Source organism: Jaculus jaculus, chromosome 19 (genome assembly GCF_020740685.1).
Source record: "Jaculus jaculus isolate mJacJac1 chromosome 19, mJacJac1.mat.Y.cur, whole genome shotgun sequence".
Taxonomy (NCBI): Eukaryota; Metazoa; Chordata; class Mammalia; order Rodentia; family Dipodidae; genus Jaculus; species Jaculus jaculus.
The window spans coordinates 53,041,612-53,112,994 of NC_059120.1; the positions used below are offsets into that span (position 1 = coordinate 53,041,612).

Genomic DNA, 71,383 nt, shown 5'->3' on the forward strand with positions numbered 1-71,383 from the left:
TGCCTTGGCTCTTGGCTGGCAGTGTGTCTACCCTGTTGCTGTCATTGTTGGCTGACACTGGAGCCCAGCTTCTCTGGACTTCCGCAGTGGAGTGAAAACGTGTGGCTCTCCAGGCATCCTGCAAGCCTTCTGCACCAGATTGGACTTGCTGAGGCGTCCAGCCTCGGGGAACTGAGTAGCTACCAGATCCCCAGCCTCTCCGCGTACAGGCAACTGTCATCATTGGACTGCCCAGCCCGTATCATGCAAGCCAATCTAATCAATTCTCTTGGTAATGCATATTCATCCTATGGGTTCTGTTCCTCTAGGGAACCCTAATACATACATGCATAGATGTGTACATATACATTATACATAATGGGCTTCATTACATTTTAATACATATATAATGTGAATATATATATGTTTTTTTTTTTCCATGATAGGGTCTCACTCTAGCCCAGACTGACCTGGAATTCACTATGTAGTCTCAGGGTGGCCTCAAACTCATGGCGATCATCCTACCTCTGCCTCCCAAGTGCTGGGATTAAAGGTGTGTGCCACCAGGCCCAGCATTAAAAATTATATTTTGATCATATTCACCTCATTTTCCCTTCTCTTGTACCCTCTCACTCCAGCTGATTTCCCTTCCTCTTCCAAATTAGACCTTCTAATTTCATGCTTTTACTTTAAAAAAAAAAACTTATTTATTTTATTTATTTGAGAGAGAGAAAGAAGGAGGCAGATAGAGAGAGAAATGGGCACACCAGGGCCTTCTTCAGGCACTGCAAATGCACCCCAGAAGTACATGTCACCTTGTGCATCTGGCTTACATGGATCCTGGGGAAATTGAACCTGGGTCCTTTGGCTTTGCAGACTAGCCCCTTAACCACTAAGCAATCCTTCCAGCCCCAAATTTCATGTTTTTTTTTAAAATATATTTTTATTTATTTGCAAGAAGAGAGAGATAAAGACAGACAGACAGACAGAAAGAATGGATGTGTCAAGGCCTCCAGCCGCTGCAAACTAACTTCAGATGCATGTGCCAATTTGTGCATCTGGCTTTACGTGGGTACTGGAGAACTGAATGCAGGTCATTAGGTTTGCAGGAGAGCACCTTAACCGCTGAGCCATCTCTCTGGCCTTAATTTCATGTTTTTGATGACCTAATGTGTTTTATTAGGGTTTCTTATAGTCGCATGGGTAAGGGGTTGTTTACGGAAGAACAGGTGCCTTACCGGTGACTACACCACTAGAAAATGTCCCTCTCCCACGAACCATGAAGGGCCTATCCTTACTGAAGGAGGAATGGGGCCTTCCGCGCTCTGCCTCCCTCCATGAGTGACTGGTGATGGACCCAATCTTGCCTTATACAGATGAGTCGCATTGAGCTGCAAGTTCAAGGGCAACAGCCGTGCTCTGCCCAGAAGTCAGCATTTCACGGCACTCTTCCTCTGGCTCTTACCTCTTTCCTCCCCTCCTTCTGTGATGTTTCCTGAGCTTTATAGCTGAGTGATGAACCATCACTTACTCTCATCACTTTGACCAGTTTCTGCAGTGACCACCACAAAAAGAAGTTTCTCTGACCCAAACTGGCGGCAGTACCAGCACGTGATCTCCTTCTGCGGAGCAGGCCTGGAACGCAGCGAGAACGCAGTTGGTTAGCTCCATGAGAGTGTCCACGATGGTGCCAGTGGGCACATCTTGTCTAGCTGCTCGGGAGTGTGGCGCACAGGATCCACCACCGAGTAAGATTATTAGCAGTAACCCTCCCTCAGCAGCATGCATGGCACCTTCTGGCACCACGAATGCCAGCCAGCGTGGAAGACGAGGCCAGCTCAGCCTCAGCTTCATTTCTCTATGTCCCGCACCAGGGCATGCATGTGGCCGGTGTCTTCGGCAATTAGGGTCTCACTGGCTAGCTTTGGTGGGCAACTAAGAACAGTAGTATCCTGTGTTGTTTTTTTTGGGGGGGTGTCTTAGGCATTCCTTCCCCCAACCAACAATTCGCCCCTGACATTGGAATTTTTATCACCTATAGCTTCTGGGAGCAGCATTATCTGTCTACACAGGGAACCGCTTTTAAAGTTGTATTCTTGAACTCGTTTACAAAGTAGTAAAGTTTCATATGGCTTTTTTTTCACATATCTTCAGTTTTAGTTAACCCACCCTTTCTCCACTCTCTTCCTTCATAACCACTTAAACCTTACCAAGCCCAGTATTCTGTCCCTCTTTTTAAAAAAATTTTGTTTATTTTTATTTATTTATTTGAGAGTGACAGAGAGAAAAAGAGGCGGGGGAGGGGAGAATGGGTGCTCTAGGGCCTCCAGCCACTGCAAACTCCAGACGCATGCGCCCCCTTGTGCATCTGGCTAACGTGGGTCCTGGGGAATCGAGCCTCAAACCGGGGTCCTTAGGCGTCACAGGCAAGCACTTAACCGCTAAGCCATCTCTCCAGCCCTCTTTTTTTTTTTTTTTTTTGCTTATTTTTCTTTATTTATTTGAGAGCGACAGACAGAGAGACAAAGAGGCAGTGAGACAGAGAGAGAGAGAGACAGAGAGACAGAGAGAGAGAGAGAGAGAGTGAGAATAGGCCGTCCCTCTTTTTCTATTACATGGATTCTACTATGGTCAAGCCCCTACACACACAGCCCCTTTCTAGCTTCCTGGTCTCTACAGACCCTCCAGTTTAAACACACAAACCTATAATGAGAGAGAACATACAGTTTATTTCTAGACCTGGTTTACTTCACTCAGGAGAATATTTTCCAGGTCCATGTATTTGCCTGCAGATTTCATTTGTTTCCAGCTGAATAATATTACATTGCGGGCACACACCACATTTTCATTATTCACTCATCACTTGAAGTACATCCAGGCTTGCTATGACGAACAGAACAGCCATGAACGTGGAAGTGTGAGCATCTCTGTGACAGGATATAGAGTCCCTTGCGTATATATGCTCAAGAGTTGTACACATGGGTTACATCATAGTCCTAATTTTAGCTTTGGAGAAGCCTCCATGGCGATTTCTATAGTGGCCACACCAGTTGACACTCCCACCAATGGTGAAAAGACTTCCCCTTTTCCACACATTGTCACAAACATACTTTGATATTTCTTTTCTTTGTGTGTGTGTTTTCGAGGTAGGGTCTCACTCTAGCCCTGGCTGACCCGGAATTCACTACGTAGCCTCAGGGTGGCCTCGAACTCACAGCGATCCTCCCACCTTTCTCTCCCACAAGAGCTGGGATTAAAGGTGTGCGCCACCACACCTGGCTCAGTCGTTTGTTTTCTCGTTGGTTTTTCGAGGTAGGGTCTTGCTCTAGCTCAGGCTGACCTGGAATTCACTATGTAGTCTCAGGGTGGCCTCGAACCTGTGGTAATCCTACCTCTGCCTCCTGAGTGCTGGGATTAAAGGTGTGTGTCACCAAACCCGGGCAGTCTTTTGTTTTCATGATGACAGCCATTCTGACTGGAGTGAGATGGAATCTTAAGGTAGTTTTAAGTTGCATTTCCCTGAAGGGTGTTGAAAACTTTAAAAAAAATAGTCATTTCTATTCCTTTCGAGAACTCTCTGTTGAGTTCTGTTGCAGTTACCTTCCCACTGCCAGGACAAAACATCTGACCCAGAGCAACTGGCAGGAGCACAGTTTATATTGGCCGCAGTCTCGGGAAGAAGCTTCATGGCGGCAGGGAAAGCGTGGCAGGGCGGAGGCTGGACGTCACTTCTTGCACAGCAGCTGGAAGACGGCAGCAAGTGAGCTGAGCTTTGACCAGGGCGGAGCTGGGCTATCGTACCCAGCCGCGTCCATTCTCCAGCGAGGCCCCGCCTCCCAAACTGCCACCAGCTGCGAACCAGGTTCTCAAGACACATGGGTTTATGTGGGAACATCTGATTCAAACCATGACGAGTTCCATAGCATTAAAAATTTTTTTTTGTTCATTTTTATTTATGTATTTGAAAGTGACAGAGAGAATGGGAGCGCCAGGGCTTCCAGCCACTGCAAATGAACTCCAGATGCGTGCGCCCCCTTGTGCATCTGGCTAACGTGGGACCTGGGGAATCGAGCCTCGAACCGGGGTCCTTAGGCTTCACAGGCAAGTGCTTAACCGCTAAGCCGTCTCTCCAGCCCATGTTTTGTTTTGTTGAATTGTTTTCTTGATGTTTAGTTTTTTGAGTTCTTTGTATATTCTAGATATTAATCCTCTGTTAAGATGTGTACCTGGCAAAGATTTCATCCCTCTTCACTCAAATGACAGTTTCCTTTGCTGTACAAAAACCTTTCAAATTCATGAGGGCCTATTGTCAGATGTTGGCCATATATCCTGAACCGTCTATTCAGATACTCCTTCCCATACCTGCATCTTGAGTTGTTTTTCTACCTTACTGGAAACTCCAGTAATTTGTTTTAGGTTTACATTAAGGTATTTGATCAATCTGGAGCTGAATTTTTTAAAAATTTATTTGACAGAGAGAGAGAGAGAGAGAGAGAGAGAGAGTGTATGGGCACACCAGGGCCTTCAGCCACTGCAAACAAACTCCAGACGCATGTGCCACCTTGTGCATCTGGCTAACGTGGGTCCTGGGGAATCGAACCTGGGTCCTTTGGCTTTGCAGGCAAACACCTTAAATGCTAAAACATCCCTCCAGCCCTGGAGTTGACTTTTGTGCAGATAAGGTGTAACTTAAGGATCCAGTTTCATTCTTCTGCAGATGGGTATTCTATTTTGGATGTTGGTTTGCACGTGTTGACCCCATCTCCATATGTCTGGAAAGCAAACAACTTGATCTAGATGGTCTTTTTGGTGTTCTTGAATTCAGTGCACAGGTATCTGACTAAGAATTTCTGCCTGTTTTTCATGGAGGTTAGTTTGTAATTTTCTTTTGCTGTTGTGTCTTTGGTTCTGGTTTCACGGTGGCACTGGTTTTATAAAGAGTTTATAAGTGCTCCTTCTTTTTCTAGTTTATGCAATGACTTAAGGGTGGTATTCCCCAATACAAGTCTAGTAGAATTTTGCAATAACTCTGAGCCTGGACTTCAGATCTTTTTTTTATTCCCACTTTAATCTTGTTGCTTATAACAGAGATGTTCTGCTTATTTATCTCTTTTTGGTTTAACTTAGGTAGGTCACACGCCACCCGCACATTCATCCATTTCTTTTAGATTTTCCAACTTAGTGGAATATATGTTTTAAATGCATGTCCTTATGATTTTCTGAATTGCATTGTCATTGCCTAAGGAGTTGTCAATCTTGTTTATCTTTCAAAGAACCAACTCATTTTATTGTGGTTTTTTAAATTTCTATTTTTATTAATTCCTGTTCGATCTTAATTGTCTACTGATTTTGGGTTTGGCTTGTTCTTGCTTTTCCAAGGCCCTAATGTGAACCATCATTTATTTGGTTTTTTTTGTCTGTTTTTGTTTTTGATGTAGGCACATATAACTATGAAACTTACTTACCTTTAAGAACGGCTTTCATGGGCTGGAGAGATGGCTTAGTGGTTAAGTGCTTGCCTGTGAAGCCTAAGGAGCCCGGTTCGAGGCTCAATTCCCCAGGATCCACATAAGCCAGATGCACAAGAGGGCACATGCATCTGGAGTTTGTTTGCAGTGGCTGAAGGCCCTGGTGCGCCCATTTTTGTGTATGCCTCTTTCTGTCTGTCTGTCGTTCTCAAATAAATAAATAATAATAAATTTTAAAAAAGAACTGCTTTCATTGTATCCCATATATTTTGTGTTTTCATTTTCACTCAATTCTAGGACTTTTCCTTTTGTTTTTATTTCTTCAGTGACCCACTCATCATTCAATAGTGTATTATTTAATCCCCTTGAATCTGTGCATTTTCTGTAGTTTCACTTTCTGTTGGACTTCTAGTGTTATTCCATTATGGTCAGATAGAATACAAAAAGTTATTTCCATTTTCCCCTTTGTTGATATTTGATACTTGTTTTCTTTCCTAATATGTGATCTGTCTTAGAGAAAATTCTAGGAATGGCGAGAATGTGTGTTCTGTGATATTTGGATAATTTCTTCAGAGTTTCTTCTATTCCTAGTTTCCCCAGGGCCTTTATCATTAAGGGAGGCTGAACCTTGCGAGAGGCCTCTTCTGTACCTATTTAGGTGATAATGTGATTTCTGTCCTTCAGTCTGTTTATGCTGTGTATTTATATTTAATGAAGAATTATGAACTATCCACACATCTCTGAATGAAACTAACTTGGCCATGGTGCATAATCTTTTTAATGTGCTGTCAAATTCAGTGCAGGCATTTTACTAAGAATGTTTATGTCCATTCAAAAGGTTGTATGTGTGTCATTAACTAATTTGGCATCAGAGGAATACTAGTTAAAGCCTGTATGATACCCCCTTGTTTACCTTGATAACTATGATTCTCCTATTTACTTAAACCAGGAGAGAAGGCTCCCTATAGTCCCCTGCCAGATGGAGCTAGAGGCTAGAAAAGCTATGTTCACATACTCCTTAGACCAGGGGTGGTGGTACACGCCTTTAATCCCAGCAGTCAGGAGGCAAAGGCAGGAGGATCGCCACCCTGAGACAACATAGCAAATTCCAGGTCAGCCTGGGCTATAGAGAGACCCTATCTCGGAAAACCAGAAAACAAACACACAAACAAAAAACACGCCTTTAATGATTTAATAATCCCTTTAACAGAGTAAGCAATCCTGCACTCTAGCTCCTGAATTACTTACTTGCTGCTCTCACTGAACTGAAGGAACTTGAAGGCAGAGCCTGTCACCTTTGTAGTGACCACTATGTCACAGAGGCCTTGGTCAAATTAAGACAGAAGAAAAGGACTAAGTCCCAAACCCACACAATTCTCTTGGAGTCATGCTCAGTTACCACAGATGCCCTGACCTAAGAAATCAACTCACGAGATGGAGAAAAATCCCTTGGTCTCATCATTATACCAACTTTTCTTTTTCCTCTTTCAGAAAGATCCTGCTACAGTTACAGAAAGGAAACATCCTTACCTTATATTGAAGCACATTAACTCTCAATCACCCCCTACCCCAACCTTCTAAACACACTGAGGACGTTGCGTAAAGGCACTTTATTTAAGCATCAATCTGTAAACCGGGCGTGGTGGCACACAGGCCTTTAATCCCAGCGCTTGGGAGGCTGAGGTAGGAGGAGTCTGAGGCCAGCCATGGAGTCGCAGAGTTCCAGGTCAGCCTGGGTTAGAGACCCTACCTTGAAAAATACACACACACACATATACATGACAAAATCAACTTGTCTGTATAAGTCAGTCACTCTCTACTTCCAACTTCCATTGCCTGTGCTTGGGAACAGAGTGTGCGGTATTTTTGGGGGTCTACAGTGTAAGCTGACAGGGTGTTCAAGAACTGGTCCAGTGGACAGAGCTTGTCAGGGCAGCCTCTCGGCACTTGTTCCTGTGGGAGATACAGAACTCGTCAGGTCCGCTGAGGACTCCTGTTCTCCTGGTGTCTTCAGTTGAACCCAGCAGTCTCCTCCCGGTAGCATGTGTGACAGCCTGGAAGGGCCCGCTACCTGGCAGCTTCCAGGAATAACAAAGCACTATCCAGCTTCTAAAAAACACTCAAGAAATGCTTGTTGAGGGACTGGAGAGGTAACTCAGTGGTTAAGGTACTTGCCTGCAAAGCCAAAGGACCCAGGTTCGATTCCCCAGGACCCATGTAAGCCAGATGCACAAGGTGGTGCATGAGTCTAGAGTTTGTTTACAGTGGTTGGAGACCCTAGCATACCCATTTCTCTCTCTCTCAAATAAATAAATAGAAATTTTAGAAAGGTTTTTCAAAGAAGAAATGCTTGTTGCTTGGGAAGACAGTCCAGTTCTAGCCTCGCTGAGAGGGCTCACCCTGGAGGCCTGCTCTGGCGTCTTTCCTGGACCTTAACAATGATGGAGCCGCCAAGATACCAGGATGGCGATAGCACAAGCCACTCCATTAAGTCCCCACGTGGGCCTCACAGTGAGGACACTCATCCTGGCGGGAGGGTGGCCCTGCTCCAAGGAGTCTGTCGCAGAACTGGGACAGGCCCATGCTGTACCCTGCTACCACATGCCACCTTCTGTCCTGGGCCTGGGCTGCAGCCGTGAAGTTACCTGTGGCGGCTTGATTCAGGTGTCCCCCATAAAACTAGGTGTTCTGAACGCTAGGTTCCCAGTTGATGGAGATTTGGGAACTAACGCCTCCTGGAGGGAGTGTATTGTTGGGGGCGGGCTTATGGGTGTTATAGCCAGTGTCCCCTTGCCAGTGTTTGGCACATTTTCCTGTTGCTATTGTCCACTTTAAGTTGGCCAGGGGGTGATGTCCACCTCTGCTCAAGCCATCGTTTTCCCTGCTATCATGGAGCATCCCCTCAAGTCTGTAAGCCGAAATAAAACCTTTTTTCCCCAGAAGCCGCTCTTGGTTGGGTGATTTCTACCAGCAATGCGGACCTGACTGCAATATTACCTTATGGGATTCAAAGAGCTGAGGTCACTATGGTCGCCTACTGGGCCTGAGGTGGGAGACCTGATGCTAAACAAGTGGGTGGAGTTAAGGGCCAGGCTACCACCCATGCCCACCTCAGAGGTCTTACCTCCCCGTGGTAAGAGAGCTGCACAAACCACTCCTTAGACTCTCGGTGCTGGTAAAGTTCCATGGTCAGGTCAGCAGCAAATGGAGGCCACTTGTGGTCGAAAATCCCAAGGGCCATTAGGAGAGGCATGAGGGTTACGTCGTGAGTCGCATAGAGGTACAACTTTCTGCAGGAAGGAAAAACGGTCCACATTTCTTTGCCTGAGGACTGGGAAGGCTGGGAAACCGCCTGACTCCTTTTAGTGAATAACAATCGCCTCAGAAACTAGGTGACATCTCGCAGTCAGTCAAGCCTGGGTATAAAACTCCCCTGAGGGCTGGAGAGATGGCTTAATGGTTGAGGCGCTTGCCTGCAAAGCCCAAGGATCCAGGTTCGATTCCCCAGTACCCATGTAAGCTAGATGCACAAGGTGACACATACGTCTGCCGTTTGCAGTGGCTAGAGGCCCTGGAGTGCCCTTTTTTTTCTCTCCCTCTCAAATAAATAAATAAAAGATTTTTTAAGAAAACAACAAACCTCCTTTGAAACACGGTGGGGAGAACTCCCATTTCTATTCCCTGTGTTCTCATGGGAGGGGACCATGGAGTACCTCTCTTTGCTTCTGCCCACCCACCCACACAGCCCTCCCCTGGTGAGTTGCAAGAACAAACAGCTTCCGGGGTAAGCCCCGCCTCACTTCTCTCCCTGGGTCCTGTCAGCCCATGACAAATGCTCTTCCTATCTGCAGCTGCATGAGGGACTGGATCAAGCTCTGGCGTTTGTTAGCAGGCAAGCTTGTGATTTTAGGAAATTCATTTCAAAGGCATACTAATAAGCCTGACTAACCTGCAACACATTCTCCAAACAGCTTTCATCAGTGGGAAAGGTGCCATTTTAATTATAACTGCTTGAGGCCAGTGATCTATCGCTTGGGAAAAATCAAGGATTGTACTGTCCCTTGATCTAGATGACACTAGCATTAGATCCTGAAGCCTTTTCAAATACAAGGTTAAGGGCAGCATGCTGGCAAAAGGCAGCAAGAAACGTGGTGTGCTGCAGGTACTGAGGGACAGAGAAGGACATTTGTATGAGCTGCTGTGATAAATCTTGGCCCAGGGATGGACAGATGGCTTAGTGGTCAAGACACTTGCCTGCAAGGCCAAAGGACCCAGATTCAATTCCCCAGTACCCACAGAACGCCAGATGCACAAGGTGGCACATGCATCTGGTTTGCAGTGGCTAGAGGCCCTGGTGTGTTCCCATTCTCTCTCTCTCAAATAAAGAAATAAATGAAATATAAAAGAAAAAACAAACCTTAGCCCAAAGTCCCTGCTCCAATTCACTGTTCCCTGTGAATTCCGTCCCCTGAGCCTCCCGCACCACACTGAATTTGGAACTGTGCGCAGTCTTCCTTCCTCCCTCCCCTTCCATGTTAATGCTTCTCTAACATAAGGAGCATACACGTCACCCGGGGATCTAGTTAAAATGTAGATTCTGCTTCAGTCGGTCACATAGGGGCCTGAGAACCTAATACCTTCCTGGCTCATGAAGCTGTCTGGAGACCACATTTTGCTTAGCAAGTGCCTATGACACGTAATGGTACAGATCTGCGCTCCTAACCTGGGGTTCTGGGCTCTGAGAAAGTGCAAATGGCAGTCCATGATCCGACTTAAAATGTCTTACAGAGGCCATGCCGTCTGCATGCTGAATGAAGACACTCAAACTAGATCATCTTCCTTTGGACTACTGAAGTATCAAATCAACGTGGCATTAATGTATTGAATACAATTACTCCGATTAGTTTTCAAAGAAGGAAAAATGAGCTCAGGGTCCTTTCTGACTAAGATAAAAATTTCCCAACACAGTAGGAAGCTGTAGCAGGAAGGATGGCAAAATGGTTGTGAACCTCTTGCGACTTGTGGCCTCTTCAACATATACAGGTAGCCACTGCCAGGCGGGTTCTTGCCCTGCCCGCCCCGCCCGCCCCTCAGAGGCCTTCCCTGTGGCCAGAGGTGACCCACAACCCCCAGCTGCGCAGATACCTGAGCTGGCCGGGTGGGGTGGCAGGGTCCACAGCCTTCAGCAGGTTACCCTCCAGGATGTGCAGGAATGGGCCCACTGACATCTGAAGACCTTCCCTATGAAAAGAGTGGCATTTAGGCATACACGCAGGCCCTTGGGGCTCAGGGGCATAGGCTGCTTCTGCTCCTCAGGACCTGGAGCGCCCAGGCACATGGCAGAGAAGATGAGCCACGGCCAGCGGGAGGGAAAAGGCTGTGCATCAAGTCAGACGTTCTCTGTGAACAAACACTTCTACGGTGCTGAGAAACCCTGCTAAAGCCGAGCTGAAAACCCCTCCCTGTGGACCAGCTGACAGAAAGCTGGAAACAGCTGTGCTGCATGCCACCCTAGGGGAGAGAGAAGTCCTCAGTGGAGAGAAACAACAGTGGACACTGCAAGCCTTTAAGTTGGGCAGGCCAGGCCAAATGAGCCAACAGGTACAATAGTGGCACATCTGTTACAGGGGAAACCAACCGCCCTCTTAATTGGACTGGAGGCCCGCTCCATGGGACAGGATACATGCCTGGTACTGAAAACCTATGACAGGAGAGGTCACGAGCCCTAGGGGTGTAATGTCTGTTGGTGTCTGACTAAATGTACATATTACCACCAACCAGTGTGATAAACACTACTCTCAATGTTCATACCCATATATTAACGCTACTCTCACTTTTGGTTAGAGAAACTTCTCTTTTCAGAAGATGGTGACCTTGGGATGACTCAAAAGGCACCATGGCGCTGAGAAGTGACAGAGGAGTGCTCAGCACTGAAAAAGGCTCAGGGCTCATTGTGGAAGAGGTGGCAGAAAGAATGTAAGAGCCAAAAGAAAGGTAGGACTCCTTACAATGCACTCTTCCAGACACAAAATGGCCTGGATATCCATGACCTCGCAGTGCCTGACACTACCTACACAGGACCCTCCTAATAGGAGGAAAATATGGTGACATCAAAGTAAAAGAGAGACTGATTGAGAGGGGGAGGGGATATGATAGAGAGTGGAGTTTCAAAGGGAAAGTGTGTGGGGGCAGGAATTCTCATGGTTTATTGTCTACAATTATGGAAATCGTTGATTTAAAAAAAAAAAAAAACTTCCACAGTAACAGCACCAGGACTCACACCTACAACGAACCCAGCTAAAATGAGAGGTGCTGAGGAAGCAAGGGGGTGCTAACTGGGATGAGAGATGAAGAACTAGCTTCGGGACTTCAGGACTAAGGACAAAGCCGGGAAGGCCGGGGGTTTTCCCGGAAGTCCCAAAGGGCCCTTTGGAAAAGCAAGCCCGAGGAACACCTCCTGAAGTGTGTGTTTCCTGTGCGCCAACTCTGTCTTTTGGAGCTGAGATCATAAAGACATTTCTGATTTACGTCTTGTTTATTGAACTTCCTAAGTTCAGTGGTGTGTGTTCCCAGGGTTGGCTTTGCGGCTCCACCACTTTCTTTCCCACGCTTGTCATCACGATCGTAGGTGACAACAAAACCCAGGCAAATTCTCTCACGGCGGCACACCGAGGAAAGGCGGCAGCTGGCAAGTGGCAGAAGGTTTATCTGCAGGTGCATCTCACTTTTGTTGTTGTTGTTGTTTGTTTTCGAGGTAGGGTCTCACTCTAGCCCAGGCTGACCTGGAATCCACTATGTAGTCTCAGGGTGGCCTCGAACTCACAGCGATCCTCCTACCTCTGCCTCCCGAGTGCTGGGATTAAAGGCGTGCGCCACCACGGGTTGGGCCTCACTTTCCATTGGGCAAGGCCGGGGGGGGGGGGGGGGGGGACCACCGAAACAGAAACGCCTCTCTTAGAATTCCCACTTCCCAATCTCTTACAAGAGAGAGCAAAGTTGCAGGAGAGCAAGTTTGGATCAATTTAGAAGTTTCCAGATTTATAATTCAAGCAATGTGGGGGCGGGAGATAAGAGTGGGACCCCCGCTCTGTGTGTGACCCATGCTTCCCAAGTGGCACCAAGAGGCTGTAACCACTTGTCCCCTGAGAAACATCAGCTTAATGGAACAATGACTGGGGAGAAAGCAGACTGAACACGGAGTGGCCACGTTCGGCCTGCCTGTTCTCGTAGGTGAGTAAGGTTTACTGGGCACAGACAGGCTCGGGCGTTTGCGGGTCGTCCCTAGCTCTAGCAAGGCCTGCCAAGACGAAGACCCTGACTGAGGAAGTCTGTGTGTGAGCTGGACAAAGACGGGGCGCTGGGTGGCAGTAGAAATGTGGTGTGGGGCTGGAGAGATGGCTTAGCGGCTAAGCGCTCGCCTGTGAAGCCTAAGGACCCCGGTTCGAGGCTCGGTTCCCCAGGACCCACGTTAGCCAGATGCACAAGGGGGCGCACGCGTCTGGAGTTCGTTTGCAGAGGCTGGAAGCCCTGACGCGCCCACTCTCTCTCTCCCTCTATCTGTCTTTCTCTCTGTGTCTGTCGCTCTCAAATAAATAAATAAATAAATTAATTAATTTAAGAAAAAGAAGTGTGGTGTGGCCACTTCATGAACACGGCACGGAGCCTGGGAAGTTCCAGGAAGCTCCATGGCTTGGCTGCAGCCTTTGGGACCGCCAGGCCGGTGCACACGTGGACACGCTGACTGTGTCGGGCAACAAGGGGCTCTCTTCTTCCCCAGGAGACCATGCCCATCCTTGGAATGTTAGCTCCCTCACTGGCCAGGCACATCCTCCGTCTGTCCCAGGACTTCCCTCAGTCAGCGACTTTTGTGCAAACTGAATGCTCTTAAACAAAGAGAGAGAGAGAAAGAGAGAGACGACTTCCAAAGCCTTCCATTTGAGAGGTCAGGAAATGGGCATTCTAGAACAGAATCCTACGTACCTGTAAGACACAGCAAACATAGGATCCCTGGTCAAAAGGTATGGACCAAATGCTAGCTAGCTCTGCTACTTGCCAGCTGAGCCCGGGCAGGGCAGCCAGCCTTTCTCAGCAACTTTGTCTTTTCTTTCTTTCTTTCTTTTTTTTTTTTGGTTTTTCGAGGTAGGGTCTCACTCTGGCCCAGGCTGACCTGGAATTCACTAAGTAGTCTCAGGCTGGCCTCGAACTCATGGCGACCCTGCTACCTCTGCCTCCCGAGTGCTGGGATTAAAGGCGTGCGCCACCACGCCCGGCTTTCTTTCTTAATATTTTTAATCGTTTATTTTTTTTCCAGCAGTGCTGGAAGTTGAACCCAGGGCCTTGTGCCTGCTACTCAGTTTCCTTACGTACAAAGCAGCAGATGGTGACATCTCAGCTAGAATGGGAAAATCATTTGTAAATTATGACATGACGAGTCAAGCACAGAGTCATTTTTCTGTGAGCTCCTCCTATCCAAGTGCTCTGAAGCGTGCGGCAAAGGGAAACGCAGACGGTAGTTGAGAGTCAGGTCATGGGTTCCTGCTTCTGTGTAACAGGGCGTGGAGATGCCAGGACATCAGGCCTCGCTCAGAGGTGTAAGTGGTAGACTGGCTGAACGGGGCGCTGCATCTCTTCATGCAGAGATGCCAGCTGCCAGGTGCAAGCAGGCCAGATGAGCGCTCTCCCCGCCAACGTGAAAACCTGACCGAGCATGACCGTGCGGGCACCCGACGAGGCCTTCACCTGTCTTCCTGGTGCATGAGGTACAGGGCCGTGTCCACAGCTCTCTGCTCGATCAGCCGGGCAAACCGCTTCAGCGCGGGGCAGCTTGGGACGCTGTGTACCTGCAAGGGTCACAGGCAGGTTCAGAGGAAACAAACAAAACAAAAAAATGCTTTTTGCCTACTGAGTCTGGCTGCCCGCCTGCCCCCACTGAGCCAGCAGGGGCCCGGTTCGTCCTGGGGAGGGCCTGAGGCTGCTCAGAAAGCTTGGTGCCCTCCAAGGCCCCCTGAAACCACATACTCCTAGACATCTGTACGCCCAGGTTTTGAAAATTATTTTCCCTCCCTTTCTTTGTTTTTTTTTTTTTTTTTTTTGGTTTTTCGAGGTAGGGTCTCACTCTGGTCCAGGCTGACCTGGAATTAACTCTGTCATCTCAGGGTGGCCTCAAACTCACAGTGATACAGTGATCCTCCTACCTCTGCCTACCGAGTGCTGGGATTAAAGGCGTGCACCACCACGCCTGGCTTTCCCTCCCTTTCTGATGGCTCCCATCCACTCCAATTATCTTCTAAATTATATAATTTTTTTAATTTTAAAAAGAGATGAATAGGGCTGCAGAGATGGCTTAGCGATTAAGCACTTGCCTGTGAAGCCTAAGGACCCCAGTTTGAGGCTCGATTCTCCAGGACCCACGTTAGCCAGATGCACAAGGGGGCACATGCATCTGGAGTTCGTTTGCAGTGGTTGGAGGCCCTGGCGTGCCCATTCTGTCTCTCTCTCTATCTACCTCTTTCTCTCTGTCTGTCGCTTTCAAATAAATAAAAATAAACAAAAAAATTAAAAAAAAAATAGAGTTCCTTTGCAGTGGCTGGAAGCCCTGGAGCACCCATTCTTTCTCTCTCTCTCTCTCTCTCTCTTTCCCTCTTCCTCTTTCTCTGTCAAATAAATAAATAAATAAATAAAATTTTAAAAAGATGAATAAAATACAAGTCAAGGAATTCATCAACTTGATTTTGAAAATGTACGGCACATAAAAAAAAATACATTTATGGGCTGGAGAGATGGCTTAGTGGTTAAGAGCTTGCCTGTGAAGCCTAAGGACCCCAGTTCAAGGCTTGATTCCCCAGGACCCACGTTAGCCAGATGCACAAAGGGGCGCATGTGTCTGGAGTTCGTTTGCAGTGGCTGGAGGCCCTGGCGCACCCATTCTCTCTCTCTCTCTCTCTTTCTCTCTCTCTCTCTCTCGATCTCTCTGCCTCTTTCTCCCTCTTTTGCTCTCAAATAAATTAAAAAATAAACAAAATTTAAAAAATACTTTTATGAACTCTTGCCTTATAACCATAAATTTGTTATATGTAGTCAGCACAGAGCACACTGACGCCTTGGGACACAATGTCACTTTTATAAGAAGAAAACAATAGATCCCAAACTGCTCTGAATCCACAGAAACAGTCAAAGTATTTAATGTTATTTATGTACTTATGACATAAAAAGATTCAATGGTTAGAGTAATTTGAGGGAAAGACTAAAGATTAACCAGATTTCTTTACTCCAGACCTTTCAGATTTTTTAATTTTTATTATTTATTTTTTGAGATAGCGTCTCACTATGTACCCCAGGCTAACCTCAAACTTTCAATCCTTCCGTGTTGGCCTCCTGAGTGCTGGGACATTACATGTGTGTGCCACCATACCCAGCTCAGACATTGTTAACATGCTGACGGGCATAAAGGATCACCAAAACAGCGATAAAATAACATGTAAGCTGGACAAGTAAACCAGGGCATGCGGGCACATACCTATAATTCTAGCACCCAGTAGGCTACGCGGGACTGGAAGCTGGACGCCAACCTGGACTGCATAGACAATTGGAGGCCACTCCTAGCTACATAGTAAAATCTTATTTCCAAAGCCCCAATTTAAAAACAAACAAACAAAAACTAAACAAACACCATGGAAACAGATGAAATAAATTTAATTAAAAGCCGGGCATGGTGGCACACACCTTTAATCCTAGCACTCAGGAGGCAGAGGTAAGAGGATCACCATGAATTTGAGGCCGCCCTGAAACTACATAGTGAATTCTAGGTCACCCTGGGCTAGAGTGAGACCCTATCTTGAAAATCAAAAAATAAATAAATAAACAAACAAACAGGACTGGAGAGATGGCTTAGCCATTAAGGTGTTTCTCTATGAAGCCAAAAGACACAGGTTTAATTCCCCAGGACCCACATAAGGCAGATGCACTAGGTGGCGCATGCGTCTGGAGTTCATTGGCAGTGGCTGGAGGCCCTGGCACACCCATTTCTCTCTCTCTCTCTCCCCCTCCTCTTTCTCTTAGATATAAAAAAGTTAAGCAGGTGTCCCACCTCCTCGGCAGCCAGGTTGTCTAGGAGAACGAAGAAGTCCACTTCGTCACCACTGTCCACGCCAATCGCCGCCTTCACCTTTTTCAAATCCTCCGAGATCTCTGGCTGCAGAGCGGCAGCCTTCTTCCGGTCTCTGCCAAAAATATGAAGTTATCGCTAATGTGCAAAACGTGTTCTGTCCAATGCTTGAGATCCCATTTAATCCTCTGGTAGGGCTAGCTGTATTAGTCCCATTTCACAGATGAGTCGATTAAGGCTCTAAGAGCTTAAGTGACTTCTAAAAGTTATCATGAATTAGAGCTAGAGTCAAAGGCTAGATTTTCTAAACCTCACTCTCCCATTTCTTTTCTTTCCCTTTTCTTCTTTGCTTGGAAGCCAGGTTCTACTTCAAACTCACTCTGTAGCCTAGGCTGGCCTTGAACTCACAGCGATCCTCCTACCTCTGCCTCCCAGTGCTGGGATTACAGGTGTGCTCCAGCACACCCGGCTACTCTAGCATCTCTACAGTATCAAAATTAACGCCTAACCCAGTGTGTTGGAAAATAGTGCTCTCTTTGTGAGGGAACATAGAGGCTTGGCACCCCCCACTCCCCACCACCCGCACGGGATCTGCAGCATGAGACCTGCTCAGTAACTTTCGTTTAGCCCCTGGGCTTCCTTATCTGCCCACATGGGAGCCCAAAGCAGCCGGGAGGATGCTGCGGACAGCAGAGCTGTACCCTTCATTCCTGGCCACGTGCCCTCGTCCGGGTACGACAAGCCCGCCGCCACCCACTGTGCGCAACACTGCCCTTTTGGGACAGCTGGAGTCAGCCCTGAGCGGAATTCGCAGCCCCACGCCTTATTTCCCATCTGGAAAGCGGCACCAGAGCTTGGGCAGTCTGCCAGCCAACGTGGGGGGGGAGAGCCCCGGTACCTGATTCTCTCCCTCAGGACCCAGCAGCTTTGGTAGTTGGGGTACAAGACTTCAGAGCTTGCATCGTCCGTGTGGATGACGATCGGTCCTGGGGGGGAAGATGGGAAGGGGTCTCAGATAAGTCTTCAGAGCGCCCCCCACTTCCTCCTGCTGCTTACAAGGGTGTCTTCTAAGACACAACATGGCCCAGATATTCAGGACTTCACGGGGGCTGACACTACCTAACCAAGTTCTGCATAATAGGAGGGGGAAAATGATGGCAGCAAAATAGGAGAGACTGGTTGGAAAGAAGAAGGGATTCGGGGGCTGGAGAGATGGGTTAGCGGTTAAGTGCTTGCCTGTGAAGCCTAAGGACCCCGGTTCGAGGCTCGATTCCCCAGGACCCACGTTAGCCAGATGCACAAGGGGGCGCATGTGTCTGGAGTTCGTTTGCAGTGCCTGGAAGCCCTGGCGTGCCCATTCTCTCTCTTCCTCTCTCTCTCGCTCTCACTCTCAAATAAATAAATAAAGATAAAACAAAAAAATTAAAAAAAAAGAGAAGGGATTCGGTGGAGGGAGGAATTTGAGAGAGCGATAAGAGAGGGTGTTGAGAGAGGATTATGATCATGGTTTATTTTTTGTATTTATACAAGTTGTCAATAAAAAAATGTTTAAAAATAGGGCTGGAGGGATGGCTTAGCGGTTAAGGCATTTGCCAAAGGACCCAGGTTAGATTCCCCAGGACCCACATTAGTCAGATGCACAAAGGGGCGCGTGCATCTGGAGTTCATTTGCAGTGGCTGGAGGCCCTGGGGCGCCCATTCTCTCTCTCCCCTCCATCCTCTTTCTCTGTCAAATAAATACATAAATAAAAAAAATTTTTTTTAAGTTTAAAAATAAAAACAAAAGCTCTTCTCTCACAAGGGGTGACCTTTAAGACTCAAACACAAACCTTCTTTCTGACGTTGGAAAAGCCCAGCCAGCAAGCAGCGAGTAGATTCCAGGTTCCGGTACATGTTGGTGGACCGAATGCTGGGGAGAAAGGCGACAGAGCAGAGGTCACCCGAGGGCTCATCGGCAGCTGGGCACAGAGCCGCGGCTCAAAGGCTTCTCCTCTCTGGAATGGCTGCCCCCAAAAGACCTGATGGCCAATGAAGGTGACCTCCACTGGCTGCCTACCTGTTCCCAGAAGCCTATGACATAAGGGTAACTGCATTGTGGCAAGCTGTCTCCCAACCAGCTTGGCAGGGGGTTGGAGAGGGTGGTTAGGACAGGTTTATTCATGTTAAGATCATAGATTAGGATAGTGTCTCCTTTCTCAGTGACTCACAAGACCTCTTTTGGGTTGAAGATTGGTGAAAGAAAAGGGATGTCTTCCACATAATTCTTCCTCAGTCTCTCTCCCAGGGCAAACATCTGTTTCATGCCCACCTTGGTCAGCTGCCCAGCAAACAAGCCTCCCTGCAGTAGGGCACAAAGGAAAAGAAGGATGAAACACTGAGAGAATTGTAGGCACTGCACCGGACTCCTCCGCAGCACAGGGACACCGCTTACCTTAAGGGTGGTCTTCTGGTATTGAGAGTCGTAAGGAGAATGTGGTTTGGGGCCACCAGCCAGATTGGTGACTGTGTAATCAAACTGTGTTTGGGGTGGAACCTCTAAGAGTTGGGGGTTCCACTCTACCTGTTGTGACCATAAAAAAAAAAAAAAAAAAAAAAAAAAACCATCAAATTGGAGTAATCAGGGGACACTGCTATATGAAAGCAACCAGCCTGACAAGATGTACACACCTGTGCAATAATGGCACCCAACCTAGGCAGGTAACCAATGCTCTCTGCTTGGCTAAGAGATCTGCTCAGTAGAAAGGAACCCACAGCTGGAAGTGGGAACCAAGTCAGAATCCTGTGGAAACCACGATCATGGACTCCAAGGAGAAAACTCTAAATTAGCCATGCCTAGCCTCTTTAACCTATGCTGACCTCACTCTCTGTTGGAGAATCTGTTCTTTTTCAGAAGGCAGCAAGAACCGAGGACAACCAAAATCTATCGACAAGACAAGACAGCTGACTCCCTGGCAGAAGGTGAACCACCCCTTGCCCATCTGCTAGAGCCCAGGGGATATCACAGAGGAATTGGGGAGCAAGAGTGCTGCTTCCACCATGAGCCTGACAACCTGTACCAGGGTGAGGGAGACAGACACTGAGGGCACCCAAAATGCACCAAAGCAGAGATCCAGAAGCTGCTGAGAGCTCAACACTAACGTAGACGTACAGCATACCGACCAAGGCTCAGGGAATTTTGCAGAAGAGGGAGCAGAAAGACTTTAAGAGCCACAGGGGGGGAAGGAGTATTCAGGGGCACCCCCTCCCCGCTATCGCCCTCACAAAGTTTGACTGCTGCTCTCACAACTCAAAGCCCACAACCTCATGGTGAATATGAGCAATCCCACCATGGAGGGCCCTCAGTGGAATGGAGGCAGGGAGGAGGGAAATGATGATGCCAACACATGATGTGTCCATACAAAGTTTCCAAACAGGGCTGGAGAGATAGATGGCTTAGTGGTTAAGGCATTTGCCTGCAAAGCCAAAGGGCCCTGGTTCGCTTCCTCAGGACCCACAGAAGCCAGATGCACAGGGGGCGCAAACGTATGGAGTTCTTTTGTAGTAGCTGGAGGCCCTGGAGCACCCATTCTCTCTGTCTTTCTCTCTCAAATAAATAAAAAACTAAAATTAAAATTAAAAAGAGGAAAATCAAAATTAATAAATAAATTTTTTAAAACCCCCAGCATATTGTTAACAACAACAACAAAATAGTTTTGAAACTCACAGCATTAATACCCTGCAGCCCTGGGAACACATGCATGGCTGGGTCAGTCACCATAAGCCAGCATCCTCCCTTTGGGAAGGAAGACAACTTCAACTCTACCTCCAGCTAAAGGAAGGAATGACCTTGACTTTCTATCCCACATGTCTTTAGCCCAAGTCCTATTAGTATGACATAAAGATGCGGTGTCAATGAAGACACTCCACAGTGGACACGGAAAGCCTTATATTGGCCAGCCAGGCCAAATGAGCCAATGGGTGCAATAGTGGCACAACAGTCATGGTGGAAACCAACTGCCTTCCAATTGGACTGGAGGCCCACTCCAAGGGAGGAAATACATCCCTGATACTGAAAACTTAAAACAGGGGTATTCATGAGCCCTAGGGGTGTAACCTCTGCTGATGTCTGGATAAGTGTATTTACTCTGCTTATCAAACTGCCCAGTAAGCACTTCTCTTAATGTTCATACCCTTATATTAATGCTACTCTCACTTTGGATAGAGAATCTTCTCTTTTCGGATGGCAGTGACCTTGGGATGACTCAGAAGGTATCATAGTGCTGGAAAGAAGTGACTGAGTACTAAGTAACATCTTGATCACACTTTCCAAGGCTCAGGGTCTAATGCAGAAGAGGTGGCAGAAAGAATGTAAGAGCCAAAGGAAGGGTTGGACTCCTTACAACGTGCTCCCTCCAGACAAAAAATTGGCCTTGATTTCCACGACCTCACAGTGCCTGACACTACCTACACAAGACCATCATAAGAGGAGGGAAGGATCATGACATCAAAATAAAAGAGAGACTTATTGAGATGGGGAGGGGATGTGATGGAGAATGGAATTTCAAAGGGGAAAAGGGGGGGAGAGAGGGTATTACCATGGTATATTTTTATAATCATGGAAAATGTTTAATAAAGTTGAGGGAAAAAAAATATAATAAAATGAAGGTTTAAAAAGAAAAAGATGCGGTGTTCACGGTCTGCAGCCACGGGACATGAAGCAGTCATGCTGAGACTGAGAGGGGAGCCAGTTCCCTTCCGGCTAGCCCTCACAGTATGGGAACTTGCTACGGGAACTGCTGGGGGACAATGCTCACCAATAACACAAGCAAGTAGGAGATCCCAGAAGCTAAGAAATCAGCCATCTAGGCATGATGTTTACCTGCGCAGTAGTGGCACACAGCCTGTGCAGTAACTGACTGTTCTCGGACAGGACACGAGACCTGCTCAGTGGGAGGGAACTCATATTTCATACTGGAAACCAAGTCAGAATCCCATGAATAGAAAACTTGGACTCCAGAGGGAAAATCCCACTGTCTTTGGAGAAGAAGAGTGGAATTACACATCAATAAGTCTCTTTACAGATGGCAGAGAATAGTGGGCAAATCCACAACGCATGATTGCAACAAGAAAAGACAGCTGACGGTCTACCCTGAGACAAGTCACCTCTACCACACTGGCCAGGGCCCAGGAGACATTGCAGAGGAAGCAGTGATATGAGTACTGCTCTCACTGCTAGCCTGACAACTAGCTCCAGGGAGATGGTGACAGACACTGTGGTCACTCAAAACTTGTCAAAGTAGAATCCAGAATATACAGAGAACACTAAATCAGACTGATAATGCTCCTGCCAAGGCTCAAGGAACACTGCTGAAGAGGGGGCAGAAAGTCTGTAAGAGCCACAGAGTGGGTAGGATTAGCCCAAGGCACAGTCACCACCGTCCTCTGCAGAGACAGACTGAGGCCTTCAAGACTCCACAGTACATACCAATAACCCCACTGAGGAGGGCCTTCAGTAGAACAGGGGTGGGGAGGAGGGAATATAAGAGTATAACCTTGGAATAAACCTAACCAAGGAAGTAAAGAATCTCTATCATGAGAACTTTAAAACACTCAAGTGAGAAATTGCAGAAGACACTAGAAAGTGGAGAAACATCCCTTGTATTGATTGGAAGAATCAATATTGTGAAAATGGCAATCTTACCAAAAGCAATCTACACATTTAATGCAATCCCTATCAAAATTCCAAAGGCATTTTTCATGGAAATAGAAAAAACAATCCAAAAATTCATTTGGAATCACAAAAAAAACCCTCGAATATCTAAAATAATACTGAGCAACAAAAATAAGGCTGGTGGTATCACCATACCTGATTTTAACCTATACTACAGAGCCATAGTAACAAAAACAGCATGGTACTGGCACAAAAGCAGACACGTAGATCAGTGAACAGAATAGAGGACCCAGATATAAGCCCAAGTAGCTATAGCCACCTGATATTCAATAAAAGTGCCAAAAATACTCATTGGAGAAAAGACAGCCTCTTCAGCAAGTGGTGTTGGGAAAACTGGATATAGATCTGTAGAAGGATGAAAACAGATTCTTCTCTCTCTCCATGCACAAGAATTAAGTCCAAATGGATTAAAGACCTTAACATCAAACCTGAAACTCTGAAAGTGCTAGAGGAAAAAGCAGGAGAAACCCTTCAACATACTGGTCTTGGCAGAGACTTTCTGAATACAACCCCAATTGCTCAGGCAATAAAACCACAGGTTAATCACTGGGACCTCATGAAATTACAAAGATTTTGCACTGCAAAGGACACAGTGAAAAAAGCAAAGAGGCAACCTACAGAATGGGAAAAAAAAAATCTTCACCAGCTATATATCTGATAGAGGATTAATATCTAGGATATACGAAGAACTCAAAAAGTTAAATAATAAGGAATCAAACAAGCCAATCAAAAAATGGGCTATGGAGCTAAATAGAGAGTTGTCAACCAGGAAGAAATACGAATGGCATATAAACATCTAAAAAAATGTTCTACGTCACTAGTTATCAGGGAAATACAGATTAAAACTACATTGAGATTCCATCTCACTCCTGTCAGATTGGCCACCATCATGAAAACAAATGATCATAAATGTTGGCGGGGATGTGGAAAAAGAGGAACCCTTCTACACTGCTGGTGGGAATGCAATCTGATCCAGCCATTGTGGAAATCAGTGTGGAGGTTCCTAAAACAGCTAAAGATGGATCTACCATATGACCCAGCTATAGCACTCCTAGGCATATATCCTAAGGATTCATCTCATTTCCTTAGAAGTACATGCTCAACCATGTTTATTGCTGCTCAATTTATAATAGCTGGGAAATGGAACCAGCCTCGATGTCCCTCAACTGATGAGTGGATAATGAAGATGTGGCACATTTATACAATGGAGTTCTACTCAGCGGTAAAGAAAAATGAAGTTATGAAATTTGCAGAAAAATGGATGGACCTGGAAAGGATTATACTAAGTGAGGTAACCCAGGCCCAGAAAGCCAAGCGCCACATGTTCTCCCTCATATGTGGATCCTAGCTACAGACGACTGGGCTTCTAAGTGAGAAGGAAAAACTTAGTAGCAGAAGCCAGTAAGTTAAAAAGGAGATATAAAAGGAAGAGAAAGGAAGGGAAGAGGGTACTTAATAGGTTGGTATTGTATATATGTAAGTACAATGATTGAGATGGGGAGGTAATATGATGGAGAATGGAATTTCAAAGGGGAGAGTGCGGGGGGGGGGATTGAGGGAGGGTATTACCATGGGCTAATTTTTATAATCATGGAAAATGTTAATAAAAATTGTGAAAAGAAAAAAAATAAAAGGAAAAGTAAAATTGAATTAAAATATTAGCCTATCAAAGAAAGAAAAAAAAACAGAATTTTATTTAAAAAGAAACATGACAAAACTAATTTGTACCTTGTCATTATCAATAAAATGAAAACAACAACAACAACAAAAAAGACTCAAGTGTTAAGGGGCTGCTCTAATGCTAAACCCCATACAGAAGGGAGGGGTGGCCAGGCCACCTGGCATGCAAACACTTGATGACTGAGTGAATGAATGAATTAAATAAGATCTCAGTGACCATGTGGGTAACATTTCTAAGAAATAAATCTGTAGCTTTCCAGGGCTGGAGAGATGGCTCAGTGGTTAAAGATGCTTGCTTGCAAAGTGTGACAGCCGAGGTCCAATTCCCTAGTACCCACATAAAGCCAGACACACAAAGTGGCATATATATCTGTTGTATGTTTGGAGTGGTATACCCATTCTTTCCCTTTCTCTCATCTTGCAAAAAATCTGTAGCTTTCCATGCCTTGCATCTGCCTAACACCCCAGCCCAACTTAGGACTACTTAATATGCATTACTGCGGCCCCAACTATTTCCCTTTCTCTTAAAAAAAAAGAAGCCAGGCATGATGGTGCATGCCTTTAATTCCAGCTCTCGGAAGGCAGAGGTAGGAGGATCACTGAGAGTTCAAGGCCACTCTGAGACTGCAGAGTGAATTCCAGGTCAGCCTGAGCTAGAGTGAGACACTACCTTGAAAATATATATATATGATAGAGATGGGGGTGGGGAAGAGAGAGAGAATGGGTATACCAGGGCCTCTAGCCACTGCAAATGAACTCCAAACACATATTCCACCTTGTGCATCTGGCTTACGTGGGTCCTGGGGAATTGTTGGGCTTTGCAGGCAAGCGCGTTAACCACTAATCCATCTGTCCAGCCCTATTTCCCTTTCTCTTCTTCAATTTCTGGAACAATCAGCTGCCATCTAAGGTTCTTCCTTTAGTCCTTACAACCTGCCTCCTGTCTCAGCTGGATGGCAATGGCCTCCACCACACTGCATGTGGCCACGAGATAGAGGCCAGTACTCGTGAGACTTTACACCCACAGAATCTGATGCAATAACTTCCATTTCATGTCTCTTCTCACCCGCAGCCCAGCTCCTCTTCTCAACCTGAGTCTCTGTCAGCGCTCCGACGATTCTTCCCGGTCCTAAATTAAACCTCGGACTCAATGCTGCCCCAGTCCCTGAAGTGAACCCGACTGATTTCCCAATGGTCCTTCCAATATCTCGCTGTCTTTTGCCTTACTGCCTCAGGCAGGCAAAAGACACCTTTTCCCTTCTTTCAGTTAGCCATTGCTCCATTCTGCGCCCTTGGCTCCTTTGGATAAAACTCCTCTGGGGGCTGGAGAGACAGCTGAGCGGTTAAGGTGCTTGCCCCAGAAGCCTGAGGACCCGGGTTCGATTCCCCAGAACCTATATAAGCCAGATGCACAAGGTGGCGCATGCATCTGGAGTTTGTTTGCAATGGCTGGAGGCCCTGGTGTACCCATTCTGTCTGTTTGCCTTTTTCTCTGTTTCCTTCTCCAATAAACAAATAAAACATTTTTTAAATCTCTTCTGGGATTCACGGGTGCAGATGGCTCATCTGCTCACAGCAGCTCCTGCCCACTTCTCGGCCCTGCAGGGTTCCTTTCCAGATGCACAACTGTGATGCCTTTGGCACCATCACACCTCCTAATGTTTCATTACCATGCTTCTTCTGCCTCGGGTTTGCTTTTTTTTTTTTTTTTTTGTCTTTTAGTTGGCAAGACTTTCTTCATTCCATACAACTCAACAAGCCCTAACCATGGCCCTGAGCTTACAACACAGTCTCTCTGGCTCTCTTCAGTAGCCTTTCCCTATACTATGAAAGCTCCTTGACTGTTTAGCAGGCTTAGCTTCATGAGAACAGGGTCATCGGCTGACCTTTATAGACTGGGTGCCCCCCCCCAAAGGGGACTGCCATGCCACAGGCACAATTAACAGCTCTGACAATCTGCTAGATCCTATGCGCGACACTAAGCTTGAGGTCACTTGATTTTGGCCTTTCCCGGGGTTTTGGGGTTAGCAGAGGAAGCAAGTCATGAGTACAGCAATGCCATGGGAAAAGTGGCATTTTCCACAAGAAACCAGATGCAGGCCATCACAGCTTAAAGGCAAGACAGGCCTGCTCTTCTGAACAGAGATTCAGGAAAGGTCTCACAGAAGGAACAGTATTTAAAGTGAAGGCGGGGGGGTTGGGGAGATGATTTAGGGGTGAAGGCGCTTGCTTACAAGCATTATGGCCCAGGTTTGAATCCCCAGTACCCACGTAAAGCCAGATGCACAAGGTGGCACATGCATCTGGAATTTGCTGTGGCAAGAAGTCTTGGCATGGCCATTTATTCTCTCTCTTTCTCTCTCCTTGCAAATAATTAATAAATTTTTTAAAAATTAAAATAATGTGAAGGTCACGTAAACAAGCAAACACCTGAACTCACGAGCATGGGGTAGGCGAGAGGAGAGGCCAGCCACAAATCGTGAGTGAAGAGACATGGGGATGGGTACGGCAAGTTCCAGGTGCAGCTGGACTTCAGAACTGCATGTATAGAGGCAAAATCTGCAGCCTCTCTCCAGCAGAAGTTGGAAATAGGGGCCCAGAATCCCAATGACTCAGCGTTCTCCTGCCCATGGTGCCAGAGAGCAGTGTGGACCAGCAGTATAGCCCACGAGCAGACTGGGAAGACCAGGTGTGGAAAAGCTGGTTTCAACATGACTGCAGTAATCCGTATGCACACCTGAGGTTTCACCCCAGGCGGTGGGGACAGGAGACAGAACTGAGCTGGACTGGACAAGTGAGTAGACAGAGAACCTATCTTTGGAGGCCAGGCTGGTAGGTAAGCAGAATAAAGAAAGTGAGTTCTTCATCTTGTGTGCCTAATGTGCAGAGAGTCCTAAAACTAAGCCAGAAGGGGCTGATTCAATTCCCCAGCCACCCACATAAAGCACGCTGCCAAAAAAAAAAAAAGAAAGAAAGAAAGTTTAAAAAAAAAAAGTGTCGCAAGTATCTGATATTCATTTGCAACAGCAAGAGACCCTGGTGTGCCCCCCTCCCCCTCTCCACAAATAAATAAAATTCTAAAATAAAAAAATAAGGGCTGGAGGGATGGCTTAGCAGTTAAGGCATTTGCCTACAAAGCCAAAGGACCCAGGTTCGATTCCCCAGGACCCACATAAGCCAGATGCACAAGGGGGCACACGCATCTGGAGTTCGTTTGCAGTGCCTGGAGGCCCTATCTCTCTCGATCTCCCTCTTTCTCTGTCAAATAAGTAAATAAATAACAACACTAAAAAAGAAAACAACAACAACAAAAACTAAGAGAAGAGCTAGAAAGCCGGGTTTGGTCGGGTCTTGATGTTAAAGTTACATACCCCTAATCCTCTCTTTCTACGCCACAACTGCGCTGCTGGGTGTCTCCTGGGCACACCGTAAAGTCCTCTGCAGCTGAATCCATCCTGCTAAGTCAGTGTACAGCAAGAGATCTGACAGTAAGCCCACAGGGCCACTCGGCCTCACTAAGTCATCTCTGGGCCCTTTCACCAACCAAGGACCTTGGGTGAATCTTGGGAGACCATGCCTGAAATCCAGGAATGTCACGCCCGAGTTCAGATTAAAAACAAAAAATTTATTTCTTTATTTATGAGAGAGAGAAAGAGGCAGAGAGAGAGAGAATGGGCATGTCAGGGCTTCCAGCCACTGCAAACAAATTAGAGACGCATGTGCCACCGTGTGCATCTGGCTTACATGGCTCCTTGGGAATCAAACCTGGGCCCTTTGGCTTTGCAGACAAGCACCTTACCCACAAAGCTGTCTCTCCAGCCCATGTAGTTTAGATTTTTTTATTATCATTATTATTGTTGTTGTTGTTTTTTCAAAGTAGGGTCTCTCTCTAGCCCAGGCTGACCTGGAATTCACTATGTTGTCTCCAGGTGGCCTCGATCTCACGGCGATCCTCCTACCTCTGCCTCCCGAGTGCTGGGATTAAAGGCGTGCGCCACCACGCCCGGCTTGGAGTTCAAAATTTTAAGAGCAGTAATCTATGTGTTTCATAGACGTTGTCCACCCCATATGCACATCCTCGTTCGTCTGTTCAGCTTGCAACAAAATCATAAAAGAAAATTTCCCCCAACTAGGGAAAGTGATGCCAATGCAGATACAGGGGGACTTTAGAACATCAAACAGACAAAATCAGGAAAGAACCTCTCACAGCCATATTGTAATTAAACTACAAAACTACAAAACACACAAACCAAAGAAAATATATTGAAATCAGTTACACAGAAAAAGCAAGTCACTTATAAAGCCCATCAGGATCACAGCAGATTACTCAACACAAGCTTTAGAAGCCAGAAGGGCTTGTAATGATATATTCCATGTTCTGAAAGATAACAACTGTCAACCAAGATTACTTTCTCCAGAAGAGCTATCCATCCAAATTGACAAGAGAAATAAGGGCATTCCACAACAAAAACAGGCCCAAGGAACATGTGAACACCAAACCACCTACAGAAAATACATGAAAGATTTCCCCATGCTAAAGAAAAAGAAAAGAGGCTGGGCATGGTGGCGCACGCCTTTAATCACAGCAACTCGGGAGGCAGAGGTAGGAGGATCACCGAGAGTTTGAGGCCACCCTGAGACTACATAGTGAATTCCAGGTCAGCCTGAGCCAGAGTGAGACCCTACCTCGAAAAACCAAAAAAAAAAAAAAAAAGAAAGAAAAAGAAAAGCACACATAAGGAACAGAAAAAAAAAAAAACACTCCAATTATAGTTCATACAAGAGAGTAAAGAAAAACCTGAAAGAACTACAAGACAAGAAGAAGAGCAAGCATAAATGCCCTTCCCTGTGGAGACCAGCTGACAGAAAGCTGGAAATAGCTATGCTGCATGTAGCTCTATGGGAGAGAGAGAAGTCATCAATGGAGATAAAGAACAGTGGACACTGCAAGCCTCTAAGTTTGGCCAGCCAGGCCAAATGAGCCAACAGGTGCAATAGTGGCATGTCTGTTATGGGGAAAGCCAACCGCTCTCTAATTGGGCTGGAGGCCCCCTCCACTGAGGGAACACATGCCTGATACTGAAAACCTATTGCAGGGGAGGTCATGAGCCCTAGGGGTGTAACACCTGCTGGTGTCTGGCTAAATGAATATATTGTGCTCACTAAACTGTACAGTAACCGCTTCTCTTAATGTTCATACCCATATATTAATGCTACTCTCACTTTTAGTTAGAGAAGCTTCTCTTTTCAGATGGCAGTGACCTCTGGAATGAATCAGAAGGCACCATGGTGCTGAGAAGTAACAGGAGTGCTCAGCACTGAAACTTCTCCATCCCACCCTGTAAGGCTCAGGGTCCATTGTGGAAGAGGTGGCAGAAAGAATGTAAGAGCCAAAGGAAGGGTAGGACTGCTTATGATACACTCTTCCAGACACAAAATGGCCTGGATATCCATGACCTCACAGCGCCTGACACTAACTACACAAGACCATCATAAGAGGAGGATAAGATGATGACGTCAAAATAAAAGAGAGACTGATTGACAGGGGGAGGGGATGTGATTGACAGTAGAGTTTTGAAGGGGAAGAGAATTATCACGGTTTAGTGTCTATAATTATGGAAGTTGTCAATGGAAAAAAAAACTTTTTTTAAAATATTTATTTGCAAGCAGAGAGGGCAGGAAGGAGAAAGGGAGGGAGAGGAGGAGAAGAGAATGGGAATGGACACACCAGGGCCTCTTGCCATGGAAAGTAACTCCAGATGTATGTGAATTTTGTGCACCTGGCTTTATGAGGGAACTTGGGGAATCGAACCTGGGCTGTCAGGCTCTGCAAGCAAGTGCCTTTAACTGCTGAGCCATCTCTCCAGCCCCTAAATTATGAGATTTATTTTAGGGAGAGTTACAATTAAGAGGGCATGCCAAGCAGGAAGGCCCAAGTTGAAGAAAATGAGAACAGGAAGGGGAGACAGAGAAAGTCTCCCTCCCGTAGGGAAAGGTCTCTCGGGGTAGGGACTCTTATACAGAATTGGCTCAAACATGTGGAAAGCAAAGCTGGAAAGCCCAAGCAGAAATCCTCCCCCTTCCCAGCTGGGCTGGAATGGTGGAGGCCTAGAAGATCGCCCTCAAATAAAGAGCTGAGAGAGGTTAAAAAAAAAGGGTAACAAGAAACGGGGGGTGGGGGGGCAGGCATGGTAGCGCATGCCTTTAATCCCAGCACTCGGGAGGCAGAGGTAGGAGGATCGCTGTGAGTTCTAGTCCACCCTGAGACTACATAGTGAATTCCAGGTCAGCCTGGGCTAAAGTGAGACCCTACCTTGGGGGGGGGGAAGAGGGTGGGGATAGAGTGAGGGTTACACATGAGTTTCAGGTCTATTAGTCAGGCGTCCAATTAGAATGAGTTTCATTATCAGGCTCAGGTGTTAGGGAGGGACCTGACTGGTTGGTGGACTCCCATGACTGTCTCAGGAAGGGCCAGGGCACAGCTGATCTACACCAGGGAAAAGTTGAGGACTCAGCTTGAAGCTCTTGCTGAGGGGGGTTTAAGAGGCTGTTGCTTGCAGCCATCTTGGATGAGATTGAATCAGAAGGGGGTTCTCATCCCACCGGGGAAGGCAAGGTGGCATCCATGTTTTCTGTAGGCCCTACCTAGTTAACTATGGGGCGAAAGCTACCTTGCTCCTAAGCTACATCAATATCAAGTGAATGGACTGATGTGCTACATTGGGCTGGAAGACCACCACACAAACGTATTCTAGGAGGTGGAGAAATGGGTGAGAGGTTAAGGCGCTTGCCTGCGAAGCCTAAGGTCCCAGGTTCGATTCCCCAGTACCCATGTAAACCAGATGCACAAGGTGGCGCATGTGTCTGGAGTTTGTTTGCTGTGGCTAGAGGCCCTGATCTACCCATTCTCTCTCACACACACATAAGTAAACAAAGAAGTAAAATATTTAAGAAAAAAATTTTTCTGGCTGCCTATTCTTCACCTGGCTTTTCCTGCTATGAAAGATCACATCTAATAAGGTTGCTTAAAAAGAAAAAAAAAAAACAACAACTATTATTTGTGCTTCAATCAAAATTATCCTGACTAGACCAGGTATATTTTCAAGATATTTTACCCACAAACACCACCAATTTTTATTTTTATTTTCTTTCATGAATCCCTCCAACAACAGATTTAGAGCCTGAATCGTAAATGAACCCTAAGATCCAGCACTTGTTACCAAAAAGCCTTCATGAACCCTCAGATTAGATGGTCTCCAGCGAAGCCCGAGAAAAAGCTGATGTAAGATCTGTCCCCAAAGGCGCCTAACCTATGACACCGCGATGCCACTTAGGCCGATCCCTGTTACAAAGGTCTTTGCAACTCTTGACACCCCGCAGAACAGCCACATCCGCCTAACAGCGCACTCTGGTCTCAAATTCAGCCGGGCTTGGAAATGCTGAAATCTCTGCCGCCGCCCCCTCCCCACTTCTCCCATTTTTAACATGATTCCCCGGGGTGGGGTGGGGGGCGATAACTTATGCATCTTAAAACGCACCTTTACGACACAGCCAAAGAGTCAAAGGACGTCTGGGGGTGAGGATGAGGGTCTGGGAAATGGAATGGGTCCCGGGGCGGGGGTGGAGGGGGTGGGGGGGAGGCAGGCCACTGCTTGAGTAAACTGTCCACTGCTTGGGAACTGTCCACTGCTTGCGGAACTGTCCACTGCTCGTGTTCCCTCGGTGTGTCTGGACCCAGCCCGAGACCCCCCCACACACACCCCCGGTTCCCACGCGGTCCGACCTCACCTGCTCCTCCAGCGGCAGCGGCTTGAGCGGGCTCCGGGCCCCGTGTCGAAACACCACCTGGACCAGTTTCAGCTCCAGCCGGCGACGGTCCACTGGACGCCGGGCGCCGGCTCCGCGCGGCTCGGCCACGGCCACCCTCCGCTGATGGAAGCAGTAGGCCAGCGAGGCCAGCACTCCGAGCGGGGCCCACGCACGCATGCCGACGGCGACCGGGACCGAGAGCCAGTCCTTCCCCCCACCCCACCCCACCCCCGGACCCCGGCGGCTCCCGGACGTGGCCCTCCGCGGAGCCCCCACGATCCAGCCCCGGGCTCAGCAGCACGTCCAAAGTTCGCGGCAACTAGCCGGCAAGCGCATCCAACGTCCCGGAAGCGGCTCAGAAGGCCACCCAGAGGAGGAAGCAGCTGGGATGCGATCGGGGGGCACGGGGGTGGTGCTGGGGGGAGGAGTTCAAACCCAGCCGGGGGTCGGATGCACCACTGGCCAGGGGCGTCTCCGCTGCCCGAGACCCATGAACGTGAACTTGAACTTGATAGTCTGCCTCCCAGTGCTCTAGAAGGGACAGAAACTCGCCCGGGATCCAGGACTTGCACCGACAACCAGGGATCCAGGGCACATTTTATAATCCCACTCCCACCCACCCTTACCCGGGACCAGTCCCAAATGAGTCCGCGCACTGGACCACGGGAAGTGGAGTTCCGCGGAGTGGTCCGGACGAAAGCCTCGGGACTGTGAGAACTACAACTCCCATAAGGCTGCGCGCACTCAGGCCCCGGGGGCACAGCTGGACCCGCCCTGGCCGCGAACCCTCCCGCTCCTAAGGCCCAGTCCGCCCACTCTTCAGGTCTGGGCAGCCCCTGGAGTCTACTGGCAGGTTTGCCCCGGCTTGGACCGGATCAGAGCTAAGATTGGGTGATGTAAGCTCGTCGTTTGAACGTAGTAGATAGACTTCTTTGAAGTCATGAAAGTAAGGTTGCTGAACCCAAGAGCTGAGGCGTCTACTGGGTGAAGGAAAGTCCTCAAGCACCAGGCTGGGGGTGTACCTCCCATGGCACCGTGCTTGCCTAGCATGCCCGAGGCCCTGGATTCATTGGAGAAAGAGATACCTAGCAAAGACAGGGAGGTGGAAGGCTGGGATGTAGCCCAGGGCACACCCCCAAAGACCCACTCCCACAAAACCGTGTCTCACCTCCTAAGTTTCCATCACTACCTGCTAACCCATCAAATTAGGAAGGCCAGAGTCTTCACTCCCCAAAGGATCCACCTCTGACTGTTGCCGCATTGCAAACCAAGCCTTTAACATATGAGCTTTGGGGGGGACACTTAATTAAATCCCAATCAGGGCTGGAGAGACGGCTTAGCTGTTAAGACGCTTGCCTGCAAAGTCAAAGGACCTACGTTGGATTCCCCGGGGACCCACGTAAGCCAGATACACAAGGTGGTGCATGCGCCTGGAGTTTGTTTGCAGAGGCTAGAAGCCCTGGTGCGCCCATTTTCTCTCTCCCTCCCCCTCTCTCTCTCTCTCTCTCTCTCTCTCTCTCTCTCTCTCTCTCTCTGTCTGTCTCTGCCCCCCAAATAAATAAATAATTTTTAAAAATCCAAATCATAACACAAACCAGGATCATTGGAACCACCTGTAAGAGTGCTTTGGAACTCAGTAATGAAATATAACCCTGATAATCGGGGAGCACAAATCTCAGACACTTGAGTGAAAACACACTACATTAGCAGTTATGCAGAGGCGCCAGTGTTAAAGTGGCTTTGCAAGTGCTGGCACTGAGGAGTACCTGCAAGGCAGTGGAAGGTTGGCTGCTGCCAATATCGCTCACGGTGATGGACAAAGCAACCCCAGTCCGCTCTCTGGCAGCGTTGGCACTAAGGAGGCAGGCAGCTGGAGCAACAGCTTTGCCTGGGTGAGCAAGCAGCTCCCGCCATCAGGGCCGGCGGGCAGAGGGGTGAGGAGGGGCGGGACGTGTTAGTAGCAGATCTCCGTAGGAAGCCATGTAAGTGAGGTTGGGGAAAATGACCGGTTCCCTGTAAAGCTGAAAGCACTGTTTTGTCAGCACATAGGAGATAAGCCTTAGGGACGCCTATAAATATTTTGAGTGTACCTTATGCTAGTGTGGTGAGCTGAAGCTTGAAAGGAAGGCAAGCTGTCTCTGAAATCATGCTCTGGGGACAGACCACGGAGGGGGAGGAACGTGGAGAAACCATGCTTTTGACTCTGGGGTTACCGCTTGAGCGGAGATGGGTTAAGACGCAGAGCTCCCCTCCGACAAATTGTCCTGAGAGGTGCATTTAATATTATGCAAAGCTCCATTGCAATCATAAGGCCTTTTTTTTTTTTTTAACAAAAACATATCCACTGTTTCCTGGGTGTGGTGGTGCACGCCTTTAATCCCAGCAGCACTCAGGAGGCAGAGGTAGGAGGATTGCCATGAGTTTGAGGCCACCCTGAAACTCCATAGTGAATTCCAGGTCAGCCTGGGCCAGAGTGAGTCCCTACCTCGGAAAACCAAAAATTCATATCCGCTGTCTCATTTCTCGTGGTGAGCACAGTGGCTGACCCATTCTAAGTGCCGTTGAGTGAAATGACAGGCTACATCATAGGAATATTGTAGGGGCATCGTCCATTATGTCATTACTGCTTCCTACATAAATCTCCTCCCGAGAAATCTGGCTTAGAACAGAATATTTGTACTAGAACAAACATATTCAGAAATATGGGGCTGGAGAGATGGCTTAGTGGTTAGTGTCAACAAAGCCTAAGGACCCAGGTTCAATTCCCTGGTACTCTCATAAGCCAGATGCACAAAGTGATGCATGTGTCTGGAGTTCATTTGCAGTGGCTAGAGGCCCTGGCTTGCCCTTTCCCTCTCTCTCTCTCTCTCTCTCTCTCTCAAATAAATAAATAAATAAATAAGATATTTATTTAAATAAAAAGAAATATGAAGACTATGTTCTCTCAACTTTTGCCTTGGTGTTTGGAAGCCAGCAGCTTAATTTTCAACTTAATTTTAACTATAATCTTACCCTTCATAGTAACAATGGTTGTAAGGGAGCAAGACAAGCGAAGTCTATAGGGACAAAGAGTCAGGAATGTCTCCTAAACTCCTGGTTTGGGTCACTCGGATAATTCCACTCACTGGGAATGAGGTTAAGCAGAAGTTAGTAAATTAATTTATGGAGCTGGTGTGCTTGTGAAGCATCCAAATAGGAATTCTTTGTATACGGTTAATGATGTGGGCTGGGGCTTAGAGTAAATGTGACCTAGGATATTTTTTGTACGTGGAGTGGATAAGATTCTTAGAGTGAGTGGTAGCATGGGAAGAGAAAAAAAAAAGGGACTTGAGGTATGCCTCTGAGGATTCCACTATTTAAGGAAAGGGCAGAAAAAGAAAGACCTCTGGGTGTGGTGATACATGCCTTTAATCCCAGCACTTTGGAGGCAGAGGTAGGTGGCTCACTGTGATTTCAAGGCCACCCTGAGACTACATATGAATTCCAGGTCAGCCTGGGCTAGAGTGAAACCCTACCTCAAAAAACCAACAACAAAGAGCAAGAGAGATGCTTAGAGATTAAGGAACTTGCCTGTGAAGGCTAAAGATCCAGGTTCGATTCTCCACGATCCACATAAGCCAGATGTACAAGGTGGCACATGTGCCTGGAACTCATTTGCAGTGACCAGAGGCCCTGGCACACCCATTCTCTCTCTCTCTTTATATCTCTAATAAATTAAAATTAACAGTAAGAAGCTATACATATGGAGGAAGCCAAGAGAAGAAAGGAATGGCCCTGGGCCTCGGCCGCTCACCACCTGAGCACCATTTTCAAGAGCATTTCTTCCTCTGCGTTGCTCCTCGAAGAACATGCTTGACAAACACGCCATGGTCTGGGCTCTGCCCAAGGAAAATTTGCCTTCAGCACCAAGTTTGCATAACATGCTCCTGCTGTCCCCAGCACTGTGCCCTATTTGAAGGCTACAGCTGTTGTCGGTGGTGAGCTCAAAGACACGAGCCTTGATAACCTTAAGGGGAAATGCTTGGGGCTGTTCTGTCCTTTGGATTCCACCTTTGTGTGTTGCTTTCAGTGACAAACCGGTAAATTCCTTGACATGAGCTGTGAACTGGTCACGGTGACTGTGGATTCCCACTTTAGCCATCAATACACAGAGGAAAAGTGGGGTTTGGGCCACATGGACATAATACTCATGTCGGATGTAACTAAGTCAGTATTTCGGGACTGTAGTGTGCTGTTGGAAGGGGCTGGCCTTGCACTGACGGGGTCTCTTCATAACTGACCCCAATGGAGTCATTAAGTCCTTCAGTGTCAATGACCTCCCAGTAGGCCTCAGTGCGGAAGAGACCCTCTGCTTGGTGAGGGCAATCTAGTTTGTAGAGACCCACAGAGAAGTCTGCCCAGCAAACTGGACACCAGAGTCCCCTATCAGCAAGCCAAGTGCGGTGGCTTCCAGAGAGTACGTTGGAAAGGTCCATCAGTAGGCCATTCTGTGTCCTGTGTACAAGTGTAGATTCTTATGTTAGAAAAGAGCCACAACAAGAAAGACCATTCCCCCCCCTCTCTGCCACTTTCTCTCTCTGTCTGTTACTCTCAAATAAATAAATGAAAATAAACAAAAAAAATTAAAAAGAAGAGCTAGAGAGATGGCTTAGTGGTTAAGTGCTTACCTGTGAAGCCCAAGGACCTGGGTTCAAGGCTCGATTCCCCAGGACCCATGTTGGCCAGATGCACAAGGGGGTGCACACGTCTGGAGTTAGTTTGCAGTGGCTGGAGGCCCTGGCATGCCCATTCTCTCTCTCTCTCTCTCTCTGTCTCTCTCTCTCTCTCTCTCCTGCCTCTTTTTTTCTCTGTCACTCTCAAATAAATAGATAAAAATAAACAAAAAATGTTAAAAAAAAAAAGAAAGGAGAGAGGGAGGGAAGGAAGGAAGGAAAGAGAGAAAGAGAAAGAAAGAAAGAAAGAAAGAAAGAAAGAAAGAAAGAAAGAAAGAAAGAAAGAAAGGAAGGAAGGAAGGAAGGAAGGAAGGAAGGAAGGAAGGAAAGAAAGAGTGAGCCACAGCTGGAAGACTTGGCATTTTGAAGGCGATTTACAGGTGGCAAAACCAATCCTGCTTCTATTTGTACACAGCATTCAGTGCTTTGTTTGTGACACCAGCTGTGGCTTTCTTCAGGTGCCTAGCTGCTGACAGGAGTCCTTATTGGGACATCGTGGTAGCTAGCAAGTTCCACAGAAGTCCCATTCCTTAGGTCACCTCTTCAGAGGGTGGAGGACACTGGGTCTCCTTAGCCTTACTTGAGTCTTTGTCTACAGCGCAGTAGCGCCAGGGTCCCGACACTTCCTTTGGAACTTCCTCATGTTAAACTGGAACGTCCTTCATGGCTTCTTTTGTCATGAGGCTCAGCAGTCTAAGTGAACTCCCAAAAGGAAAATGAATCACTATTAAAAGCACAGTGGTAAGTGGGGCATGGTGGCACACGCCTTTAATCCTAGCACTTGTGAGGCAGAGGTAGGAGGATCGCCGTGAGTTCGAGGCCACCCTGAGACTACATAGTGAATTCCATGTCAGTCTGGGCTGGAGTGAGACCCTACCCTAAAAAAACGAAAAAAAAAAAAAAAAAAAAAGTACAGTGTTAAAGTGATCATGCATCATCCCCATCCCAGATACTCAAAGTTTTCATAGTTCTTTTCCTTATCCATTAACTGACTTAGTACCTCTGATTAGGTGTCATTATGAAGGAGATTCTGTCTCACCCAGAGATTGTATTTTGAAATCATTTTCTTTATTTATTTTTATTTATTTATTTTGACAGAGAAAGGGGCGGAGGAGAGATATAATGGGCATGCCAGGGCCTCCAGTCACCGCAGATGAACTCCAGACGCATGTGCCCCCTTGTGCATCTGACTAACGTGGGTCCTGGGGAATCAAGCCTCAAACTGGGGTCCTTCAGCTTCACAGGCAAGAGCTTAACTGCTAAGCCACCTCTCCAGCCCTGGAAAAAAAATTTTAAAAATGAACTGGGGCTGACAGAAAGCTGGAAGAAGCCATTCTGCACAGTTCAATGGGGGAGAGAGAGATCACCAGTGAAGATACTCAGCAGTGGACACTGCAAACCTTATATTTTGCCAGCCAGGCCAAATGAGCCAACGGGTGCAATAGTGTCACATCTGTCATGGTGGAAACCAACTGCCCTCTAATTAGACTTCAGGCCTGCTCCATGGGAGGGAACACACTCCTGATACTGAAAACCTAGAACAGACATAGTCATGAGCCCTAGGGGTGTAACTTCTGCTGCTGTCTGACTAAATGTATATACTATGCTCATCAAACTGCCCAGTAGGCACTTCTCTTGATGTTCATACACATATGTTAATACTACTCTCACTTTCGGTAGAGAATCGTCTCTTTTCAGATGGCAAAGACCTTGTGATGACTCAGAAGGCATCATGGTGCTGGCAAGAAGTGTCAGAGGAGTGCTTAGCACTGCAATATCTCTATCACACCTTCCAAGGCTCAGGGTCTAATGTGGAAGACGTGGCAGAAAGAATATAAGAGCCAAAGGAAGGGTAGGACTCCTTACAATGTGCTCCTCCAGACACAAAATGGCCTGGATATCCATGACCTCACAGTACCTGACACTACCTACACAAGACCATCATAATAGGAGAAAAGATCATGACATCAAAATAAAGGAGAGACTGATTGAGAAGGGGAGGGATATGATGGAGAATGGAGTTTCCAAAGGGAAAGTGGGGGGAGGTAGGGCATTACCATGGCATATTGTTTACAATCATAGAAGTTTTTAATAAAAAAATAATAAATAATTTTTTTTAAGTGTGAGCCACTCAAAAAAAAAAAAAAGAAATGGGGCTAGAGAGATAGCTTAGCAGTTAAGGCATTTGCCTGTGAAGTCTTAGGACCCAGGTTCGATTCCCTAGGACCCACATAAGCCAGATGCACAAGGTGGTGCATACGTCTGAAGTTCACTTGCAGTGGCTCGAGGCCCTGGTGTGCTCATTGTCTCTCTCTCTCTCTCTCTCTCTCTCTCTCTCTCTCTCTCTCTCTCTTTCTCTCTCTCTCTCTCTCTCTGCCTCTTTCTCTTTTTTAAAATAGATAAATAAAAAAAATTTTTAAGGAATTGACTAATCCATGCACTTGAGAAGTTCAAAAGAACTGCTTTTAGGCTTAGCTGGATATAAACCCATATAATACTGACTGATTTCTTTGATAACCTCCAGCTTCATTGCCCCTGCAATGACTTTCTCAGAGCTTCCCCCGCCCCCCATCACACAGGGGCTCTGGCAGTTTTGCTTTCTTGGCCCCTCAGTCTAACTAGGCAGCAGAGCTTTTCCCTCCACACGAGCGAGCAGAATCCTGAACTTCAGACTCAGTCACCAGATTTGGGACATGTGCTTCATTCCTGAACCTCTTCCATCTGCCCCTGGCATTGAAGGGACGTCAGTCCACCCACAGCTTGTGCGCTATGGGGTGCAGACAGTATGTTAAAGGAGCTTCAGACCGATGGATGGATGGAGAAACAATAGATGTCTTCTTCACATTTCTTCCGCTCATCTTTCTCCCCCAATGAATCACTTGCCATGCACATTGTCAGTGGTTCATGCTGAAGTTGCTGACCTTTGCACAGAGGGCTAAGTACACTATAACTCTCTCCCCTTCTCTCCAGCCTATGTCTATATATCGTTGTTATGTCCTTGTTTGAACATCTTTATTGGTTCCCCTTTTCCCACAGAAGAGTAACTGACAATGCGCTGGAGAGATGGCTTTGTGGTTAAGGCGTTTGCCTGCACAGCCTGAGGACCTTAGTTCAATTCCCCTGGAGCCACGTGAGACAGATGCACAAGAGGGCACATACGTCTGGAGTTTGTTTGCAGTGGCTGGAGGTCCTGGTGCACCCATTTTTTTTTTCTCTCTCTCTCTCTCAAATAAATAAATAAATAAATAAAATTTTAAGGAAAAAAAAAAGAGTGACTGACAGTTTCAGTGCTTCACTACTCAGGTGTCCTGTGCTGTTTTTATACTTATACTTATTTATTTGCAAGCAGAGAAAGATAGAGGATGGAGAGAGAAGAGAAAACGAGTGAGTATGAGCATGCCAGGGCCTGCTGCCCCTGCAAACAAACTCCGGATGCATGCACCACTGCACCACTTTGTGCATGTGGCTTTACATGTGCACTGGAGAATCAAACCCAGGATGCCAGGCTTTGCAAGAAGACACCTTTAACTACTGAACCATCTCCCCAACCTTCACTCTTTTAAATTTTGTTTTGTTTTGTTTTGTTTTGGTTATTCGAGGTAGAGTCTCACTCTAGTCCAGGCTGACCTGGATTTCACTGTGTAGTCTCAGGGTGGCCTTGAACTCACAGCGATCCTCCTACCTCTGCCTCCCAAGTGCTGGGATTAAAGACGTGCACCATTACACCCGGGGCCATTCTGTTTTAAAGTGCTGGAGTACTAGCATTTCTGTTGGTGTGATTATTTACTCTGTAGTCTTGAAAAGTCTGAAGTTTGAATGGGTATGATGGCCCACGGCTTTAATCCCAGCACTGAGAAGCAGAGGAAGGTAGATCACTGTGAGTTCAAGGCCACCCTGAGACTACAGAGTGAATTCCAGGTCAGCCAGAGCTAGAGTGAGACCCTACCTCCAAAAAAACCAAAAATAATTTTTAAAAATCTGAAATGCTAGCTGGTCATGGTGGTGCACACCTTTAATCCCAGCAGTGGGGAGGCAGAGGTAGGAGGATCTCTGAGAGTTCAAGGCCACCCTGAGACTACAGAGTGAATTCCAGGTTAGCCTGGGCTAGAGCAAGACCCTACCTTGAAAAACCAAAAAACAAAACAAAACAAAAATCTGAAATTGAATAATTCATGTCTTAAGATATACCAGAGATGGACTTCCTTAAAAACTAGGATTAGGGCTGGAAAGATGGTTTAGTGGTTAAGGCACTTGCCTGTGAAGCCAAAGAGCTCAGGTTTGATTCCCCAGGACCCACGTAATCCAGATGCACAAGGTGGCACATGCATCTGGAGTTCATTTGCAGTGCCTATAGGTCCTAGCGCACCCATTCTCCCTCTATCTGCCTCTCTTTCTTACTCTCTCAAATAAATAAGTACCCATAGTCTTTAATAGCTCCAACATTGTTCAGAAGTCCAAAGTCTTATCTGAGACTCAAAGCAGTCTCCCAATTGTGAGCTCTGTAAAATCAAATCACAAGTTACATACCTCCAAGATAGAAAGGCACTGAATTAATATTCTTGTTCCAAAAGGGACGAATGGGGACAAATCAAGGAGAGATTGGGTCAAACCAAGGCTAACGGAGTTAGCACATTAGAAATTCAACATACTCCTAGTGAATACACCAAGAAGTCTGCCAGGAGACAGCCCCTGATACCTTAAAAACCCCACGGGAGCTTAAAGAAGTTCTCTGTCTTCACACTTGCTAATCCTTGGACAGAAAACCTTCCTGGCCCTATGCTGGGTGGACACCTCCGTTTCCAGAATCTCTGCTGCTGAGATGTGAAGTGTCCCTCTATGACTAAGACTTTCCTCCATTAAAGTCTAATTCCTCTGGTGTAGATATTCCTGTCTGTCTCTTTTCGTTTTCTGACAAAGACCAAAATCCAGCAGGGCAAATATCAAATCCTGCTCCCTGTCCAGTATCTGGAACTCATGATGAAATCCTTGGGGCTCCAAAAGGTTTGCATAGCTCCATCTGTCCCGGTGTGCTGCCCGGAGCCTGTCTCATGGACCGCAGATGTCCAAGCCCATAGCTTTTCTTACAAATGTCCCACGGTCCTGGCACATGGAGGTCAGCGTCACACTGTGGCCTCACTGGGCCTCCTTGCAAGAACTCTGGCCTTGCTTTGCGTTGCTCAGCCACGGCATCAATCTGGAAGCATGGTGCACTCTTCTATGACCTCCTCTATCTTTCATTCTCCCGATGCCCATGCCACGTGGGCAATGCTGCCACGTTCTGTTGCCAGATCGGGAGGAAGTCCATGCTCAGGAAACACAGCTCTAGCAGCTTCCATGTGCTGACTATGGGAGACAGAGACCTTCTTCAGCATTCTTCCTTTAGGCCTTGTCTTCAAAAGAATTTGTCTTCTACTGTGTGTGGTGGTGCACGTCCTTAATCCCAGCACTGGGGAGGCAGAGGTAAGAGGATCGCCATGAGTTCGAGGCCACCCTGAGACTACATAGTGAGCTCCAGGTCAACCTGGGCTAGAGTGAGATCCTGCCTCGAAAAACCAAAAAAAACATTTACATATACATATACATATACATATACATATACATATACATATACATATACATATACATATACATATACATATACGTGTGTGTATGTATATCATATATATGTGTGTGTGTGTATGTATATCATATGTGTGTGTGTGTGTGTGTGTGTGTGTGTATATGTATGTAGGTATATGTATATGTATATTTTTGCCTTCTTACTAGCTTGGTCCTTCAATGGGCTGGGCCCTACCCTCAGGGCATGGTTCCAGTTGTTTCAGTGCACAACAGCCAGCTGATCTTTATTGCTGGTCATCTCTTTAATAAGTAGCCAAAACCAGCTACAGTTTCAGTGCCTGAGACTTCAAACTTGTTTACCTGTCTTTTCCACACCTAACTTCAGCCTTTTCCTATCTTTCTGCTCTGTGTTTCCTCTCTATCATCGTAGATCTGGATCAGGATAGCAAAGAGAAACCTTATCATAGTCTCAATGTTTTTCTGTCTTGAGATTTCCTCCATCAAGCGCATTAGTCCATTATCTTTTTTTTCTCTTTGAGACAAGCCCAATAAACTGGCCTGTTTTGTTCTTATGCAAGAGAGCAAAAGTGAGTGCGTGTGAGAGAGAATTGGCACACCAGGGCCTCCAGCCACTACAATTGAACCCTAAATGCACATGCCAGCTTGTGTGCATGTGTGACCTTGTGCATGCGTCACCTTTTGCATCTGGCTTATGTGGGATCTGGGGAGTCAAACATGGGTCCTTATGCTTCACAGGCAAGCACCTTAGCTGCTAAGCCATGTCTCCAGCCCTCCATTCCTTTTAAAACTCATTTTCACTTGAGTTCTCAGGACATGGACACAGGAGCAGCCTGATTCTTTAACAGAACATCACATGAGCCACCTCCAGCCCAATTCCCAATAGAATCCTTGTTCCTCTCTGGAACCACAGGAGCCAAGCCTCTGTTGTCCACATTTCCCTTGGGCTTCTGGTCTTTCAAGCCCCAAGCAGAATGGCCAATTAAGCTCCTGCTACAGTAATGTAAGTCTTTTCTATGTAAGTCCAACGTTCCAAGTCCTTCAACATTTCTCTTGTGGGCCAGTTCCAAAAAGACAGAACATATGGTTAGATTTATCACAGAAATGGCCCCACTTCCTAGGATCAATTTTCTGTGGTGTTTCAAAACTTGAAATATATCTTTCCAAACCCCTTGGCTTTCAGAGGTTCCACTGAAACAAGCAGCTGTTACTCTGATGGGCCGATCTTTCTATATGCCTTTATGTTTTCCTCTTACAGTTCAGTAGCCTCTCTTTGTTCTATGTATGGACTTAATGTTTTCACTGTAATATGTCATGGGGAGTTTCTTTTCTGGTCCTGTCTATTTGGTGTTCTGAATGCCTCTTGAATCTGGATGGGTACCTATTTCCCAGATTTGAAAGTTTTTCTTTTATAATTTTATTGAAAATATTTTCTATGACACTGGCCTGTCGTTCTATTTCATTATCCAAACTTCAGGCATTTTCATTGTGTCGCGCATTTTTGTCATATTCCTTTCATGTTTTTTTTTTTTAAAAAAACTTCTCATTGGTTTTTGACTAATTGGGCTAATTCCTCTGTTATTTATTTATTTGTTTTAAGGTGGGGTCTCACTCTAGCCCAGGCTGACCTGGAATTCGCTATGTAGAGAAAACAAACCGTGGTTGAGGGGATACCCTGAGAACAAAAAGGAATGGTCAAAAAGCAAGGCTGTGAGGAAAAGCCAAATGATGCCAAAAGCGCAGTTGAGGAGCTCATTGTGGAAGAGAAGCAGCCAGGCCCTGTCCTTGCCCCCACAGCTGTTGCCAACCCGTGTGCCACACCCTCAGCTGGGATTCCTGTCTCCCCGGGCACCAGCGTGTCCATTCCCGAGACCCAGCAGCGAGGGGACAGGTGCTGCTTCCCTTCGCATTAATTTCTGACCCTTGGCGACAGCGACAGGACCACCCGGATGTCATGCGTTCCTCTCTCGGGTCACAGGAGAAGGTCCTTCGCGTGGCCTTGGTCCTTGTGCCCTGCTCCAACTTCAGCATTTTCTTCCTCCTACTACTGCTGTTCCCTTCTCAGCTGGAGGGTTGACCGGGTCAGGACACACTCATCAACTGGGTAAAGAAAAATCATCATCACCTAGCGTGCGTGTGCTTCGTGTGTGTGCTTCCCAACGAAGGGTGACCCGTGCTTTGATCAGATCTCCGCCAGGAACCTCTTCACTCCAGCAAAGCAAGCTAAATAGACCGGGTGGGGAAGACCCGAGCAAGGTCACTGGTCGCCCAGGGATGTATAAAGAGCTGAATGGACCTGCAACTCCTTGTCATTCAAGAGGGCAAACTGCTTCAGAATGACAACCAGGTCGAGCTCTCTGTTCAATAATGCACTGGGTAAATATTTGAGTATACTTGTATGCCAGCGCGCTGGCCGCCAAAGATAGAACACTTAGCAGAGCAATTAAAGTCACAGTAGCGTGGGGACCTAAAAAAAAAGTCATCAGTAAGGAAATGATATGGTATGTTTGAAGTGGTAAGTCCTAAAGGGGGAACAAAAAGGAAGCAACTATATGTCCCTCAAAGATCCTTATCGTTTTTCCTCTCGCACTACAGGTGCTGACCTATGAGACTATGGGTACTGCAGAAGAGAGGGTGTGTGGCTTTCAAGACTAGCTTGCGCAGTTATATTAACGCTATTCACACTTTGGGTAGAGAATCTTCTCTTTTCAGATGGCAGTGACCTTGGGACGACTCAGAGGGTATCATGGTGCTGGGAAGAAGTGACTGGAGTACTGAGTAATATCTCGATCACACCTTCCAAGGCTCAGGGTCTAATGCGGAAGAGGTGGCGGAAAGAATGTAAGAGCCAAAGGAAGGGTAGGACTCCTTACAATGTGCTCCCTCCAGACATAAAATGGCCTGGGTATCCATGACCTCACGGTGCCTGACACTGCCTACACAAGACCATCATAATAGGAGGAAAAGATGATGACATCAAAATAAAAGACAGACTGATTGAGATGGGGAGGGGATGTGATGGAGAATGGAATTTCAAAAGGGTAAGTGGGGGAAAGGAGGGTATTACCATGGGATATTTTTTATAATCATGGGAGATGTTAATAAATTTGAGGGGGAAAAAAAGAATTCAAGATTAAAAAAGAAAAAAAAAAGACTAGCTTACACAGGACCTTGCAGCATACTTGACTATCCCCAGGAGAGGACCAGGAAGCACCCTCAGTCTCTTGGCAGCAGCCATGTTGAATAAACCATCTTGAGAGCAGATTCTCCAGTGCCCACGACTATTGTAACCTGATGGGTGAGCTCGAGCCAGAACCACGAGACTCAACCCTTTTCCGCACCTCCAGGCACAAGGAAAGAATAAACATCTGTCGCTTGAAGATACTAAGTTAGAGGTATTTTGCCAAGGAGTGATAGCAAGGTGGGCAGCTGAAGGTGAAAAAGTGACGCTGGGACTGGAGAGATGCTTAGTGGTTAAGGCACTTGCCTACAAAGCCTAAGGACGCAGGTTCAATTCCCCAGGACCCACATATGCCAGATGCACAAGGTGGTGCACGCATCTGGAGTTCATTTGCAGAGGCTAGAGGCCCTAGCGTGCCCATTCTCTCTCTCTCTCCATATATATGTATGTATGTATGTATGTATGTATGTATGTATGTATGTAGGTGTGTGTATATGTATGTATGTATGTGTGTGTATATGTATATGTGTGTGTATATATATATATATATATATATATATATATGACTCTCTCAAATAAAATAATATAATAAAATAAATAATATATATATATTTTTAAAAGTGACATTAGCCAGGCATGGTGGCTTTAATACCAGCACTTGGGAGGCAGAGGTAGGTGGATCGTTGTGAGTTCGAGGCCACCCTGAGACTACACAGTGAATTCCAGGTCAGCCTGGGCTAGAGTGAGACCCTACCTTGAAAAACCAAAAAAAAAAAAAAAAAAAAAAAGAAAGTGACATTGGTCAGAGATTTTAAAAGGGATATGGGAGCTAAACATGCAGCTATGCAGGGAAAGGGCATTCCGTGCAAAGAGAATATCTAGGGCAAAGTTCTGAGGAGCACGTGCTCAGTGGACTGGGGGACAGTAAGGACACTGCACGGGGAGAAAGCAGGGAGAGCAGTCACAGCAGTTTGGAGAGATGGCCGTGAGTGCCCCTGACCTCCAGGGAGGCAGTTCAGTGCGCCCGCCCGTGGGGATGAATAGCCCGCACAGAGTGAATTTACAACATCACGTGAGAACAGAATTGGAAGCAACGACTCTTTTTTTTTTTTTTTAATTTTTATTTATTTATTTGAGAGAGACAGACATAGAGAGAAAGGCAGATAGAGGGAGAGAGAGAGAATGGGCGCGCCAGGGCTTCCAGCCTCTGCAAACGAACTCCAGACGCGTGCGCCCCCTTGTGCATCTGGCTAACGTGGGACCTGGGGAACCGAGCCGCGAACCGGGGTCCCTAGGCTTCACAGGCAAGCGCTTAACCGCTAAGCCATCTCTCTAGCTCTAATGACTCTTACAAGTAGTTTGGCTATAAAGAGTAGAAGAGGGACTCTGGAGAGATGGCTCAGCATGTAAGGCACTTTCCTGCAAAGCCTAATGACCTGGGCTCCGGTTTCCCAGGACCCACACAAAGCCAGATGCACAAAGAGGCACATGCGTCTGGACTTATTTGCAGTGGCTGGAGGCCCTGATGCACCCATTCTCCCTGTCCCTCTCTCTCTCCCTCTCTCTACTTGAAAATAAATAAAAACTAATTTTTTTTAAATGAGTAAAAAGAAGAGGGATTTCGATGGAGGGGAGACTTGAGAGGGGAAATGAAGAGTGGTGCTACTGGATTATGATCATGGGATATTATTTATATTTATGGAAATTGTCAATTAAAAGTTCTGTTTAATATTTATTTATTCGCAAGCACAGAAAGATACATAGGGAGAAAGAGAGAGAGAGCATGGGCTTTCCAGGGCTTCTTGTTGCTACAAACAAACTACAGACGCATGTGCCACTTTGTGCATCTGGCTTTACGCGGGTACTGGGGAATTGAACTTGCCTGTCAGGCTTTGCCTGCAAGTGCCTTAACGCCTGAGCCATCTCTCCAGCACCAAAAAAATGTTTTTTAAGGCCTGGCGTGGTGGCGCACACCTTTAATCCCAACACTCGGGAGGCAGAGGTAGGAGGATTGCCATGAGTTCAAAGCCACCTTGAGAGTACATAGTGAATTCCAGGTCAGTCTGGGCTAGACCAAGAGCAAGAGCCTACCTTGAAAAAATGAAGTTTTTTTTTTTTTTTTTTTTTTTTTTTAAGAGTAAGTCCTTTAATCCCAGCATCAGGAGGCAGAAGTAAGAATTTCAGGTCAGTCTGGGCTAGAGTGAGACCCTACCTTGAAAAACCAAAATAAATTAAATAAATAGAGTAAATGAGAAATAGGATATAGCTACAAAAATAACTGGGGAGAAAGGAAGACTTTTCACTTGAGATGAGAGAAACGCCAGCATGTGTGGAGGCTGATGAGAGCCCACAAGGGCAGACAAGCAAGGAGGCGGCTGAGGGAAATTGCTGAAGCCTTATGCTTAAGAAAGGTGGGGGGGGGGGTGCTGGAGAAATGGCTCAGTGGTTAAGGCGCTTTGCCTGCAAAGCCTAACAATGAAGTTCGATTCCCCGGTACCCATGTAAAGCCAGATGCACTAAGCTGGTGCAGGAAGCCCTGGTGTGCCCATATTCACTCTGTGTCTGCCTCTTTCTCTCTGTCTCTCTCATAAATAAACAATAAATAAATTAATTTTTTAAAAAAGGAAAGAAAGGCAAAAGGGGATAGGCTCAAAATCCCAAGTGGAAGAGTTGGACTTTGAGAGGGCGCCGTGCATATATGCATTTTAAAATCTGTACAGGAGCCTGGAGAAATGGTTTAGCAGTTAAGGAAGGCACTTGCCTGGGAAGCCCCAGGTTCAGTCCCCCAGTACACACATAAGCCAGATATACAAGGGGGCATATACGTCTAGTGTTTGTTTGTGGTGGCTAGAGGCCCTGGCACCCCTATTCACTCTCTTTCTTAAATAAAAAAAATTTAAAAAAATTGTTAAATCTGTACATCAAATGAACCTGTAGTCAGTACTTGAGAAAGATAGTGAATAAAGGCCTCAAAAAAGGACACACTTCGTACAGCCTGTTGTTTCAAGGAAAATGGCAAAGCACATAGAGGTGAGTCGTAAAACTGGAATAAGACCTTTTTTATGTGCGGGGGGGGGGGGGTGTGGTTCGTGGAGAATGGGCACGCCAGGGCCTCCAGCCAGTGCAAAACGCACTCCAGATGCAATGTACCATTTTGTGCATCTGGCTTAGTGTGGGTCCTGGGGAAGCAAGCTCGGGACATTAGGCTCTGCAGTAAAGTGCCTTCCTTAGTCATCACTGCAGCCCCAGACACTTTTGAACTAGACCAGAATTCATCAATGTGTCATGTCAGCCAGACCTAAGGGACTGCCTGTCCTGCAGATTCACTTTACAGCCTGTAGAGTCTGTGTGTGCATGTGGGCACAAGTTAGCCATGCCATAAAACACGAGAAGGCCTAACTCCAGCATGTTGTCGCTCTTACTTAATTCTGCCACCTTCATCATGTTCCAAAGTCCAAAGATTTTGATGAGTCTTGTTTTAGGAAGGTATTTGGATAGGGTAGACCATACATCTCTTTTTTTTTTATTTTTCCTTCTTTTTTTTTTTTATGAGAGAGAGAAAGAATTGGGGCACCGGGCCTGCAGGCACTGCAGTTGAACTCTAGATGCGTATGCCCCCTGTGGGCATGAGCTGCTTTGTGCATTTGCATCACTTTGCATGTCTGGCTTATGTGGGACCTGGAGAGTCAAACATGGGTCCTTAAGCTTTGCAGGCAAGTGCCTTAATCACTAAGCCATCTCTCCAGCCCCTCATATGACTTTTGAAGTCAACAGCACCTTTGTTACCAACGCTCTGAGGGTTTGAGAGGGCATATCATATTCCATATCAGTATGAATATTTTACTCAAAACCCTCCTTGTTATACCCAGGCCGCTATGCTTGTCTGCCCATTTCCTCCAGGAGAAATGTTTTCAGCTTGGAATATTAAAGGGGATCCTTCTTACTAACTGAGATTATTAAAATAAGGGATCATTAGCTCCAACTGGTCATAGCTCCCCTGAGGCCTATTAAGCCATTATTCACAGACCATCAGGGGCAGGCGATCCTGAACACACCGCCACGGTTTAAGCTGATGTGCTTGAACTCTTTAAACCAGAGGTTGATTTAACTCCTCCACCCTAGGCTCCCCCTACAGTCCCTTTGTTCTTCAAACTGGGGCGGGGGAGGGTCATTGTTTTGTTAAGGCCCATGTAGAAAAATTTAAACAGCATGTTGATTATCCCTCAACACCATGAGTAATTTTCAAATCTCCTCCAGTGGCCCTGGGTGAGGGTGGGGTATGAGGAATGCTTGACTTATGTTTGAGAATTGCTCCACAGTAAAGAGATTTAAAGAAAAGACAGATTCCTTCAGTGTGTGACATTCATTCATACACAGTGCTTCACTTTAGGGGGGAAAAAAATGTCCTTATTGTAGTCACAGTGTGCATTACCAAAGGCTTGATTGTAGTATCAGTGTGCATTACCAAAGGCGTCCAATTAAATTGTAAGACACTTTAAGAAACGGGGGGGGGGGGGGGTTCTCAAAATACTTGTTATTTATTGAACTTGAGTGAAAAGAAATAAAGGACTGCTCCCTCTGCCTCCTACCCTCTACTTGCTTTTTATTTCCATCTCTGTGCACAGGCAGGGGAGATAGCTTTCAAGCAAGGTGTGAAGCGTCCACAGGAAATGGTCCTCTTGTGATGGTCATGCAGACCTCAGACTGCAGGTTCGCCCTCCATTCTGCTCTTCTGTTCACTGTACACGGGGAACTGTTCAATCTCTACACACTGAGCTCCTGCCCTACTGGGCCCAAAGCACAGTGATCTGCAAGGTGGGGAGAGGAGACACTTAAAGAATTACTTAAGGTATAGTTCCTCCGGAATGAGGAATCATATGTGAAATAAGTAGAGCGCCAGATTTAACAAGTCTTAAAGGAGAGGAGGAAGAGTCGGAGGAGGGAGAGAGAGCAAAGGATAGGGGAGAGAGGGAGGGATTGCATCCTACTTACCAGTTGCTGTGCCTGGGTGATTGACATGTGACCTCTTTATTCATCACATCAAAACTGTAGCATAGGGCTGGAGAGATGGCTTATTGGCTAAAGCGCTTGCCTGTGAAGCCTAAGGGACCCATGTTCCACTCTCCAGATCCCACCTTAGCCAGACACAAAAAGGCGAGGCAAGCGCCAGGTCGCACATGCCCACTCCGGGATGCAAGCGTCTGGAGTTTGATTGATGGCTTCTTTCTCTCTCCCTCTGTCTCTCTCTTTCTCTCAATCTCTCTCTCTAAAAAGAAAAAGGGAAAAAATGTAGCATAGTCATATATCCTTTTGAATGTTTTAATTTTAAGTTAATTGAATTAATTAATTTACGAGAGAGAGAGAGAGAGAGAGAGAGAGAGAATGGGCATGTCAGGGCCTCTAGCCATTGCAAATGAACTCCAGATGCATGTGCCACCTTGTGCATCTGGCTTTATGTGGGTACTGGAGAATCAAACCTGGGTCCTTTGGTTTTGTGCCTTAACCACTAAGCCATCTCTCCAGCCCCCATATACCTTTTTTTTTTTTTTTTGGTTTTTCGAGGTAGGGTCTCTCTCTGGTCCAGGCTGACCTGGAATTAACTCTGTAGTCTCAGGGTGGCCTTGAACTCACAGCGACCCTCCTACCTCTGCCTCCCGAGTGCTGGGATTAAAGGCGTGCACCACCACGCCCAGCCCATATACCTTTTTAAAGCTGGGAAAATAAGGCTTGGGAAGGATGAAAAACTCCCATCAAATTATGGTGAAGAAAGCCTGGCGTGGTGGCACATGCCTTTAATCTCAACACTCGGGAGGCAGGGGTAGAAGGATTACCATGAGTTCGAGGCCACCCTATGACTATATAGTGAATTCCAGGTCAGCCTGGGCTACAGTGAATCCCTACTTTGAAAAACAAAAACGAAGGAGATTAGAGGAACAGGTAGAGTTTTAAAAATTGTCTGGAAGGAAGGTAGTGCAGCCCAGGCTGAGTAGAAATAGAAGATGAGGCTGACAAGGGTCAGGGAGCAAAGTCAAAAGTCTACTTATTTCTTATAGCTTTTCTGGTGGGTTTTCTATAGATGATGCTGCTGCCTACAAACATTGACTTAATTACTTCTTTCTAATTTGGAGACCTTTCATTCTCCTCTCTTGCTTAGTTGCCCTGGCTAGAACTTTCCGAACAGAACTGAATCAAAGTGGCAAGAGTGAGCATTGTTGCTTCTGTCCAAATTTAGAGGGAAAAGCCTTTCATCAGGAGTTGGGACTGAGATAGAGGCTCTGTGACCGGTATGTGGGTTCATTAAGCATACTTTATTATCAGCTCTGAGCCTTGGGAGGAGGGAGGAAAAAGAGGAATGGGAGGTAGAAACTTCCCCTCAGGGCCATTGTCACAAGCCTCTGCTGCCCACACTCAGAGGCCATCAGTGGAAAGGAGGTGGCAGGACAGGCTGAAGCCTTTTTTGTTTCAACTACTGAAATGATCGTGTTTTTTGTCTTTTATTCTGTGAGTGTGATATTTCACACACACACACACACACACACACACACACACACACACATGTATGTATGTATATTTTGAGCCATCTCTGTCCTACTGGTAAATCCCACTTGACCAGTAAATTTGCTAGTTGAGACATTTTTAGCATCTATGTTCATCAAGAATATCGGCCTGAGATTTTTCTTGTCTCATAGTGTTTTTGTTTCGCTTTGGTATCAGGGCAATGCTGGCTTTGTAACATAAATTTGGAAGTTTCTCCTATCAGTCAATTTGGGGCGCTAGAATGTTTCATGGGCAATTTATGAGCAGTTGATGGCCACAGATTTTGTTAAATAGTTTTTACATAGACACATAAAGACAAATGATTAGCATAAAATTAAAAGACACAGTCTGGCCAGAGGACAAGGAAATGACTTAAATGGCATAACAGAATCTCCAAGAACATAATCAGATTAAAGAGAGAATGGTCATATTTATCATTTGCCAGTTTAAAATTGAATTCTTGGGCCGGACATGGTGGTGCATGCCTTTAATCCCAGAACTCAGGAGGCAGAGATAGGAGGATCGCTGTGAGTTCAAGGCCACTCTGAGACTACATGGTGAATTCAAGGTCAGCCTGGGCTAGAGTGAGACTCTAGCTTAACAAACAAACAAACAAACAAACAAAAAAGAATTGTTGGTATGATTATTTTCTCCATAGCACTAAGGAATCCTTAATCTCAAATCTATGCTTCCAAAGGTATGTCTGTTCCTAGAAAACTTACATCTTAAAGACAGAGCCGGGCTGGAGAGCTGGCTTAGCGGTTAAGCGCTTGCCTGTGAAGCCTAAGGACCCCCGAGGCTCGGTTCCCCAGGTCCCATGTTAGCCAGATGCACAAGGGGGCGCACGCGTCTGGAGTTCGTTTGCGGAGGCTGGAAGCCCTGGCGCGCTCTTTCTCTCTCTCTCCCTCTATCTGTCTTTCTCTCTGTGTCTGTCGCTCTCAAATAAATAAATAAATAATTTAAAAAAATATTAAAAAAAAAAAGACAGAGTCTACCTAATACGATCACTGCAGTAGTTCTAGTTGGAATTAAAGGTGACTTTTATTTTCTTTGCATCTGGGAAGACTTGGCAGCGACTGAAATGTTGGTGGGGCCAGTATGCCCCTGGGATGGTACATTTTATCAGCTGAGGGGACAGGCTGTATGAGTTTCATCTGGTTGCACAAAGATCAATCCACGTGGCCTCCACCACGATGGCCAATAAACGTGGCCACTGGCCACCATGATGGTCAGTAAATGTGGGCACTGACTGACAGCCACAGGTGTGTGCAGTTTTGTCCCAACATCAGCGGGACAGGAGAGAGGGACCAGGTGCAGGCCTTACAATGCCAAATATGAGACACTGGGGCCCAAAATCAGAGGGTCTGTGCCCCTATTTTATTTTATTTTTCTGTATTTATTAGAGATGGACAGAGAGAGAGAGAGAATGGGCACGCCAGGGCCTCTAGCCACTGCAAACGAACTTCAGATTCATGTGCCATCTTGTGCATCTGGCTTACGTGGGACCTGGAGAATCAACCCTGGGTCCTTTGGCTTCGCAGGTATGCACCTTAACCGCTAAGCCATCTCTCCAGCCCTGTGCCCCTCTTTGTATTGGGAGAGCAGTTAGTCGAATCCCTCAGAGATCAAATTTCCAAAACAACCCTGGTTTAGGGCCTCCATGGCCTAGTATGCTGCCCTTACTCAATTAGAAAAGCACTCAGACAACACCATGGTGCTGAGAAGTGACAGAGGAGTGCTCAGCACTGCAATATCTCGATCACACCTTCCAAGGCTCAGGGTCTAATGCGGAAGAGGTGGTGGAAAGAATGTAAGAGCCAAAGGAAGGGTAGGACTCCTTACAACGTGCTCCTCCAGACACAAAATGGCCTGGATATCCATGACCTCATAGTACCTGACACTACCTACACAAGACCATCATAATAGGAAGAAAAGATCATGACATCAGAATAAAAGAGAGACTGACTGAGAGGGGGAGGGGATATGATGGAGAATGGAGTTTCAAAGGGGAAAGTGGGGGGGGGCATTACCATGGGTTATTGTTTACAATCATGGAACTGGTCAATAAAAAAATAATAATAGGGCTGGAGAGATGGCTTGGCGGTTAAGCGCTTGCCTGTGAAGCCTAAGGACCCCGGTTCGAGGCTCGGTTCCCCAGGTCCCACGTTAGCCAGATGCACAAGGGGGCGCACGCGTCTGGAGTTCGTTTGCAGAGGCTGGAAGCCCTGGCGCACCCATTCTCTCTCTTTCCCTCTACCTGTCTTTCTCCCTGTGTCTGTCGCTCTCAAATAAATAAATTTAAAAAAAATTAAAAAAAATAATAACATTATAAAATGAAGAAAGAGAAGCAAATACCTGGGGGCTTTGGGAATCTCTGGCAAAGAAGATGACAGTGATGCCAGGAACCAGTCCAGTCTGAAGTATCCTCTGTGCTTTCCCTGGAGGCTTCCATTAAGAGGCTATGCAATTCTTTGTTGTTGTTTTTAATATTTTATTCATTTATTTGAGAAAGAGAGGGGGAGAGAGAGAGAGAGAGAGAATGGCTGTGCCAGGGCCTCCAGCCACTGCAAACAAACAAACTCGGGACGGGTGCGCCGCCTTGCGCACTGGGGAATAGAACCTGGGTCCTTAGTTTTCACAGGCAAGCGCCTCAACCTCTGAGCCATCTCTCCAGCCCGAAAGACTGTGCATTCTCCGTGGAGATCTGTTGACTCGAGGTCTTGCCTCGTTTGTTTGGCGTTGGGCTTCTCCAGCTTGACCCCTTGCGTTCAGAGCTTTGGTTCAGCGGGGAGTGTGGGGGAGGCTGTCTGTCCACTTGCTTGGGCGGGGTGACCTAGGCTCTGGGCCCGGTTCTCCTTGTGCCGCCCCCAGGGGGCTCAGAGGGGGATCCTAGCCCGCTTGGCTTGTTGCTGTCGCAGCAGTGATGTTTTCTCCCCCTGTTATTTTACTGTCTGAGGATGGCCGAGGGTGATCCACACTTGGTTGCTCTGAGCCAAGGCGGGGTGATGACTTTGCGGCTTGCCCCACCTCCGGGCTCTCAGTACCAAGAGTAGCTAGAGATGTTAAGGGTGAACAACAACAACAACAAAAAAAAAATTCCAAACTTCAGTTCTGTGGTGTTTTTGTATATTTTTGAGGTAGGGTCTCACTCTAGCCCAGGCTGACCTGCAACTCACACTGTAGTTCCCGGCTGGCCTCGAACTCACAGATATAATCCTACCTCTGCCTCCCAAGTGCTGGGATTAAAGGCTTGCGCCACCATGCCTGGCCAATGCTGTTTTTTGTTTCTTCTTTTCTTTTTTCTTTTCTTTTCTTTTCTTTTCTTTTCTTTTCTTTTCTTTTCTTTTCTTTTCTTTTCTTTTCTTTTCTTTCCTTCCTCTCTCCCTCCCTCCCTCCCTCCTTCTCTCCCTCCCTCCCTCCCTCCCTCCCTCCCTTCCTTCCTTCCTTTCTTCCTTTCTTTCAATTGTCTTACTGGGCTGGAGAGATGGCTTAGCGGTTAAGGCAGTTGCCTGCAAAGCCAAAGGACCCAGGTTTGATTCCCCAGGATCCACATATGCCAGATGCCCAGGGCGGTGCATGAGTTTGTTTGCAGGCCCTGGCATGCCTATTCTTTCTCTCTCTCTCTCTTTCTCTCTCTCTCTCTCTCTCTCTCTCTCTCTCTTTCTAACAAATAAAAGTTAAAATAAATAAATAAATAAAATAAAAATTGCCTTACTGATTCAATTCAAAGGTCACAATTTTTAGATAGTTTCTAAATGCTTCTTATAATTACTTAAATCTTTAACAAATAATTAGTACATGTTTATTAATAAGAACAGAAATATTCATGTACTTTGTAGTCATAATATTACATTTAAAATAGCCACAGGTAACAAAAATTTTCCTTTTTAATATTTTATTTATTTATTTGAGAGAGAGAGAGAATGGGCACACCAGGGCCCTTGGCTGCAGCAAATGAACTCCAGATGTGTTTGCCCCCTTGTGCATCTGGCTTATGTGGGTCTTGGGGAATTGAGCCTAGGTCCTTTGGCTTTGCAGGCAAGCTCCTGAACCACTAAGCCATCTCTCCAGCCCCCCCCCCCCGCAATTTCTTTCTGATAACCATAATACCTCTAACTAATGCACATTAAAAGCCCTTTATTAGATTAATTGACATACAGGTACCAAATGTAAGTAGTGATCTTTATGTTGAATTTCCTTTGTGCATCAGGATATAAAGAATATTGCTTGGGCTAGAGAAATGACTCAGTGGTTAATGCACTTGCCTGCAAAGCCTAATGACCCAGGTTTGATTCCCCAGTACTCACATAAAGTCAGATGCACAGAGAGATGCATGTATGAAGGTTCTATTTTATGAAAAATGTGCAAAGCACGGTGTTAGTTTTTCTGTGAAGGTCTTCCAGATGCATGCATGAAGGACTCATAAAATTTACTGGTGAATCCATCTGGGCCTGGATTTGTTTTAGTTCAGAGATTTTTTTTTTTTTAATAACTGCTTGGATCTCTGTACTTGTTATAGATCTATTTAAGTGGTTAATCTCATCTTGATTTAATTTTGGTAGTTCATATAAATCAAGGAAATCATCCATGTCTTTCATATTTTCAAACTTAGTGGAGTATATGTTCTCAAAGTATGCCCTTATGATTTCCTGAATTTCTGTGGTGTCTATTGCAATGGTGACTTTTTCATCTCTAAGTTTATTAATATGTGTCTCTTCTCTCTTTCTTTTGGTCAGATTTGCTAAGGGTTTATTAATCTTGTTTATTCTTTCAAAGAACCAACTTTATGTTTCATTGTTTGTATTGGGGTTTTTTTGTTTCTATTTCATTAATTTCTGCCCTAATCTTTATGATTTTCTTCCCACCTACTGATTTTTGGTCTGCCTTGTTCTACTTTTTCCAAGGCCTTAAGGTGAAACATTAGATTGTTTACTTGCAACCTTTCTAATTTCTTAATATATGCACTTTAATCTATAAATTTCCCTCTTAGGATTTCCTTCATTGTGTCCCAAAGGTTTTGGTATGTTGTGTTCTCATGATCATTTGACTCTGTGAATTTTTTTATGACCTTCTTGATTTCTTCATTGGCCCATTCATCATTTAGTAGTGTTTGGTTTAGTTTCCATGATTTTGTGTATGCTCTATATAGCTTTTCTTGCTATTGATTTGTAGTTTGATCCCATTGTGATCAGATAGAGTGCAAGGAATTATTTCAATTTTCCTATATTTGTTAAGATTTGCTTTGTGTCCTAATATATGGTCTATTTTAGAGAATGTTCCATGTGCTGCTGAAAAGAACGTGTATTCTGCAGCATTTGGGTGAAATGTCCAGTAAATTTCTGTTAGGTCCATTGGCTCAAAGACCTTGTTTAATCCAGATGCTTGTCTGTTTATTTTTTGCTGGGATAACCTGTCAATTGACAAGAGTGGGGTATTGAAGTCACCCATGACAACTGTGATTGGTATCTGTGACCTTGATTCTAATAGTGTTTGTTTGATAAAATTGGGAGCCTTTGTATGTGACTTGGATTTTCTCTCTAACTGCTTTCAGTATATGTTTGCTGGTTTGTGTGTTTTGTAGTTTAATTATAATATGGTGAGGAGAGGTTCTTTCCTGATTTTGTCAAATTGGTGTTCTAAAATCTTCCTGTGTCTGCAGTTGGGGGAGATTTTCTTCTATAATTTTGTTGAAAATACCTGCTATGCCCTTGGAGTGAAATTCTTTTCCTTCTACTATGTCGGGAGCTGTAGCTGCTCTTTGACCATGAGAACTGAAGCTGTTTTTGGATCTCCGGGCACAGAGGCCTTATCGTATGGCCTTGGCAAACAGTCTTCAGACACAGACGCATTTGTAGAACAGACTTTAGGCACGTAGGCACTGTCTGGAAAGTTTTATTTTCTGTATATAAGCTTGTGCTTGCCTGAATAAATCTGAGACCTTGATCAGAATATAGACTTGGTCTCCTTCTTTATGTCTCTTGTCTCCCATCCAGGTTAATTTCCCCTCGGGTCCTTGTTTAACTCCCTGCTTGCCGGGGCACTACTATGTCCTGAGTTCTTATGTTTGATCTCTTCCTAGTGTCCCGAATGCCTTGACATTCCCACGCATGCCTTCCTGCTCATGTCTTTGTCTTTGTTGGACTGCCACCTGGTCTTCTAGTTTAGATATTCTGTCCTCTCCTTGGTCCATTCTCCTGATGAGACTTTCTACCGTTTTCTATTTGGCTCACTCTGGTTTTCATTTCTAGTATTTCTGGTTGGGTTTCCTTCAGTATTCCTATTTCCTTACTCATATCTTGTATTGACCTCTTTATTTCATTAAGTTGGTTTCATTGAGTGGGATTCTTCAAGAGTCTGTTTCCTTCTTTGATTCCTTGCTTCCTTTCTTCCTTCCTTTTCGGGTCTATTAGTAAAGACTTAGGAAAGCTGGTTTCTGCTCCTTTCTTCCAGTTAGTGTCCAAAATGAGGGGTTTCAGTCACTATGACATTTTCATTTTTGCATTCCCCTCTCTTGTACCCACCCAATCTTCCCATTGGTCACCTTCTCCCACCTAACATATTCCCTTCCTGCTTTTACACACACACACACACACACACACACACACACACACACACACACACTTCTTTAAATCTAGATTTCTGCAATAGTTTCTACTTCTAATTTGCTATAAAACCTAGAACCAGTCATTTTCTTCTCCAGGACCCAGGCCCTTTCTCCAGACAATCAGGAGACTGAGCTTAAGCTTAAAAGTTGTGGCCTTTCTGCCTGTGCACACGGCCGAGGAGACATCGCTGAAGCTTCTCTTCTCACCTATTTCACGTCCAAGTCCGAGTCTCTCTAAGGAGCCCGAACAACTGCGGAAGCTCTTCATTGGAGGGCTGAGCTTCGAAACGACAGGTGAGAGTCTGAGCAACGGGAAACACTCACCCACCGTGTGGTCATACGAGATCCAAACACCAAGCGCTCCAGGGGCTTTGGGTTTGTGACCTAGGCCACCGTGGAGGACGTGGACACAGCCGTGAATGCAAGGCCACGCAAGGTGGATGGGAGAGTGGTGGAACCAAAGAAGGCTGTGGCAAGAGAAGATTCTCACCGACCAGGGGCCCACTTCGCTGTGAAAACGGTCATTGTTGAAGGCATTAAAGAAGACACCCAAGAGCATCACCTACAAGATTATGTTAACAGTATGGAAAAATCGGAGCAATAGAAATGATGACAGACAGAGGCAGAGGGAAGAAAAGGGGCTTTTCTTTGGGGACCTTTGATGATCAGGACTCTGTTGATAAGATTGTCATGCAGAAGCCGGGCGTGGTGGCGCATGCTTTAATCCCAGCACTCAGGAGGCAGAGGTAGGAGGATGACCGTGAGTTCGAGGCCACCCTGAGACTCCATAGTGAATTCCAGGTCAGCCTGGGCTAGAGTGAGACCCTACCTCGAAAAAACAAAAAAAAAAAAAGACTGTCATACAGCAATGACATACTGTGAATGGCCACAACTATGAAGTCAGGAAAGCCCTGACAAAGCAAGAGATGGTTGGCACTTCATCCAGCCAGAGAGGTTGAAGTGGCTCTGGAAACTTCAGTGGAGTGGAGGTGGTTTTGGTGGAAATGATAATTTTGGTCATGGAGGGAACTTCAGTGGTTGTGGTGGCCTTGGTGGCAGCCGCGGAGGCAGAGGAGGATATGGTGGCAGTGGGGATGGCTGTAATGGATGTGGTAATGATGGAAGCGATTTTGGAGGTGGTGGAAGCCACAGTGATTTTGGCAACGACAACAATCAATCTTCCAATTTTGGACCCATGAAGGGAGGGAATTTTGGAGGCAGAAGCTCTGGCCCTTACGGCGGGGGGAGGCCAATACTTTGCCAAACCACGAAACCAAGGTGGCTGTGGCAGTTCCAGCAGCAACAGTAGCTGTGGCAATGGCAGAAGACTTTAATTACTGCCAGGCACCAAAGCTTAGCAGGAGAGGAGAGCCAGAGATGGGACAGGGAAGCTACAGGTTACAACAGATCTGTGAACTCAGCCAAGCCCGGTGGTGGCAGGGCCTAGCTCCTACAAAGAAGACATGTTCTAGACATGTGTATGGGCAAAAAACCTCAAGGACTGTATTTGTGGTTAATTGTATAGCAGCTTATTTTCGTTTTTGTTCTGTGGAAAGTGTAAAGCATTCCAACAAAGGGTTTTAAGGTAGACTTTTTATTTTTCATCCATGCTGTTGATTGCTAAATGTAGTAGTCTGATCATGAGGCTGAATAAATGTGTCTTAAAAAAAAAAAAGAAAAGAACTTCTGACTTTCTCTAGCTTTCCATGAGTCACAGGCTATAAATAATTACTGAGTTGTCTGAATGAATATTGAACATTCCCATTTGGTTAGTAAATTCCACCAATATCTTATCAACTATTAAAAAAAGTCTTACTTTTTTTAAAAAAAATATTTATTTATTTATTTGAGAGAGAGATACAGAAATAGGTAGGGAAGGAGAGAGAGAGAGAGAATGGGCATGCCAGGGCCTCCAGCCACTGCAGATGAACTTCAGATGCGTGCGCCCCCTTGTGCATCTGGCTAATGTGGGTCCTGAGAAGTCAAACCTGGGTCCTTTGGCTTTGTAGGCAAGTGTCTTAACCACTAAGCCATTTCTCCATTCCCCAAGTCTAACTTTTTAAAAATTATTTTATTTTATTTTACTTATTTGAGAGAGAGAGAGAATGGGCACACCAGGGCCTCCAGCCACTGCAAACGAACTCGAGATGCACCCTTGTGCATCTGGCTTACATAGGTCCTGGGGAGTCGAACCTGGGTCCTTTGGCTTTGCAGGCAAGCACCTTAACCACTAAGCCATCTGTCCAGGCCCCAAATCTAACTTTAAAAAATACTTTTATTTATTTATTTTCAAGCAGAGAGGAGGAGAGAGAAAGAAAGAGAGAGAGAGAGAGAGAAAGAGAGAGAGATTGGGAGTGACAGAGCCTCCAACAGCTGCAAATAAACTCCAGATGCATTTGTCACTATGTATCTGGCTTTACGTGGGTACTGGGGAATCAAATTCAGGTCGTTAGGCTTTGTAGGCAAGTGCCTTAACCACTGAGAAATCTCTCCAGCTCAAGTATAACTTTTTTTTAAATTTCTGATTGCTTAGTGTAGGATATTGTCAAGTAGAAAGCCCTGTAGGATTTCCAGAATGAAAGAAAGGAAGGAATACTCTGAATAAGAAACATTGCTCACAAGAACAATTCCACTAGATAGGTAGAGGTTGAACAGGGAATGGTAAGATGAAATCTGTGGGCAGCCAGGGCAGCGAGCTCCAGAAACCAGAAAGCTGTAAAGCATAGGTAGAATTTTAAGGCCCTCATGTTCAGTGTTCTCACTGGTTAGCTAGCCAAACTGGTGAGCTCCAGGTTCAGTGAGACAACTTAGCTCAAAAAATTACGTGGGGGGCTGGAGAGATGGCTTAGCAGTTAAGTGCTTGCCTGTGAAGCCTAAGGACCCTGGTTTGAGGCTTGACTCCCCAGAACCCACGTAAGCCAGATGCACAAGTATGCTTCTGGAGTTCGTTTGCAGTGGCTAGAGGCCCTGGTGTGCCCAGTCTCTCTGTCTCTCTCTGTCTCTCTCTCTCTCTCTCTCTGTCTACCTCTTTCTCTCTCTGCCTGTCACTCTCAAATAAATAAATTTTTTACAAAATAAGGTGGAAGCCAGGCATGGTGATGCACGACTTTAATCTTTGCACTTGGGAGGCAGATGTAAGAGGATTACCATGAGTTCAAGGCCACCCTGATACTACATAGGGAATTCCAAATCAGCCTGGGCTAGAGTAAGACCCTACCTCAAAAAGCCAAAAGAATAACAACAACAACAACAACAATAATAATAAGGTGGAATGGGCTGGAGAGATTGCTGAGTGGTTAAGCACTTGCCTGTGAAGCCTAAGGACCCCAGTTCAAGGCTTGATTCCCCAGGACCCATGTTAGCCAGATGCACACGGGGTGCACACATCTGGATTCGTTTGCAGTGGCTGGAAGCCCTGGCACACCCATTCTCTCTCTGTCTCTGTCTCTCTCTCTCTCTGCCTCTTTCTCTCTCTATCACTCTCAAATAAATAAATAAATAAATAAAAATAATAACAATAATAAGGTGGAAGGCTGAAGAGATGGCTTAGTGGTTAAGGTGCTTGTCTCTGAAACCTAAGGACCCAAGTTCAATTTCCCAGAACCCACGTAAGCTAGATGCAGTGGTGGTTCATGCCATCCTCTCTCTCTCTCAAATAAATTTTAAACATATTTTTAAAAATTAGAGGGCTGAAGCTAGGCATGGTGGCGCACGCCTTTAATCCCGGCACTCGGGAGACAGAGGTAGGAGGATTGCTGTGAGTTTGAGGCCATCCTGAGACTCCATAGTGAATTCCAGGTCAGCCTGGGCTAGAGTGAGACCCTACCTCAAAAAAAAAAAAAATTAAAGGGCTGGAGAGATAGCTTAGCAGTTAAGGCATTTGCCTGTGAAGCCTAAGGACCCTGGTTCGATTCCTCAGGACCCACATAACCCAGATGCACAAGGTAGCAGCATGCATCTGGAGTTTGTTTACAGTGGCTGAAGGCCCTGGCTTATCCATTGTCCCTTTCTCTCTCTCTCTCTAAAATAAAATAAATAAAACAAGTTTTTTAAGTACTTGGGCTGGAGCAATTTGACAGGTGATCTCTAAAGTGCCTTCTACAAACATGTTCCAGGGGGCTGGGGATATGGCTCTGTGGTTAAAGGCACTTATACTTCAAGCCTGTTGACCTGAATTCAATCCCCAGGACCTATATCATGCAAAAGTGGCACACACATTGTAACCCTAACACACCTGTGGCAACATGAGGGGAAGCCAGAAGGAAGCTAACACACTAGGCCAGCTGGTCTGACCTTCCCAGACACACACACACACACACACACACACACACACACACACACACACACAAATGAAAAAAGAAAAGGCTGGGAAAATGACTCAATGGTTATAGGCACTTGCTTGCAAAGCCTGCAGGCGGGCATTTAAGTCTCCAATACCCACGAAAAGTCAGGGCTGGAGAGATGGCTTAGTGGTTAAGGCACTTTCCTACAAAGCCCGAGGACCCGTGTTCAACTCTCCAGGTCCCATGTAAGCCATCCGCACAAGGTTACGCAAGCGTGCAAAGTCACACAGGTGTCTGGAATTCGATTACAGTGGCTGGCGGCCCTGTGTGCCAACTCAATCCTTCCTCTCTCCCCACCCCTCTCTCTCGCTCTAGCTCTGGCTCCCTATCATAAGAAAGGGAGAAGTCTGTTGGGCTTGCCTCAAAAGTTTTTTTTAAAAAAAAGTCAGATGCACAAAGTGGCTTACGCACCTGGAACTTGGTTGCAGTAGCAAAAGGCCCTGGTGTGCTGGAGAGATGGATTAGCACTTAAGGCACTTGCTGGCAAAACCAAAGGATTCAGGTTCAATTCCCTAGTTCCCACATAAAGCCAGATGCACAAGGTAGCATACGTGTCTGGGGTTTGTTTGCAATGGCTAGAGGCCCTGGAGTGCCCGGTCTTTCCCCCACCTCTCTCTCTCTCTCTCTCTCTCTCTCTCTCTATATATATATATATATATATATATATATATATGCATTGAGCTTATTAGACAAATGGTGCTTATAAAATATGTAACAATGAAAACATAAAATATTTAATACTTTTTAGATAGCTATAAATTCTGATGAACTATGATGAGCTGTCTATAGGAAGTTAAAACTGACTAGGTTGTGATATTGAGGTGTGTGTGTACAAAAAAAGGTGAAATTAATGGGGTAAAGGCACACTGAGTTTATTTTTCATAAGAAAGTTTCTAGGATACTGTTTTATGAAAACAAATACCAAGTAAAAAGTTAAAACATGAAAAGTAAATAAATTAAATGAAGCATGAAAGGTACTAAAAAGAGAATTTGTGAGTCATATAAGTAAAGGAAAGGAAATTCTAGCAATTTATTCTACAATAAATATTTATGGTTAAGTGTACTGAAAAGAGTGTGTACATAGCTCATGTTGTCTACAAAATGTTAATTACTGAAATTGTGTGCATTGAGTATTTACTAAGCACTTTGTATACGTCAAGCACGTATGTTCATGGCATTTTACTGCAGTTCTGTGCCTTTAACACAATAAAAATTATAGAATTTTCTGACTTGAGCTTCGTGCCGCAGTGCTATATGTAATTGCATGGAGTGTGTTTTTCAATATGTCAAGTCACAATGAGATGTAAGTACGAGTGTTTTTCTCCAAATAATAACTATTTTTCAGGTGAGTAATGGCAGCGTTTTGCCCAGAGCATATTCTCAGAATTTCATTCTGAAAGCACCACTGTATTGATTCATCTTTAAATTTTCAACCTCATGTGTAGAGAGTCAAGTTTGTCATAGTTTCCAGTCCACAGCTCCCTATGACTATTAGCTTATTCAGGAGCCCTTTAAGACTATATTCTCAGGGCTGGAAAGATGGTTTAGCAGTTACAGCACTTGTGAAGCCTAAGGACCCAGGTTCAATTCCCTAGCACCCTCGTAAACCAGACACACAAGGGTGCAGGCATCTGGAGTTTGTTTACAGTGGCTGAAGGCCCTGGTGTGCCCATTCTCTCTGTGCCTCTCTCTCTCTCTCTCTCTCTCCCCTCTCTCAAATAAATAAATAAATAAAATATTAAAAACTATATTCTCTTTCCCTCCTTTCATCCCATCTCTGTCCTTTCCCCTCTCCTGGAAGTCCTTGTCCTGTGTTCTCAGTATGCTTTCTGTGCATTGATTACATAAACAGGTCAGGTTGGAAGACCTGAACCGTGATCTCAGAGGAGGTCAAAACTGCAGGCTCTCTGGCTCTTGTCGCTTGTGAACTGGAAGGTCAAAGGACAGAGATAAAGCTGCTTAGAAGAAAACCAAAGGTTACTAATAAAGTTGCTGGACACCAGCCGGGCGTGGTGGCGCACGCCTTTGATCCCAGCACTCGGTAGGCAGAGGTAGGAGGATCACTGTGAGTTCAAGAACACCCTGAGACTCCATAGTGAATTCCAGGTCAGCCTGGGCTAGAGTGAGACCCTACCTCGAAAACCAAAAAAGGGGCTGGACACCCTCAACACTATCTATAATGGCACCACTTAGTAACACAGCTGGAATGGGGCCGGAATTTCTTCTCAAAATAAAGTGAGCGGCTCCCCCACTTAGTAGCTAGCAATATTCTTTTTTTTTTTTAATTTTTATTTATTTATTTTATTTGAGAGCGACAGACACAGAGAGAAAGACAGATAGAGGGAGAGAGAATGGGTGCGCCAGGGCCTCCAGCCTCTGCAAACAAACTCCAGACGCGTGCGCCCCCTTGTGCATCTGGCTAACTTAGTGGGACCTGGGGAACCGAGCCTCGAACTGGGGTCCTTAGGCTTCACAGGCAAGCGCTTAACCGCTAAGCCATCTCTCCAGCCCTAGCAATATTCTTTACAGACTTTTCATCTTCCCAGATTTCTACCGTGATATCCCCAGTTAGAGAAACCGAGCTTTTGTGGCTTAATGTTTAACAAGACTCGACATTTGGCCAAAACCTAGGATCTGTGTGACGTCAGTCTGTGACGTCTGTCCGCAACACACGTGGGCTGTCAGTCACGACCTCGCCGCTCTGGAGGTGTGGAACCCTTCCCCTGTAGATAACACACTGGCCGGATAATCCAAGGAGACAGAAGTGGAGAGGATGGAGCCCAGGGGAGCTCTGGGGCTCAGTGGTGACTCAGTCCATTTTCTCCTGAGTCATTTTGCAGTCTGTTTCAGCTCTATCCACACACCAGGGGGCACTGGGGACAGCAAACTGGACTGAGGGGTGTGGTTGCGGTGGCAGCTGCTCTCAGAGTGTGACAGATGGGACAGAGCCTGAGCTGCCGTTTTGTGGCTCCACCCACCCTACAGTTCATCGAGTTTGCTCACAAAACATCCCACAGCTGGGCAGCATCCAGGGGGAGGTGAGGGACGTGGGAGAGCCAAGCAAGGGAGGAGGCAGGGTTTGCAGTATTGGCCAGCGTAGCCACGAGTGACGCATACAGCCAATGCCCCGAGGCTGGGAGGTAAGTAAAGGTGCACAGGTGACTGGGGCATAGTGGTGTTCCTTGGAACCTTCCCATGCCCATAAAATCTTCGCGATGACGCCTATGGAGTAATGTGCAATTAGCAAAGCTCATCTTGGGGAGACAGAGTGGTCTACAGAGGTGACTATGATTGTCCCAACTCAGTGGCCATCTGCAGTCGGCTACAGGTCAAGTCCTCTGTGAACTAAAGGATGCCTGCTGGATCCCAGTAAGCCCCGCACCCCACCCCCCCAAAAAAAACAACAGTTAAAGAGCCGGGTGTGGTGGCACACACCTTTAATTCCAGCACTCAGGCAGAGGTAGGAGGATCGCTGTGAGTTCAAGGCCGCCTTGAGACTACATAGTGAATTCCAGGTCAGCCAGAGCCAGACCCTACCTTGAAAAAAAAACAAGAGTTAAAAGAAATTTTCCATTTTATTCACTCCGGAGCACTTTTTATAAACTATGCAATTAGGTGCCTATTTATTTTTAAATCATTTGGGGAAATTTCATATGCAAAGTCCATCTTCCCAGATGAACATTATCAGATCGCACTTCCTTTACTTACTAACAACGGGCCATTGAGCAAATCACTTGACTTATTTAAGCCTCGGGTTTTCTTGTTTGTAAAGTGTAAATAGCAAGCGTCAACCCGCCTCAGAAGGTTGTTACCAGAATAAAGTGAGATTATGCAAGTGACCCACTTCACAGAGACTGGGCTTGGCATATTTGTTACTCAATTAATTGTTAGCTTCCATTACGATTTGTGTTTTCTAACAGACAACACCTTTGAGAGCCTGCCCTCGCCTACATTCTTATGAAGATACTGCAAAGATATGTTCTTCTTTTTCTTTCTTTGTTTCTTTCTTTTTTTTTTTTTTTGGTTCTTTGACTTTTCAAGGTAGGGTCTCACTCTGGTCCAGGTTAACATGGAATTAACTATGTAGTCTCAGGGTGACCTCAAACTCACTGCGATCCTCCTACCTCTGCCTCCCCAGTGCTGGGATTAAAGGTGTGCACCACCATGCCCTGCTCAAAGACATGTTCTCATCAACCAGACCACAAGGAAAACCATGCAGTCAGAAACCAGCTCTGTCTTCCTACTGGGCTACTCACACACAAGCGTGTGGGTTCCTACCAGTGATGAGAATCCAGTAACTGAATAGAGGTGGTTGATGGGTCACTTTTAAAAATGGCATCAAGGGGCTGGAGATATGCCTTAGAGGGTTAAGGCGCTTGCCTGCAAAGCCTGAGAACCCACGTTGGACTCTCCAGTTCCCACATAGGCCAGATGCACAAAGGTGAGGCAAGTGCAAGGTTGCACGTGCCCACTAGGTGGCGCAGGCGTCTGGAGTTGGATTGCAGTAGCTGAGCTCCCGGCGCTCCAATTCTCACACTCTCTTTCTCTTTCTCTTTCTGCCTCTTTCTCTCTCTCTCTCTCTCAAATTAACAAATAAATAAAATATTTAAATGTTTTTCATTTTTTTATTTATTTGAGAGTGACAGAGAAAGAGGCAGAGAGAATGGGCGCTCCAGTCACCTCCAGCCACTGCAAACAAACTCCAGACGCGTGCGCCCCCTTGTGCATCTGGCTAACGTGGGTCCTGGGGAATCGAGCCTTGAACCGGGGTCCTTAGGCTTCAGAGGCAAGCGCTTAACCGCTAAGCCATCTCTCCAGCCCCCTAAAATGTTTTTAAATGGCATCAAGTAATTGAAAAATAAACAACCCATCAATGGCAAGCGTGTTGTTTAGGCCACGGCGCAGCTGCTGCAGGAGGGGAGGGATTGTGAATAGAGAGCTGAGGCAGCGTGCTGGAAAGGGTGAAGGTGGCCGCTGGTGGAAACAGCTTGCTTCATGAGAGGCTCCCAATGGACCCCTTCTCGACAGCCTCTGGTAAGATCGAAGGGCTTCCTGCGCCACTCTGACGGGCTCCTGGGGGTGTTTCTGGTGCCTCCCATTTAAGCACATGTCTTCCATGAAGTCTCCAGGAGATCATCTTTCCCCTATAGGGATTAGAAAAATGAGCATGTTTCTGCAAACTGTCCTAAGAGAAACGTCAGCTTCCTGGGCACAGGAAGAATCGCCAGGAGGTTGGGTATCAACAGCGCCCTCGTCTCTATGGGCTGGTAGGCCACAGGATTTACAGCTGTCTTGAGAGCCACTACACACCTTGGCTCTGGTACCGTGCACCCTAAGTCTGAAGGGGTCAGGGTAACAGGTAGTTGGGAGTGGAGCAAATGCTAGGAGCTTCCCTTGGCACTGGGCAGTTTACAGAGATCTAGCCTGCTCTCACTTGAACCTCCCCGCAACCCTGGAAGCAGGGGCAGCGAGGGCATTCTCACTTAGCTGCTCAAACGGGAGCTGGGGGCAGAGCTCAGTGTCTACAATGTGCAAGTCTTGGGTTCGATCCTTAGAACTACCAAAATAAATAAATAAAAGGGCAGTGCGTGGTGGCACTCGCCTTTAATCCCAGCGCTCGGGAGACAGAGGTAGGAGGATCCTCCTGACTTCGAGGCCACTCTGAGACTACATAGTGAATTCTAGCTCAGCCTGAGCTAGAGCGAGACCCTACCTTAAAAAATAAATAAATAAATAAAAGGCAGAAGACCAATCCCCACCACCACTACCACCACAAACTCAGATAAAGAGACCTACACCATAGCTGAATTCACAGTCTGATTGTGCCATGAACTTTGTATCACCACCGGCAAGTTAGGCAACTGTTTTGGGTCCCAGTCCTATATAAAATTTGTAGGTTAAATATGCTGACTTTAAATGAATCTAAAATGATCTTTCACCTCTAATACTGTCCCATATCCCATTAGGCATGAAGGCCCACCCAGGCTTACAAACCACACTCTAAACATCCATTCCACGCAGTGGCCATGCTGGCCAAGAACCCAAGGGAACCCTCAAACTCCCCATGGGGATTGTGGCTCATGCATTATGGGGGCCCAGATTTCTTTTTTAATGTTTCATTTACTTATTTGAGAGAGAGAGAGAGAGAGAGAGAGAGAGAGAGAGGCAGAAAGGGAGAGAATGAGATGAGTGCACCAGAGCCTCTAGCCACTGCAAACGTGGGTACAATGGATTTGAACCTGGGTCCTTGGGCTTCACAGGCAAGTGCCTTAACCACTATGCCATCTCTCCAGCCCTGGAATCAGATTTCTAAAGGCCGTACAGTCCCGTAGGGTTGATTATGATAGCTACATTCTGGGTTAAATGGGCCTCTGTGGGAAAGAGCCTCCCTCCTGGTCACTGGAGTCTCTAAAGCAGAGATTTTAAGTTTCAATCGATGTGATTTAAGAACAAGCTTAACTGGGCTCTGAAACATGCTGTCTTCTACTTAGCCATTCTTCTTGTTTATTATTTATATTTACTTATTTGAGAGCGACGGCCAGAGAAAGAGGCAGATAGAGAGAGACAGCGAATGGGCACGCCAGGGCCTCCAGCCACTGCAAACGAACTCCAGACGCGTGCGCCCCCTTGTGCATCTGGCTAACGTGGGTCCTGGGGAATCGAGCCTCGAACCAGGGTCCTTTAGGCTTCACAGGCAAGCACTTAACCGCTAAGCCATCTCTCCAGCCCCATTTAACCATTCTTCTTAACTGTCCAGGGTTGTTCACCCATAGACTCTGAGCCCGAGCCTGGTGTACAGGCATGGCAGACCAGCAGTCCCAGATGCCTGCGTCGCACCTGGTTCAGTGCGTGTGTTCCTCCAAAGTCTTCATGGGCTAAGCAAGGTGACAGGTCTAATGACAGAGCCAGAGTAGCAATAAAGGATTTGAACTGAAAGCCTTGTGGTGGATAAAGCCCAGGGCTTTGATATTGATGCCAGGCCCCACCCCAAATCGCCAGCCTGGTTTCTGCAGTTAGACATAACACTGGGCCGGGAGGGGTGTGGGAGGATCTGGCTGTTGAGGGTGGCGTTTCTTATCGAGTGCTGACCTCACCTACCAAGGAACAAGGAGGAGAGATTGTGTGGGTCTTGGAAGACCAGCCTGTCCTGGGCTCAGGCTGGCGCGGCTCTTAGTTTTTGCACATTTATAGAACTATTTCAAAAGAAGTTCTGTGAACTCTGCCAGCAAGTACAAGAAATCCATCAAGTATTTATTTTGTTAACGCTCTTTGTTTCTTTCTTTCTAAGGGCACACAGAGTGCAAGCTGAAACCGTCCTTTATAAGTAGCTGGGATGGTAGGTTGATAAAGGGCTACGGCAGATACGTGATGTTCAGATGTGGCGCTTTGAGAGAGCGTTTAAAATTGAGGGAATCCTGGAAGCGTTTTGGAAGGGCATGAAATTAGAGCTGGCCCTTAACGACTGTGCAGCCTGGGTTAGAGAGAGGTTGGAGCAGGCGGGGTCTGTACAAGCATTGGTTTGGGTTGCTTTTTTGTTTTTCTCTCAAGCAGTTTGGATGGATGCTAATCCTCTTGGGGTTATTCTTTGGAGAAATGTTTTAATGTTTATTTAAGAGAGGGGCTTGGGGGGAGAGAATGAGGGGTGCAGGGCCACCGGCCACTGCAAACGAACTCCAGACGCATACGCCACCTTGTACATCTGGCTTACTTCGGTCCTGGGGGATCAAACCTGGGTCCTTGGGCTTCGTAGGCAAGCACCTTAACTGCTAAGCCATGTCCCTAGCCTGGTCTTGGTTACTCTTCTTATGGCTGAGATCAAACATCTGACCAAGGCATCTTGAGAGGGGTCACGGTTTGACTGGGCCCCAAGTTTAGGTGGCATCCCCAGACAGAGGCGAGGGTGCCAAATGCTCATCTTGCTTTCTCCATTTATTTATTTAATTTTTTAAAAAATTTATTTATTTGAGAGCAACAGACACAGAGATAAAGACAGATAGAGGGAGAGAGAGGGAATGGGCGCGCCAGGGCTTCCAGCCTCTGCAAATGAACTCCAGACGCGTGCGCCCCCTTGTGCATCTGGCTAACTTAGTGGGACCTGGGGAACCGAGCCTCGAACCGGGGTCCTTAGGCTTCACAGGCAAGCGCTTAACCGCTAAGCCATCTCTCCAACCCTATTTATTTATTCATTTATTGTTTTTTTGAGGCAAGCCCAACAGACTCCCCCCTTTTTTGTGAGAGGGAGCAAGAGAAAACAAGAGAGGAGAGGATTGGCATGCCAAGGCCTCCAGCCACTGCAATCGAACTCCAGACATGTGTGACACCTTGTGCGTCTGGCTTACATGGTACCTGAGAATCGAACCTGGGTCCTCAGGCTTCACAGGCATGCTCCTTAACCACTAAGCCATCTCTCCATCCTACTCTCTCCTTTTTATTCAGTCTGGGGCCCCAGGCCATAGAATGGTGCCACTCAAGTTTGGCGGGAAGAGAGAGTGACCTTCCCCATCTCAGTTAACCAAATCTAGAAACACCTTCACAGATACCCTCAGAGAGTTGTCTCCTAGGTGGTTCTAAATCCTGTCAGGTAGTGTAGAGCAAAGCCGGAACCTGTGATGTGATGGTGGAAGATGTAGGAGGGCAAGCTTAGGAGTGTCAGTGATGGAGCGGAAGGAGAGGGTGCCA

At 46.3% G+C, this 71,383-nt stretch overlaps 1 protein-coding gene and 2 pseudogenes across 1 annotated transcript; 2 read left to right on the forward strand and 1 right to left on the reverse strand.

Annotated features, from left to right (window-relative positions):
- Positions 1-7,038: 7,038 nt before the first annotated feature.
- Acp6 (acid phosphatase 6, lysophosphatidic) lies at positions 7,039-31,927 on the reverse strand. The gene is made up of 10 exons (XM_004658939.3): positions 31,730-31,927; positions 18,983-19,111; positions 18,759-18,889; positions 18,381-18,460; positions 17,450-17,537; positions 16,534-16,666; positions 14,187-14,287; positions 10,593-10,688; positions 8,572-8,737; positions 7,039-7,400 (listed from the first exon to the last, which is right to left on the reverse strand). The coding sequence occupies exons 1-10, from the start codon at positions 31,925-31,927 to the stop codon at positions 7,257-7,259; spliced, it is 1,266 nt and encodes a 421-aa protein (XP_004658996.3). The 3' UTR covers positions 7,039-7,256.
- Positions 31,928-35,518: 3,591 nt separating this feature from the next.
- Positions 35,519-36,231, forward strand: LOC101593611 (annotated as a pseudogene).
- Positions 36,232-43,730: 7,499 nt separating this feature from the next.
- On the forward strand, positions 43,731-59,695 carry LOC101593901 (annotated as a pseudogene).
- Positions 59,696-71,383: the final 11,688 nt, after the last annotated feature.

What these genes read in the sequence shown, in the direction of transcription:
- Acp6 (XM_004658939.3), bottom strand. Translation starts at nt 31,927, where the DNA reads ATGCGTGCGTGGGCCCCGCTCGGAGTGCTGGCCTCGCTGGCCTACTGC. An exon ending in TTTCCAACGTCAGAAAGAAG is followed by an intron (nt 17,538 to 18,380) that starts GTTTGTGTTTGA and finishes CTTCCCCCCCAG; the next exon opens with GACCGATCGTCATCCACACG. An exon ending in CTCATGCACCAGGAAGACAG is followed by an intron (nt 10,689 to 14,186) that starts GTGAAGGCCTCG and finishes CTCTTTTCATAG; the next exon opens with GGAAGGTCTTCAGATGTCAG.